Source organism: Sinohyriopsis cumingii, chromosome 16 (assembly GCF_028554795.1).
Source record: "Sinohyriopsis cumingii isolate HCF-2022 chromosome 16, ASM2855479v2, whole genome shotgun sequence".
NCBI classification, from domain to species: domain Eukaryota; kingdom Metazoa; phylum Mollusca; class Bivalvia; order Unionida; family Unionidae; genus Sinohyriopsis; species Sinohyriopsis cumingii.
Window position 1 is genome coordinate 47,763,573 of NC_142976.1, and position 72,089 is coordinate 47,835,661.

Genomic DNA, 72,089 nt, shown 5'->3' on the forward strand with positions numbered 1-72,089 from the left:
GATGGATACGATGCTGTACGTTGTGACCTGAGCGATGCCGTAAAGCATCATGGGAACTTTAGTGCCCCTACCCCTATCATGGAAAGTGATGCTGTGCGTGTCAAACCTGTCGGATGCGAAAGTGATGCCGCTCGTCCTCTTGGACATTTTACTGGGTTTCGTTTTAAAGGGGAATGTTCACCTTCACGTCTACCCCCCTACGGATGTCATCCAGCCTTGAGCAAACTCCTACCCATGTCACTCAACCCTCATCGAAACGAACCTGTGAAAAACGAATATTCGTTTCCTGTGCGTTTGTCGGAATACTGCGACTTTGAAAATCGTCTTCAATCGTTCAAAGGAAAATGGCCAAAGTATCTGGGAGGACCGACCCCCGAAGAATTAGCCAGAGCCGGATTTTTCTACTTGGGCGAAGGAGATAAAGTCAGGTGCTTCAGTTGCGATGTGACACTTCACCACTGGGAACCGCAAGATTCGGCCTACGTAGAACATGCTCGATGGTCACCGAATTGTCATTACTTACCCTTAGTGGGACCGAGACATTGAAGTAACTTCTTACCATAATAATCTGTTCATGGATACTTTACAAGAGAACATTCGTGCTTTGCCTGTGGAGTTGAGAGAACGCATTTACCGAGAGCTGGTCAAAATACAAGTGAAACGTAAAGAACAATTGCATCCGTTACGTCACCGGTGTTTGAACCACTGGTACCTGAAGGCTATACAAGGATTGATTCAATTGAAAGTGTTCCATCGGACAGACATTGATCAACGATCCTCTAGTTTTAAAAAGGATTGGTTTGGTATGGACGATTCTACCTACATCATTGTAAACGTACTGCATCGAATTCCAGAGGAAGAGTTAACGAATTACCAACGTCTTGAACACAATGTCAACTTAGTGAAAGAGGAAACTTCTGAACGAATTGTAATGTGTAGATTAGTGACTCAACGATTTAAATTTGACACTGAAGTGAAACCATGTTTGTGCAAAGAGTACATTTCTTGTGTCAGACCAAAGAGGATTTAGTATGACCTATTCATGGATACTTTGCTAGAGAACATTCGTGCTTTGCCTGTGGAGTTGAGAGAACGCATTTACCGAGAGCTGGTGAAAATACAAGTCAAACGTAAAGAACAATTGCATCCGTTACGTCACCAGATCTTTAACCACTGGTACCTGAATGGTATAAGAGAACTGATTCGTCAGAAATTGTTTCAGTGGTCAGACCTTGTTCAACACTTTGAGTTAGTGAATGATCGAAATGTTCATTATTTTGGTTACTTCGAGATTCACCTACAGCAATACATTGAGGAAGACAAGTTAAAGGATTATCAACATATTTTACGTGGAATCTACTTAGAGGAAGAGGAAACTTCTAAACGAACTCTGAAGTTTCGGTTACAGTATGCAAGATTTAGATTCCCTACTGGAGAACGAAGATCTCTGGCTAGAAAGTACGTGTATTGTTTCCGAAACAAAGAGACTATAAAAACAGGCTGCCATGCCACGACTTATGTCACATGTCATCCAACAGATTCCGTGGAAGGAACTCAATGACCATATTCAAACCGTGGATCATTACCATCGATTATTACAAGAACTGTATCCATTCAATTTGGGACGACAAGTGGTGTGTGTCTTAGTAACTTGTTTTTTGGGATTTCGTTTACCAGCCGATTCTTTGTGGACTCTTTACGATCAGTACTTACCACCTCCATGGCCTTAAATGGTCACGAAAAACTCCTTTTGCTCAAAGCCTTGCGTTTTCATCTGGATACTTCTCGACCTCTACGGGAAAAAAAGATTCGTCAACTTTTAGCTACCCAAGACGTGTATGACGATGTGTGTGTAGCTTGTGACTTACATCCCCATTGGACAGATGTCCGTGCCTGGAAAGAATGGGATTTTGAGGCTTGGACCCAAGAAGTGGCCCAGCATGCACGAGAGTTGTTCAAGGAAAAAAGTTACTTTTCAACCCGTGTTAGTGACGGTGCCAGAAGAACCCGTCACCCAGGACAGGACTGTCGTGGACAGACCTGAAAGACCCTTTCGGGAGGACACTTGTGTGACCTTACCCCCTGTTGAACTGGTTAGAACATTACCCAAAAGATGTGATTGTTGTACAGACACTTGTGTTTATTCCACGTTCATCGTTATCATGTGCCTTTTATCCTTGTACTTAAGCCTTTGGCTTTTATGTATTTTTGTCTTTCGTATTCATGTTTGATAAAGAAACATTCAATAAACGTGTTCTGAAAAAGTATATAAACTCTTGTCTTGTTCGTTTTCGTGTCACAAGTGACATTTCTCACACCATGGCTACCTCTGCTGTCTCTGCTCCCTCTTCCTCTACTGTCAAAGTCATCGACGAACACTTAGATCGTGCCAGTTGGGAGGCTTTGTATCTTCGCCATCCCTTTAACATGCTCATTGCTGGACCTAGTGGTTCAGGCAAAACCGAATTCGTCAAACGTTTGATCGAACATAAACATCATTTGATCGATCGTCCACCTCAACGGATCGTGTGGTGTTACAAAGAGTGGCAATCGGCGTACAGCCTCTTGCGAGAAAGTCAAGGCGATTCCATCGTGTTTGTGGAAGGCATTCCTAAAGAAGACGACGGCATCGTCTCTGACTCCCGTCAAACCCATTTGGTCATTTTCGACGACATGTTAGGAGAAGACGAAGAAGAAATTAAATTGTGGTTCACGCGCAAAGGGCATCACCGTAATGCCAGTGTCATTTACATCACCCAAAATTTGTTTCAACAAAGTAAAGCCCATCGCACCATCAGTCTCAATGCGCATTACGTGGTCTTGTTTAAAAGCCCTCGAGATAAATCGCAAGTGCAAGTCTTAGCCAAACAGTTAGGAACGCCTTGGCTGACTCAGGCGTACGACGATGCCACTCAAACGCCACACGCCTATTTACTCGTCGATTTGAAACCTACGACCCCCGAGGATTTGCGATTTCGTACCCACTGGTTTCACCACTGGTGCCAAGACGGAGGGCCTGTCCTGTACACGTCTCCGTCCTCGACTTCATTTCACTCCCCATCAAAAAATCTATAAAAACCTCAGACCTTTTTTCGTCTGTCTCACACAGTGTGAACATGACGTCCCTTCAGTCGCATCTTCCCGTCAAATTGATTCGTGCCTTGTATGGCATCAGTCGAGAAAAAGATCCACAAACACGAGCCCGTGTCTTAGAAGCTAGTCTCAAAGAAGTCTTACGATGGTTCACGGTGACGGCACGTCAATTACTCCAAGGAATCATTCAGATTCCTCATCAAACCAAACGCTTTTTCGATCGAAACAAAGTCGCTTTGGTCCAACTGGCCGATCCCCGCATCGACACTCAAACCAAAAAACAAATCATTTTGAAACCTGGAGGGAGCGGTACTCTAGGAGGGGTCATCATTCGCTCACTCTTAAGATGGGATCCTAATGCCCCCAAAGTTATCCCCAAGACAAAAGTCCAACGAAGCCCCAAGAAGAAAAAGAAAAAGACCAGGTCCTCAAGAAGAATAACTTCTCCAGTGGCAGGACCCTCCTCTTACCAGACACCACCACCCCGGAAAAAGAAAAGAAGCCCCCAGAAAAAGAAACAGAGAAAAAGTCCCCAGAAAAAGAAAAGTCCACAGAAGAAAACTAGTCGCAAGAGAGGCACTTCGGCCAGGACGCAACCTTACACTCGCAAACCACGACCTGCCACGGCAGTGACTGCGTCTCCGGCATCCTCACGTTCATCCACTTCTCCGTTGATGACACCCAGAACTGAAGAGTACTTGGAGACGTTGATCACACCAAGAACATCTCCGTTGATGACCCCCAAAAGAACTTCCCCAGTGGCAGGACCCTCCAATTTAGTGGCAGTGGCTGCTGCTCACAAAGTACCTTCTCCCAAAATCAAAGTCCAAGAAAGATCGGGCATGTTACAAAGTTTACTGGATTTGTCCAAGCAAGAACTGGCTCGATTTTGTCCGTTGCGTACCCCTGCACGACGTGTCATGCCTGTCCTCAAACTGATAAAACGTAAAGACAATCATTGGAGACGCGTTCCAGTATAAAAAGAGCCTGTGACCAAGTCGGGGTATCAGTGAACTTGTAAAAAAGATGTCACCTCCAAGAAGCCACAAAAGAAAGAGACAAAGGCAGACGCGTCATCCGACAAAGCGCTTAGCCAAGCATCGACATTACCCTAAGAAAAGACACAGTCGTTCCAAGAAAAAGAGGCGTCAACAAAGGGGAGGATTCCTTGGCGATTTTGGGAAAAACATTGTCACCTTTATGACAAAGCGATAGTCCCAAAAAAAAGATAAAAGGGTGTGCGTTAAGTCATCGACGTTAGTGTCTGTTCGGTGAATGTCCCGGAACCCACAAGCAAAAATGTCACCCTCCAGAAAACCCCAAGGAAAGAAAAGGAAAGGACTGCCACCACGTTTAGCTAAACATGGGGACATGTTATCTGTCCTGTCCAAAGCTTCTTCACCCCTACGAAAAAAACTCATTCAAACGGCCTCCAAAGAGGTCATCGATACCGTGTGCGAATGTTGTTTGAACGTTTTGAAAGGCACGATCCCTTTGTCCAAACACCAGAAACAATGTTTAGGCAAACATCGTCACGTTCTTCGCCAAATGGTTCGAAAGAAAATTCCCATTCGTCAAAAAAAGAAGATGTTGGTCCAACGTGGAGGCATTTTACCTCTCTTGTTAGGCCCCATACTGAAAGGAGTCTTGGGAACCATGTTGGGAGGACTGGTGGGAGCAAGATAAAAAGGCCCTCGGAAGTCCCAAGATCTCAGAATCGATCCCTGACAACCCCATGGAAGGACGAAAACTAGCTTTAGTGCCTTACAAACGATGGATGGAATACCATCGGTGGCAAGAACAACGCACCCCGCATTTACCTCCCAATCCCCATTTGAGCGAAATGTCCCAGTTACAACACGAATTGCAGTCCTTGATGGATCGCCAAGATTTGTCCGAAACAGAAAAATCGCAAAAGTACGGTCAACTCTTGCAACGACTACAACTCTTTCACCAGAAAGCTTTAGACGAAACAGCTTTACCCACTCTGAAAGATTTTAAGACCTTGATGAAAAGTCCAGCACCATCATCATCATTACCACCACCACTACCATCCCCATGGGTCACCAGAGATGCTACCCCACAAAGACCTGAGGAAGAAGAGATGCGCGAAGTGTTTCAAACACCGTCAGCAGCTCCCATTTCGAGTAAGATTGCAGCATCCTTGTTGACCCCGTCCCCCACACCCCAACGAGAAGAAATGAAAGCTTGGGTTAAAAAGATGATGTCCACGCCTCCTTCGACAGAAGTGAAAAAGAAAGAAGGGAAACCAGAAGCGAAAAAAGAAAAGAAAACCAAAGCCATTCCATTGCCTCCTCCACCTCCACCACCACTACCTTCGACTTCTACTCCCGTAGCCCATCGGACACGTAAATCCGTTTCCAAACCACCCTTTCGTCCCACCCAAAGTAGCATCACCGAAGAGTGGGTGACTTATTAACACACAAAAAAATGGAAAAAGTCTTAGCCAGCATTTACTACGATCCCTCGCATCCTGCAGGTTACGCAGGAGTTCAAAAATTGTATCGTGCTGCCAAAACGCAACTGAAAAGTCTCCGTTTACCTCAAGTGCAACGATGGTTACAAGAACAAGCTACCTACACTTTACACAAACCCATTCGACGCAAGTTTGCCAGAAGTCGCACCCGAGTGGAAGGCATCGATCATCAATGGCAAGCCGATTTAGCCGATGTCTCTCATTTGGCCAGCTACAATCGTGGCTACAAATATTTGTTTTGTGTCATCGACGTCTTTTCCAAATTTGCCTGGGTCGTGCCCTTGACTTCCAAATCCAGCAGCGAGTTAGTGCGAGCCCTGCAACGGGTGTTGAAACAAAGCGGTCGTCACCCTCTTCGATGGCAAACGGACAAAGGCACCGAATTTCTGAACCAAGCTTTCCAAAAAGAATTAAAGAAACGTGACATTCATTTTTTTACCACCGAGAATCCCGAAACCAAAGCCAGCATCGTGGAACGTTTTCAACGCACTTTGAAAGAACGCATGTGGAAATATTTTACGCATCACCACACTCTGAAGTACATCGACATCTTACCGCATCTAGTGCAAGCGTACAACCAATCTTACCATCGAAGCATCGGACGTGCCCCGCAAGACGTGACTCCCGACAACGAAGTGTTGGTGTTCGAGCGCCTGTTTGGTACGTCCCCGACGAGGGCTGTCCCCAAGAAAAGTGGAGAGTTGGCCGTAGGAGATTGGGTGCGCATTGGCAAAACCAAACGCACTTTCGACAAAGGTTACTTACCTAACTGGACGACCGAATTGTTTCGCGTCACTGGACGAGTACATGGCCGTCATCCTGCCGTCTATAAATTGGAAGACATGAACGGAGAAGTACTCAAAGGAACGTTTTATTTGCCCGAGTTACAACGTGTCACCAAAAAAGAAGACGACGTGTACGACATCGAAAGCATTCTCGAACGCAGAACCCGTAAAGTGGGCAAACGACGTGTCAAAGAAGTCAAAGTACGTTGGAAAGGATATCCACCCAGTTTCGATTCTTGGATCGACGCTTCGCAAGTCATCGACTATAAAAAGAAGAAGTGACCATCATGCCCTTTCACTCAACAGACGCAGCTACGTCGACCACTCCTCCTTCACCTAGTTCTTCTGTGCAAGATTTACAAAAACAACCCTTGTGGGTGTGGTGTGGAGAACGTGTGCCCAAAACGCAAATCGTCTTTTTCTGCCAAATCTTCGTGGTGTATTGTGTCATCGGGGCAGCCATTGCCAATTTGAGTTTGCAACAAGGAGACAAACAATTGTGGACCATTTTATTGAGCAGTTGCATCGGTTACCTGCTTCCCAATCCCTCCCTGAAATTCTCCTCGAACGGGAACGTTGTGTCCAGTGCCAGTGCCCGTCACCACTCCAACAACCACAACCAGAACCCCATTTTGGGCGGAGACACGCCTCTGACATCCACTAACCCCTCGGACAGCCACAGAACTCTAGAATTATGAGTCACCAAAACCAATTTTACTTAACCTTACCCAGTGACAGTTCCATGGAGGTGTTTCCCAATAACACGTTGTGCTGTTACACGGCCAAATTACCTCAAGCCATCCCCTTAGATCACGAAGCCCATTGGGAAGTGGCTTTAGTGGAAATGATTCACCCAACCCAAGTCAAGAATGTCATTGCCCAGCAAAATACTTTTAAGGTGGAAGTTCATGACAAACAATTGCAAGAGGAGTTGGATAAGATTGGCACATCTACCAATAAAACCTATAATGACACAACTAAAACGACCACCTACAACTTGTTCATTCACCCAGGCTATTATTTCAGTGGTCATCATTTGGTCAGCGCCATAGCCTCCAGGTTTAATGGCGTGTTTGGGGAAGCTTTAAAGAATGTCAAGAACAAAAGTGTCACCATGGAGTACCACAAAGTAGCTCGTCGCTTCTTGATGAAATTTGAACGGCCTAAAATCGTAACCATTGTATTTTGTCCTGAATTGTTTGACATGTTGGGCGGTGACATGGAGATGAGGAAGGAAGTAGAACAAAAAGGCGAATCATCAGGCATTTACGACAACGATTCTTTTGCCAGGTATTTTCGTACCCCGGTAGAACTGAACCAAGGACTGAATTTGATCTTTGTGTACTCCGATGTGGTGGAGTACAACGTGGTGGGACACACCTCCGTACCGTTACTGCGTGTCATTCCTTTCAAAGTGGATTCTGCCACAAACGCTGACGAGGAAGGTGGAAACACTTATCACGTCCACCGCGAATTTGTCCATCCTCACTATTTGCCGGTCAGTAAGTCGTATTTGGACACGGTCAACATTACTATAAAAGGAGATTTGGGACAAAATATTCCATTCACCAAAGGAAAAGTCACGGTGAAACTCCATTTTCGAAAACGGTTCTCTCACGATTCATAAGTAAGTCATGTATCCAGTGTACCAAGGGGTGGCTCGACAGCGAGGACACGGTTTAGGAGACATGTTAAAATCGGCCTTTCGTTCGGTGGCCCCGGTGTTGAAACCGATGGTGACACGCGGATTGCACGCCTTGAAAGATGCGGCACTGACGCAAGGCAAAGAATTTCTCCAAAATGTCATCATCGACAAACAAAACCCTAAAGAAGCCTTCATGAGGGCAGGCAAAAATGTCTTGCTGCAAACGGGCAAAGACATTTTGAGCCGACGAGAGACACCTATAAATGCCCTGCACGCTACCGAGTCAGGCATTCAGCAAGGACAAGGCAGAAAGAGACGACGAAGAAGAAAACACCCTTTCACCAGACTTCAAGCGAGAAAGGCCAAAAAAAGAAGAACCGTTCGAGACTTAGACGTTTTCGATTATTGAAACACAGAAAAATGATGCACCGAGAGTCTTGCGCCTGTTCCAAGACGGAACTGGATCTGTTTGCCATGCCCCCCACCATGATGACCATGCAAGAATCCCAATGGGTGGAATTTAATCCCATCTCCTCATTGACCGATTCCGCTCCCATCGAGTTTGACATCAAAGCACAACCCGAAGATTACATCGATCTGAATAGCAGTTACTTGTACTTGAAAGTCAGAGTTCTAGATAAGGATGGAGCTGCTATAGACACTGAGCCGGTAGCTCCCGTCAACAATTTCATGCATTCCTTGTTCAGTGGAGTGGACTTGTACTTGAATAACAAACTAGTCAGTAGCAGCATGGATACTTACCCTTATCGTGCCTACCTGGAAAATCTCTTGACGTACGGAATAGATGCCAAGAACACTCATCTCAATGCCTGTGTGGTATGGGAAGCTGACGATGCTCACGAGTTTGAAAATTTCGAAACTGAAACAAAGGATAAAGATAAAGCATACAATGAGGGATTTACAGAACGAAGAGACAAAATCAAAGGAGACAACAAAAGTTTAGAACTGATGGATCGTTTGCATTTGGACATGTGGTTGCAAGAGAAATATTTGCTAAACGGAGTGAATGTTCGCCTGAGACTGATTCGTAGCAGTACCGCTTTCCATTTGATGGCTAAGGCTAATGACATCAATCCCAAAAGCAAAATCGAAGAGGCCAAACTCTACGTACGACGCGTGGAAGTGTTACCTAAAGTGGGAAATGACATCAGTCAAACGTTGAGGAGAACGACCGCCAAGTATCCCATCCGACGCGTGGAAGTGAAAACGTTCACCATTCCCCGTAACAATCAATCCATAACCGAAGATCATCTGTTCCAAGGACAGTTACCCAAACGTTTAATCCTTGGTATAGTCGAGAATGAAGCCTTCAACGGAGCCTTCCCTAAAAATCCTTTCAACTTTCATCACTTTGACGTGACCAAGATCGAAGTCAGTCGCGATGGCAAGACCTTGTGTACCCGACCTTTCGAACCTAAATTTGGTGACAAAAATTACTTGAGATCGTACTTGTCCCTGTACGAAGCCACGGGACAGTTAGGAACCAACACCAGTCACGGTATTACGTACGAGGATTATGACGGAGGCTACGCTTTGTGGGCTTTCGATTTCACTCCAGACCAAGGCAGCGACGAGGGACATTTCCACCCTATAAAATCTGGCCAGATTCGTGTGGAACTTCAGTTTAAAAAACCACTGGACGAGACAGTGAACGTCATCCTGTATGCAGAATTCGATAATACCATAGAAATCAACAGTTTGAGAGAAGTCATTCTAGATTATTAGAAAGCCATGGAAGACTGTTATCCCTCTTTACCTAGTGGAGAAACTTTGGAGATGGAATGTAAGGAGACCGTGGAAGGAGAAGAATCTCAAGACAAAGACGAAGAAGTTGTCATGATGAAGTCGAGATGGCCAGAACAAGAAGCCCATTTAGTCTCCTGTTTTGCCAAACACTTGGTCGATAAAATGACGGAATTGATCAAGAAAAATTGTTATGGATGTCAAAACGATCATCCCAGTCAAATTCAACACGATAAATGCCTGATGTTAAGTCAAGAAGAAAAATTGGACGAGTATCTGGACGAAGCTTGGAGTCTCATCTCGAACAAAGACGTGTTGCACCAGTGGTATAAAGACTTGCGTGAACATTCTTGTCCACCATTAACCACTCAAGAGATCCATCGTATCGAAGCTCTCCTGAATCACAGTGAGGAAACAGAACGAATAACCGTTTATTCGTCAGACATTTTCAAGCAAAAAGTCAGGATCGAATTGACGACTTATTATTACCTGTGAAGAAGAAAAACACACAAACACAAATGGATACCTGGGAACTTTATTACCTTTTGAACCACAGTTCGTATACGGCTTCTTGGAATCCTGTCGTCTGTGCTAAAGATGAACTCCCTCATCGCAAACCTAAAGACCATCAAGTTTACGTGATCAACACGGACGACAGTCATCTCCCAGGAACCCACTGGGTAGCCGTCTACTTTCCTCAAGAAGGATGTGTGGAATATTTCGATTCGTACGGATTGCCCCCTTTGGAAGACGATATCATCGACTTTATGAGAAGAAATGCTCAAACCACCCGATTCAATAATGTGAAATTACAAGGCACAGATTCCTTGGTGTGTGGACAGTACTGTGTGTATTTTCTGCATCATCGCAGCCTGGGCTATTCCTTAGAACATTTAGTGACTCATTTCGATCCTCGTTCTTCTGCTAGAAACGATGTGAAAGTAGATCGATGGTTTTGTGACCATTATGCTTATCTTTTGTCTCAAGCTAGGAAACGTAGTGTCCATCAATGGCCTAATGATTTCCAACAGTGGAAATCACAATTTCATTCACAACGTTGTCAGCCTTGTTTAAAGTAGATTGTAATTGAAGAAAAAAATGTTAGTGATTTGAAAAAAATTGTTTGATGTTATAGTGTTGGATTATTGTTAAAAAATGTTAGAGTTGTTGTTTAGTGTTAAGTGATTTTTGAATAAAAAATGTTGTGTTTTGAAAAAATGCTTTTGTCTTTTGTTTAGCTATAAGAATGTTGAATTGATGCTCTTTCATTTCTTACTATCCCTCTCATGACAATCACTGAACGTTGCGAATCGAAAACCGTGTGGGGGATGTTTTCCTTCACGTCCGCGCTTTCACTTTAAGAACCGGGGTTGTTTCCAGTCTAACCATCCATTGTCGACTCATCCTCCTACGAAGATGTGCTCCAAACTAGCTAAGCTCAACGAAGCCTACGTGAATTTGCATAGGGTCAGACACAGTCTGATACCGAAGCCAGAAGAAATAGAGAATGTGAGAATGTTAAAAATCACTGAAGACCTGATAGAAGAGCTCTTCAGAGAAGAAGTGAACAGGGAGAAAGAAGAATGGACGGAGAAGTACAGACTTCAGAGACAGCAGCAACAGCAGCAACAACAGCAACAGCAACCTGAAGCTGACAGAGGCTTTGTCGATTGTCGTATCGACACCAAAGAGTTCTTCTTCTCTTTCCGAAGAAGCAGACCTATCGCCAGAAAGTCTATCCTCAGAGGACATCGCATTCTTAGAAACTAAAAAAGAATGCCATAGCAAAACAAAAATACAGCCCTTTTCAGGGCTACCCAATACTCTAGAAAAGAAATAACGATCGATTTGCCAATGTGTGTAGGTAGAGTAGTGTGAATATAAACACTAACTCTTTTTAAAAATGTGAGGGTATGTGTTGGTGTGTTTGTGTTTGTAAGAGCTCAAGTAAGTTGGTGTGGATAGTAGATTAAAATGATATCTTTTCTTAGTGTTTGAGGTGTATATTTGGAGTTAGATTGAATTGCTTTGAGTATGTGGATAGTCTATTGAAGTGATTTATAAAAAATTTTAAAATAGTAATGGGTAGCATAAAAAAGTGAGTGAGTGTTTCTTTTAGGTCCGCGCGTTGTTGTTGATTTTGGTCACGATCTAGGTAAGATGAATTTTATGTTATTAGGGGATGTTTTCCTTCACGTCCGCGCTTTCAGTATAAATTGAAACTCGTTCGGCAGTCCAGCTACCCTTGTTGATTGATCAACACCAAAAAATGAACACGAGACTTGAGAAACTGTTGGAGCTTCATGTGCATCTGGAATATGCCAGGCACATATTAAATGAACTGGCCGCGGAAGCCATTGTCGAGGAGGGAAGGATAAGAGAGGAGGAAAGAAGAAACAAAGAAGAGGAGGAGAGAAGATATAAAGAAGAAGAAGAAGAAAGAAGATATAAAGAGGAAAGAAGAAACAAAGAAGAGGAGGAGGAAAAGGAGAGAAGAAATTTCAAAATCCCAGAGAGCGAAAATTGGGATTCTGAAGCGACATATCCTGCCTCTGCTCTCTGCCCCCAAAAGGTAAAAAGTAACTGGGGGATAAGATGCGTATGTGGCGCCAGGCCTGGAAGGTGCCACCATTAACCAGGTGTCCATGAAGTTCCAAACAAAACAGCCCTTTTCAGGGCTACCCAATACTCTAGAAAAGAAATAACGATCGATTTGCCAATGTGTGTAGGTAGAGTAGTGTGAATATAAACACTAACTCTTTATTAATAGTGGGAGTGTATGTGATTGTGTGTTTGTGTTTGTAAATGATGAAGTAAGTTTGTGTGAATAGTAGATTATGGGTTTATTTATTGATTCTTAGCGTATGTGGAGAGTATAGTTGAGGTTTATATTATATGAAATGAGAAAGTAAGGGGATGTTTTCCTTCACGTACGCGCGTTGTTGGGTTATGATCTAGGTAAGATGAATTTTATGTTATTAGGGGGATGTTTTCCTTCACGTCCGCGCTTTCACTATAAGAACTCACAGTGTTCGTTGTTCAAACCATTCTGCAAAGAATAAAAAGAAGATGGCGTCAAACCAAATCGACAAAATTCAAACCTTGCAAGACGTTTTAGACAACTTAGGAATAATGAAACAGATGCTATTAAGACTGGTTGAAGACCATTATTCCTATAGTCCCCATCGTGTGAAGATGGAAATTAATAACTTAAGGAAAGCAAAGGACAAGATTAGTGGTGTCATGAAAGAGATCAAGGAGGAGAAGGAGGATGAAGAGGAAAGAATAAGAATAAGCAAATGGAACGAAAAGATTGAAAAAGAAGAAGAAAATGAAAAGAGGAAGAAAGAAGAGGAGGAAGAGAAGAAGAAAGAAGAGGAGGAGAAGAAAAAAAAGAAAGAGAAGAAGAGTGTAGGAGATAAAATAAGAACTTGGTGGAGGAAAAGAAGAAATTAGAAGAAGAAGAAGAAGAAAACCCAAAGGCCCTTTTCAGGGCCAGCCATATTTCTCGAAAAGAGATAGTCTTTGAATTGCCTACCCCTTTTTTATTTTATTTTTTATTTTATTTTTTATTTTTAAAAAAAAAAATAGAGACCCTCCCTGTTTCAATTTTACATAGACCCTATACAGTCCCAAGGGTTTATGTCCATGTTAAATTTACATAGACCCTATATTGTCCCAGGGTTTTTGGCCATGTTAATTCCCATAGACCCTATATGTTCCCACGATTTTTCTCCATGTTAAATTTACATAGACCCTATATGTTCCCAAGGGTGTTTGTAATGATAAATCCCATTGACCCTATAAGATCCCCATTAACTACTCATATGCTAAAGAATTTCTCAGCCGTAAATTTATATCATCTACAGCAAACTACTGTCAACAGTGAACTCGACAAACAAAAATTATTGAATGTTATCGTACAAATATCACGTTACACTGACAAAGTTATGCATATCTGATGATAAGCAAGATGAAGAAGTTGAAGATCAATCACATCAAAAACAAAATGAGTTTTAGTTGGCACTGTTCTAAAATCGCTCGCTGATGAAATATATCATGAAATATGAAAAAGAAATTTAAGAATACACTTCGTCAGGTTCCAGTTGGAAGTTTGAATTTATATCTGATGTTTTATTTCATACGATTAAATATAATCCGATCCGATGAATTTCGTTTGTTAATCTTCCAGCTAAGAGACATAAACACCACAATGCTGCGTCAACGTCATAAACAACGATCACGGGTATTTTTCAAAGGGAGATTTTATCAGCACTATTTCCAGCTGCTGATAACGTAGCTGCTGATAACGTCGATTGGGTAAATAAGAATATCGAACATGTTAGCAAAGTAAGTTTCAAACAAATAGATTTTCCAGTTGATGAAAATTGTATTCCAAAATTCGATAAGAAAATGGTATTTCGATTAACATATTTGGAGCTGATAATAGTTCGCAAAAGATTTATCAGATTTATATATCTCATAAAGTATCACAAAATAAGGTCAACTTCTTATTTTATAAAAATAACTACGTTGGATTAAAAATGTAAACGGACTAATTGGAGAGCAATATAGCAACAGAAAAAGAAAAATGTTCTTTTTTATCGTTGTTTACACGGTTTTATCTCAAAAGAGGTGTCACAACAATATCTCGATTATTGCATAAACATACAGAAGCTAACTATGCCAAGCGAAATCGAAAATATACTGCAATTCAAAACGTTTAATCACAAATTGAAAGTGCCGTTTATAATTTACGCTGATTTCAAATCTATTTTCAACAGCAAGCTGAGCTGAAAATGATACCGATAAATCGTCAACAAGAAAAATAGAGAATCATATTCTTTGTGGAGTCGCCTTTGACAAAACTTTGTCAAAACCTATTAAAAGCTATCGAGGACCGAAGCCTGCGATTTGGTTTCTAAAGAACTTAATTAACGAAGTTGATGATTTCATAAAGATGCTAAAGAAAAATGTTGGAATGAAACCGCTGCAAAGAGAACAACAAAATTAATTTGAAACAGTAGAATTGTGCCATATTTGTGAGACGCCTCGGGCAAGATCGCGTTACAGATCATTGTCACATAACCGGAGTATATCGCGAAGCAGCTCAGGACAAGCGCAATTTACATTAAAAAGCGTCAAATTTTATTCCAATTGTTTTCCATAACTTTAGTGGTTATGATGCATATTGTATAGCATATAAAGCATTTGATCAAAATTTGTGAGCAAAATGGTGGTTCTTACCCCACGAATTACCAGCATAAGTCTGGGGCTGGAATTTTCCCATTCGACACCAATGCACTATTTAAATAAAAATTGTTTTAGTCCCTCGTACAGTTTCTTAAAACATTTCACGTCAAGACATTTCTGTCTCAAGTGGTGGCCATCGACTCACTCGACAAAAAGTGTTTCTTCTATCTGTGTGTGTGTGTTTGTGTCTGTGTGTGTGATTTGGAGTTTTAACGTAGCTTTAACACTTTTTGCAGTGTGGCGGTTTATAGTGATGTCTAACACTGGTGTATCATGCCGCAGAGATGTAGCATTCATTTCTCACCCATTTGACAAATACATTTAGCTGTTTTGCTAACCTTGATTTTCTTATCTCAGTCTAGTCATCTCAGACCAGTCGTCTCAGTCAGGGTGTCCAAGCGCCCACATCTACTTTAAAAAAAGAAACCCTTGTTGTCTTATGCTGTGCCGGACGTAGTTGTTCTAAAATCAAACAACAAAAAATATATAACAAAACCATAGTAACTTAAGGTAAATCCATCTTTGAGAAAATACCATACAAAAACATTTCGAGAGAGACAAAGACACACACGCATATAATGTCTAGCTTTTTGGTAAACACCCCTCGTGGGGAGACAAATAATGTAACCCCATGACTGGGATTTCCTTGTTTCGGTCCAAACCCAACATAGATTCTATATGTCCTACCCAGTCACATTATCCTGACACCAGATCGACCAGTCCTAACACTAACCTCTTAATGCTGGGCGCCAAGCGAGGCAGCCGAAAGTACCATTTTTATAAGACTTTGGTATGAATCGGCCGGGGTTCGAAGCCGCGAACTGCCGCATCCGAGGCGAACGCTCTAACCACTAGGCCACTGGAGCAGTCTACTGTCTGTGGACACTGACTAAACAGCAAAATCCGTCAGTTTTATATCTTATTCTGTTTCTCAAATCAAATTTCTCCTTAGAAAAATAGGTTTTAAAAATAGAAAAATAAGGATTATATTTTCTAACTGTCTACTTAACTATTTTTGACAGTCTGGAATATCCCGTCATTTTTTAATACCGAGAATAAACGAAAAGAGACGAGGGGATGGAAAATGTAAGCAGACGAATGGACGTGAGAAAAAGAGGCAAATTAAGTCATGCATGAGATAAAGAAACTTCATGAATATTTAAGAGCATAAAGAGATTAAAGAGATAATAGACTTAAGCAAAGGTATCCCTTGATAGTTTCGTATTTTGATACCTCCCTAATTTTTAAGGTTAAAGGCATGATCCTAATTATGAATTATGCATATCATTTATAAATTCACACAGAAGCTAAATCTGTAATGTGGTTAGAGTTACTTCGAGTTAGGCTTGAAAATGGGTTGGCTTGTTTGGTGACTGCCTGTCACAGTTAGACTAGCACTGGAGATCAAATGCATAACTTAGGCTGCAAATGAACGGCCGACTTGGCTTACGCATTTACGCATGTCTGCTACACAGATGTAAATATCTAAAAATCTAGATGGTTGAGGGGTGATGAAAGGTATGCTAATTTGTTATAGTACTAGTGAACTTTATTCATGCATGAGGCACATACTGATTCTTTTAGCTGCCTTGTCACAGGAAAATATAAAAAATAGCTCTTTGCTGTCAAAAATGAATGTAAAAAAGAGGGGTTGGTGGTAGCTACGATGTCATAGCCTCAACTTGATTTGTTGTGGTTGGGGTACGAGGTACGAGTAAGGGTACTAATATTAGTACTAGGGTTGGTGGTAGAGTTGGTTCAGTATAAAAGCCACCAGCTGTATAAAGAATTAACTTGACTGCCGCAGTCAAAATCTCACATGTATGCTGTCTACAAAAATCATTAGTTTGGTTTTATGTGCGTCTTCAATGTAAAATTATTCTCATTTTTCTGCAATAGGTCATTGTATGATGACCAGATAAGCTGTCCAGTGAGACCGAAGTGAAGAGGCTCATGACTTAAACGTCACACGTTCCGGTGTCGCTTATTTAGCGACTAGGGCGTAGAGTGGCTTATCTACGTTGTCTAGTTTAGACAGAGAAGAATATTTCATTTGGGTCTTAATATGTGATTAGAATCAGTCTAATTCTAAAAATAACCCAATAAATTTTCCAAACTTCTAAATCATTATGAAAATGGCTACGTTCACACTGTTTAGCATGTTCCAAGCGCCTCGTTTATATTACAGATGATCTAAACTGAATTTTGTTTTTCCTTGAACTCGGAGGCTTTCGTTGGAGAACGAAAGTTGAAGATCTTTGGAGGAAAAAGTATATATAAAAGAAGTTAAAGGTGAGAAATTGGTTGTTTCACTCTTAAAATTCTTGATGTTTGTTTTTGTTTTTTTTTAAAGGGTCCCCGAAAACACCGCCAAGAACTACTAAGATACACTAAGAGGCTCTGAGTACTAAAATTTGGTCTGAAATGCAAAACTGTAACCACGATGACTGTTCAGGAGAGGTTAATATCAGTATACCGTGTACATTTTTAACTTAATTAAAGTGCTTTAAAGCAAAAGATTTGTGTTAATTTCTAAAACTTACTGCTTTTTGAGCTGTTAGTGTTTCTTAGTAGTTCTAGATGCTGTCAGACAGTAAATACATGCTCTGTAAAGACTAATATAATGCAGAGATAGGAAGAAAGGAACCAGTATTGCCAAATTAGATCTCTTTGCACAGTTTGAAAAATAAAAGTAGTTTTATAATTGTCTCATTCCCAGTAGTATCTGAAATATTTGTATCTTAAAGTTTTTTATAAAGCATCTTAGTATAGCTCTTAGTAGTTCTTAGAGGTGTATACCAAGACCGTTGTAATTCTTAGTGGTGTTTACCAAGACCGTTGTAGTTCTTAGTAGTTCTTAGTAGTTAGCAGTGTTTACCAAGACTGTTGTAGTTCTTAGTGTTTTTTAGTAGTTCTTAGTAGTGTTTACCAAGACCATTGTAGTTCTTAGTGCTTCTTAGTAGTTAGTGGTGTTTACCAAGACCGTTGTAGTTCTTAGTAGTTAGCGGTGTTTACCAAAACTGTTGTAGTTCTTAGTAGTTAGCGGTGTTTACCAAGACCATTGTAGTTCTTAGTAGTTCTTAGTGCTTCTTAGTGGTGTTTAACAAGACCATTGTAGTTCTTAGTGCTTTTTAGTGCTTCTTAGCAGTGTTTGCCAAGACCTTTATACTTCTTAGTGCTTCTTAGTTCTCAGCAGTGTTTACCAAGACCGTTGTAGTTCTTAGTACTTCTTAGTTCTAGCAGTGTTTACCAAGACTGTTGTAGTTCTTTGTGCTTCTTAGTAGTTAGTGGTGTTTACCAAGACCGTTGTAGTTCTTAGTAGTTAGCGGTGTTTACCAAGACTGTTGTAGTTCTTAGTGCTTCTTAGTTCTCAGCGGTGTTTACCAAGACTGTTGTAGTTCTTAGTGCTTCTTAGTTCTCAGCAGTGTTTACCAAGACTGTTGTAGTTCTTAGTGCTTCTTAGTTCTAGCGGTGTTTACCAAGACTGTTGTCCCCCTGCGGGTCCAGGGTTGTAGAATTGGCCCGACGTGCCTCGCTACGTGTCGTAAAAGGCGACTAAGTAGAGGCAACCTGTTTGCCATGGGTTGCGTCCCGTGTCGGGGGAGGAAAGGATCCTGGTAGTTGAGCAGAGGCTTTCCCTGCAATACACTACTTTGGCCTCTACTTCTCTTAGACGGGTGGTCGGGATGGGCCCGGTTCCGACAAATCGGCTGGTCACGCCGAGCCCTAGGAGGTCTTTATTAACTTTCTCACCTTCTTTCTTTTTCTCCTTGTATCTCTCTTGATACCACTGTTGCCCCTATATTCTATTCCTTTATATTTCCCTTTTCCAAGTCTTAGAAAGCGGTGGCTTAACGGGTCAATCGGGGGGTAATTTTACCGACCTTAGAAATTGGCGACTTCAAGGTCAATCAAAGGTAATTTTATCAACTGAGTATGGCATCTGTGTATCCCTGGCACTTGAAAAGTGTCCCCTTGTTGGGCTCCTTGGTGGGTGGGGAGCACGGGTGCTGAATTTTTAATCTAGCCATCATGGATAATTCCAAAAAAAATCAAAATAAAAGATCGAAAACCTTATCAGAGTCTGACGATGAACCATGTAGTGTGGAGTCATTTCCACGCTTCATGGTCATACAGTCAAAAGATGCCACGAAACCGCTTGCCGCACTATCTCCATTTGTCATCGAAAAGACTATCACAGGTTCGATTGGCACACCCAAAAGTGTTAAAAAGTTGAAGTCGGGTTGTCTTCTTATTGAGTGTGAGCGACGAGGTCAATCAGACAATATCAGGAAAATGAAAACGTTCTTTGATATCCCAGTAACCTCATTCGCTCACACCACACTGAATACATACAAAGGCGTGATTCACTGCCGTGACTTGGCTGGAGTCACCGACGCTGACATCATCGAAGGAATGAAAGGTGAAGGTGTCACTGCAGTCCGACAAATACGTATTAAACGTAATAACAATCTGCAGGACACCAACACCATTGTACTCACCTTCAACAGGCCAACTGTACCCAAAGTGGTAAAAGTTGGCTTTTTGTAAGTAAAGGTAGAGATTTACATTCCCAACCCCCTTCGGTGTTATAAGTGTCAAAAATACGGCCATCACGAAGACCGCTGCTCCAAGAGCCAAATATGTGGCCGATGCGGAGACAATGCTCATCAGGAATCTGATTGTAGAGCAACTCCGCATTGTGTCAACTGCGGAAAAGAGCACCACGCAAATTCCAAGGATTGCGATACCTGGAAACAGGAGAAGGAAATTCAGAGGGTAAAATACACAAATAATATTCCCTATCCAGAAGCCAGAAAAATTGTACAGGCAAAAACAGCCCATCCTGGCCCATCCTTCTCCACTGTAGTGAAGAGCAATCCTAAAACAACGAAGGACGCTCAAACACAAACAGAAGCACCCGATTCAACACCAAATTCAAACACCCCCCATTACCAAGCACAGAAAAACACGGCATCTACTCAGACTACATTTAATAATACCCAACAACCTAAATCACCAAAGAGTAAAAAATCTCACGGAAACAGGCAACAAAAGGGGTCAGATGACCCCATCAAACTTTATAACAGGTTTGGAGACATCAAGAGCATGGATGCAGAAGAATCTGCTCCATGCGCCCAAGGGAACTCCAGACCTACAAACAAAAAATTCACCCCCATACTTCCTCCAGAGAAATAACAAAACAAATTCCCTCTGCGAAAAGTCTAACCTAGCTCCACAGTCTTTAATTTAAATTTATAATGAAAAACACTGTCATACAATGGAATTGTCGAGGACTTAAAGCAAATTACAAAGATATTCTCCTGCTTTTAAACGAACATGATCCTGCGGTAATATGTCTTCAAGAAACATTCTTGAAAGATACAGACAATATCACATTTAAAAACTACTCCCTGTTTAACACCTGCTCTCCAAATGTTGATAGGGCATCAGCAGGAGTTTCTGTTATTGTAAACAACAGATCTCCTCATAGCTTCATTCATTTAAACACCAATTTACAAGCCATTGCGTCACTCTACATCGAGTGATTACATTTTGCTCTATTTATTTACCACCAAACACTAACCTAGTAACAAACGAACTCGACTATCTTGTTCAACAGCTTCCTGCACCATTTGTTTTACTCGGGGATTTTAATGCCCATAACATTTTATGGGGATCAAATCATATAAGTGACAGAGGTCACAAAGTTGAAGACATTATTTCTAGACACGATCTGTGTCTATATAATACCAAAACACCTACATATTTACACCCAGGCACGGGTACATACACAAGCATCGATTTGACAATTTGTTCTCCTTCTCTGGACTATGAATGGAAGGTCGCTGATGACCTTCACAGCAGCGATCACTTCCCAATCTTTCTTGTAAATCTTAACTCTACAGTCGATGAAGTAATTCCACAATGGAATTTAAAGAAGGCCGACTGGGCCAAGTTTGAAACACTCTGTAAAACTAGGCTGAATGAGGATACAGTTTTCAATGTTGATGACACCATTCAGCATTTTACATCTATTTTAATAGAGATTGCAGAAGAATCCGTTCCCAAGTCCTCGCCATATTGTAAAAGAACCCAAAAACCTTGGGTCACTAAGGAATGTAAGGAAGCCATTAAACTACGCCGAGAAGCATTAAGGAAATTTAATAATCAACTGACGCCCGAAAGCTTAAATATATATCGCATTGCCTGGGCCAAAGCTCGCCGCATAATAAAAGAAAGTAAAAGAGCATCATGGAAGAAGTATGTTTCTTCTTTAAACTCTCGTTCCTCTGTTAAAAAAGTTTGGGACACTATACGCAAAATAAACAGAAAGAGAAAGCAAAACCCTCTCCGACATCTGACACTGAACAATAACAACTTTAGTTCAAAACGTGACATTGCAAATATTCTTGCTGACAGTTTCTCGAAAAATTCCTCATCATCTAATTATTCAGAAGCCTTCCGAAAACTTAAAACTCAAAAAGAAAAGTCACATTTAAAATTCACATCCAACAACTCGGAAAGTTATAATCAATTGTTCTCACTATCGGAGCTTAGGGAGGCTTTAGATAAGGCCCATGATACATCCGCTGGGCCTGACGAGATACATTACCAGTTTCTGAAACACCTTCCAGAATCATCATTAACATCTCTTTTGAAACTCTTCAATGATTTATGGATTACTGGTAATGTACCAAAAATCTGGAAAGAAGCAACTGTAATACCAGTCCCCAAACCCGGTAAAGATAGCCAAGACCCCAACAGCTATCAACCAATTGCACTCACAAGCTGTGTGTGCAAAACAATGGAACGAATGATCAATTCTCGGCTTGTCTGGTATTTGGAAACTAACAATTTAATATCTCCTTTCCAAAGTGGCTTTTGATATGGCCGGAGCACCAATGATCATCTGGTTAGACTAGAAACATTCATTCGCGATGCATTTATTAAGAAAGAACATTTAGTAGCAGTTTTCTTTGATTTAGAAAAGGCCTATGACACGACATGGAAGTACGGGATACTAAATGACCTGAACGATCTAGGTCTAAAAGGCCGTCTGCCCTCTTTCATATCCAACTTTCTCTCCGACAGAGAATTCAAAGTACAAGTGGGCTCTACCCTCTAAGATCTGCACGAGCAAGAGATGGGTGTGCCCCAGGGCAGTATTTTATCTGTGACGCTCTTTAACATCAAAATTAATAGCATCACCAAGTGTTTGACTCCTGGTGTGGATTGTTCGTTATACGTTGATGATTTTCTAATATGTTATCGGTCAAAGCACATGCATACAATTGAAAGACAACTGCAGCAAAATATAAACAAAATTCAAAATTGGGCCAATGCAAACGGTTTCAAATTCTCGAAATCAAAAACGGTATGCATGCATTTCTGTCAGTTACGAAAACATCACGATGAACCGAACCTCACACTGGATGGAACACCTATTCCAGCTGTTGAAGAAACCAAATTTTTAGGTATAATCTTTGACAGAAAACTGACCTTTATTCCACACCTAAAGAACTTAAAAGCTAAATGCTTAAAAGCACTTAACCTACTTAAAGTAGTAGCGCACAGTGACTGGGGTGCTGATAGAAAAGTCATCCTAAATTTATACAGAACGTTTATTCGCTCCAAACTAGACTATGGTTGCATTGTGTATGGTTCTGCCAGAAAATCGTATCTTAAAATGCTTGATCCAATTCACCATCAGTGAATAAGACTGGCTCTGGGAGCATTTAAAACATCCCCGTGTGAAAGCCTTCTAGCTGAGGCGAATGAACCACCGTTATCGCATCGTAGAGAAATGCTTTCCGCACAGTATGCTCTCAAAGTAAAATCAAACCCTCTGAATCCTGCTTTTTCGGCTGTTCTTCAACCCAAATACAAAACTTTATACGAAAATAAACCAAACGCCATACCTTCCTTTGGCATTAGAATATCATCCAGCCTTGACACTACAAATATAGATCTTTCAAAAATTCAGAAAACATCCATCTCCGAAACACCACCCTGGCTAATTAAACAACCAAAAGTACGTTTTATGCTACACGATGGGAAAAAGTCCGAAACAAACCCTTCTATCTTCCACAACTCTTACCATGAACTCCTCACCGAATTTAAAAACTACACCAGAATTTACACTGATGGATCAAAGGATGAGGAAAAGGCTGCTGCAGCCTTTGTTTGTGGAAATCCCACAACGCAAGTTCGCTTACCAAATGGAGCATCAATTTTTACAGCCGAAATCAGAGCAATAGACCTTGCTCTGCAACATATAGAAAAGAACCGTATTTTAAACACTATCATCTTCTCCGACTCGCTATCAGTACTCCAGTCGCTATACAATAGAAAACTGGAGAACCCATTATTGAAAAACATACTCGTAAAAAATACCGAGCTGAGTGTCTCCCACAATATAATATACTGTTGGTTACCTAGGAAAAAAAAATTGGTATTAGAGGTAACGAAAAATCAGATCACGCTGCTAAAATGGCCCTTTCTCAAGAACCATCTGATTTTAAAATACCATATACTGACTTTAAACCTTGTATCAGAAAGTTCTTACGTCAGAAGTGGCAGGCATCATGGAATGATGCTGTAAATAACAAACTTCACGCAATCAAACCAACTCTAGGAGAATGGACTCCTTCCTACAGAACCATTCGTAGGGAGGAGGTAGTCATTGCAAGAATCCGAATTGGTCATACTTATATCACCCACACCCACATACTAAAAGGTGAAGACCCACCAGAGTGCGTTTCTTGCAATGAACCATTCACTGTCAAGCACTTTATGATAGAGTGCTTTGACCTACAACCTACGCACGATCGTTATTACATTGTGCATGACATGAAAGAACTTTTTGATAATATAAACATCACTCGTATTATAGAGTTCTTGAAAGCCGTAAATATTTACTCTAAACTCTGACTTTTATGCTATCACCTTGTGCAGTTTTATGCAATATATATACCGTCCCATTTTAATACCTATTCATCTTTTTTACATCTCCCGTTGATCGGGAAGCTTTATTTTGCACCGTTACCATCTTACCTTTTTTAAGTTCAACCATTTGTTCTTTTATATCGCTGGTCGATATAGGACCTTTTATAAGTTTTAAAAGATTATACAAATAACACTTTGTTTGGCGCTAAATAGCCTAAAAGTGCTGATGCGCCGTTAAAAAATAAACAATCAATCAATCAATCAACCAAGACTGTTGTAGTTTTTAGTGCTTCCTAGTTCTCAGCAGTGTTTACCAAGACTGTTGTAGTTCTTCGTGCTTCTTAGTTCTCAGCAGTGTTTACCAAGACTGTTGTAGTTCTTAGTGCTTCTTAGTTCTAGCGGTGTTTACCAAGACTGTTGTAGTTCTTAGTGCTTTTTAGTTCTAGCGGTGTCTACCAAAACTGTTGTAGTTCTTAGTGCTTCTTAGTTCTAGCGGTGTTTTACCAAGACTGTTGTAGTTCTTAGTGCTTCTTAGTTCTAGCGGGTTTACCTAGACCGTTGTAGTTCTTAGTGCTTCTTAGTTCTAGCGGTGTTTACCAAGACTGTTGTAGTTCTTAGTGCTTCTTAGTTCTAGCGGGTTTACCAAGACTGTTGTAGTTCTTAGTGCTTCTTAGTTCTAGCGGGTTTACCAAGACTGTTGTAGTTCTTAGTGCTTCTTAGTTCTAGCGGGTTTACCAAGACTGTTATAGTTCTTAGCGCTTCTTAGTTCTAGCGGTGTTTACCAAGACTGTTATAGTTCTTAGTGCTTTTTAGTTCTAGCGGTGTTTACCTAGACCGTTGTAGTTCTTAGTGCTTTTTAGTTCTAGCGGTGTCTACCAAAACTGTTGTAGTTCTTAGTGCTTCTTAGTTCTAGCGGTGTTTACCAAGACTGTTGTAGTTCTTAGTGCTTCTTAGTTCTAGCGGTGTTTACCAAGACCGTTGTAGTTCTTAGTGCTTCTTAGTTCTAGCGGTGTTTACCAAGACTGTTGTAGTTCTTAGTGCTTCTTAGTTCTAGCGGGTTTACCAAGACTGTTGTAGTTCTTAGTGCTTCTTAGTTCTAGCGGGTTTACCAAGACTGTTGTAGTTCTTAGTGCTTCTTAGTTCTAGCGGGTTTACCTAGACCATTGTAGTTCTTAGTGCTTCTTAGTTCTAGCGGTGTTTACCAAGACTGTTGTAGTTCTTAGTGCTTCTTAGTTCTAGCGGGTTTACCAAGACTGTTGTAGTTCTTAGTGCTTCTTAGTTCTAGCGGGTTTACCAAGACTGTTGTAGTTCTTAGTGCTTCTTAGTTCTAGCGGGTTTACCAAGACTGTTGTAGTTCTTAGTGCTTCTTAGTTCTAGCGGTGTTTACCAAGACTGTTATAGTTCTTAGTGCTTTTTAGTTCTAGCGGTGTTTACCTAGACCGTTGTAGTTCTTAGTGCTTCTTAGTTCTAGCGGTGTTTACCTAGACCGTTGTAGTTCTTAGTGCTTCTTAGTTCTAGCGGTGTTTACCAAGACTGTTGTAGTTCTTAGTGCTTCTTAGTTCTAGCGGTGTTTACCAAGACTGTTGTAGTTCTTAGTGCTTCTTAGTTCTAGCGGGTTTACCAAGACTGTTGTAGTTCTTAGTGCTTCTTAGTTCTAGCGGGTTTACCAAGAGTGTTGTAGTTCTTAGTGCTTCTTAGTTCTAGCGGTGTTTACCAAGACTGTTGTAGTTCTTAGTGCTTCTTAGTTCTCAGCAGTGTTTACCAAGACTGTTGTAGTTCTTAGTGCTTCTTAGTTCTCAGCAGTGTTTACCAAGACTGTTGTAGTTCTTAGTACTTCTTAGTTCTAGCGGTGTTTACCAAGACTGTTGTAGTTCTTAGTGCTTCTTAGTTCTAGCGGTGTTTACCAAGACTGTTGTAGTTCTTAGTGCTTCTTAGTTCTAGCAGTGTTTACCAAGAGTGTTGTAGTTCTTAGTGCTTCTTCGTTCTCAGCAGTGTTTACCAAGATTGTTGTAGTTCTTAGTGCTTCTTAGTTCTAGCGGTGTTTACCAAGACTGTTGTAGTTCTTAGTGCTTCTTAGTTCTAGCGGTGTTTACCAAGAGTGTTGTAGTTCTTAGTGCTTCTTAGTTCTAGCGGTGTTTATCAAGACTGTTGTAGTTCTTAGTGCTTCTTAGTTCTCAGCAGTGTTTACCAAGACTGTTGTAGTTCTTAGTGCTTTTTAGTTCTAGCGGTGTTTACCAAGACTGTTGTAGTTCTTAGTGCTTCTTAGTTCTAGCAGTGTTTACCAAGACTGTTGTAGTTCTTAGTGCTTCTTAGTTCTAGCAGTGTTTACCAAGACTGTTGTAGTTCTTAGTGCTTCTTAGTTCTCAGCAGTGTTTACCAAGATTGTTGTAGTTCTTAGTGCTTCTTAGTTCTCAGCAGTGTTTACCAAGACTGTTGTAGTTCTTAGTGCTTCTTAGTTCTCAGCGGTGTTTACCAAGACTGTTGTAGTTCTTAGTGCTTCTTAGTTCTCAGCAGTGTTTACCAAGACTGTTGTCGTTCTTAGTGCTTCTTAGTTCTAGCGGTGTTTACCAAGACTGTTGTAGTTCTTAGTACTTCTTAGTTCTAGCAGTGTTTACCAAGATTGTTGTAGTTCTTAGTGCTTCTTAGTTCTAGCGGTGTTTACCAAGACCATTTTTTAATGCCTGATGTTTTTGTAATAAACCACTTTGTGGAATACTGGTATAACTATAAAGCTTTTGACAAAGCCCCCCACCCATCTCCGATTCTGCTGAATACTTCTAGCAATCGCGTGCTTATTTCAGTTAAGGGATCAACACAGGTGACTCTCTCTCATTACCTCAAAAGAATAAGCAAAAATCCAGAAATCCAGTTTGAAATATTAACAAAACTCCACAACTAAAACACTTGTAGGCTTTGAAGTATGCAGATAATGAAATCTTTTTACATCTAGAGGTGCATATAGGTTGATGTATGTTTTTTTTCGCCTTTCTTCTTCACGTAATAATATGTGCAAGCTTAAATTCCAATACCAATAAGACTTGTTAGCTGTGTAAAAGTTCAGATTTTCATATTCATTATCTGAAGGGAACATTTAGGATACAGTCACCTTCTCTGTCTCTCTCTCTCTCTCACTCTCTCTCTCTCACTCTCTCACTCTCTCTCTCACACACACACACACACAGAGCTACAGTATCTCCAACATCTTGGCTATTACAATCAAATGCACTGCTTAGAATCATAAAACCAGATAGGATCAGCGGGATGTGGAGGGGTAGACCAACAAATTGTTTTCAATCACTTTTTATTCTTTTCTGACATTACAGGCTATTTATAGGTATATACTTTCAGAAAATAATAACCAGTGGCAAAGAACTTGTGCTATGCAAGGGCCAAACAAGTATGAACGTGTCACTTTTAAGACTGAATGGATCTGTACATTGATATTTGTGAAGGCTGAAGAACATATGGTATATTATACACTTACTGGCAGATGTGCTTCTGTTTACATTTTGTGTCTTCCTTGCAGTTTACTTTGGAAAGGTTGACAATGGAATGCTTCGGGTTTTGTGGAGCAAAAAGTTGCAAAAAGAAAAAGAAGAAACAAGAAAAGTATAAGAAAAAGTTGGATAATGATGAAAAGAAAGTGGCCCATCCTACATTGAAGGATCAGGAAAAGACAAACCCATCTGACAATGACCCACAAACAGCTAATTTGGAAATAGGCGATCCTTCACTTCATGTTGTTCCTAGTGGGGCAAGAGAGCCAGTTTCACTTGATAAGGATATCACAGCAGGTCAGTGATCAGTGTGTCAATTATAATAAATTATCTATCTGATAAAAATCAAATCTTAATGTTTATCAGGGATTAAATAAAATGAGGGCACTGAGTTCATATAAAGGAGCAGGGGGTCCTGTCACTGTCCAATCAAGAAACATATTAGCTTACCTGTAAACTCCATGCTACATGTATATTTAACTTAGCATTGAGAATTTATTATTTCATTTTCTGTAATTTTTAATTCTAGAGTTATTTATTCATATTTTGATTTTCTTGTAACTTGTTTTAACCTTTATTGAGAAAGTAGCACACCAAAGTGACTTGCCACTTATACAATTTTATAATATACAGATGCTGCACAGTTGAAAGAACTTTTTACCACCATTGATTGAATAATGTTATGTAATTTGATATGTAATAATGTTGTGTAATTTGATATCTAATTTGGTATGTAATAATAATATGTAATTTGGTATGTAATAATGTTATCTAATTTGGTATGTAATAATGTTATCTAATTTGATATGTAATAATATTATGTATTTTTTATGTAATAATGTTATCTAATTTGGTATGTAATAAAGTTATGTAATTTGGTATGTAATAATGTTATCCAATTTGGTATGTAATAATGTTATCTAATTTGGTATGTAATAATGTTATGTAATTTGCTTTATGATGTCAGATAAAATTCAGTTCTAACTCACTAAATATTAAAGTACCTAAATGTATAAGAAGAATTTTCATGTCGATTGTACAAATATTTTTTTCACTCATCCAGCCCAGATCAAGTGACTTGGAGAAAAATGATTGTTTTGACCATTTTCTTACTAGTCCCATTATTGTTGGGTTTCTCCTCTTCTTAGTACACTACAGGATATCATCTCTGCTTTTTTACTAAAAATTTTAGAAAATAAAATCAGAGTAATTTTAATTTAGATTCATCTTTTACTGCCCTACCGAGACATATATAAACTCCATCTTGCAATTGACTAGTTGGAGTGTGTATCATGCAGAATGAAGTAGTAAGAAATAAATTATTCAAAATATGAACACCTTTCCTGTATGTGTCTTTTGATAAATAAACTTTTGCAAAACTTCACTTTACAACTTCTGACCATGTCCATGTATTCCTCCATTTATGGGGCCCTGAGTGGCCGAGTGGTCTAAAGCGCTGTCCGTTATGGATCACTGCCATCTCACCTCTGTCTGCTTAGGTTCGAGTCTTGGATTCAGCCAACTTGGGTATGTGAGAAAGCTTGCCAGTAGCTTCTCGTGGGTCGGTGGTTCTTTCTGGGGTTTTCCCGGGTTCTTCCTCCACCATTAATACTGGCCACCATGTATAGCCTATCGTGTGCTGAAAAATGACGTTAAACCCTACAACAACAAAACAACATCCTCCATTTATAAAAAAAAATCCAGTGAATATGATTAAATCGTACAAGTTCGTGCAATGTAAACATGACAACAGCAGTGAGTGAGTGAGATATGTATACAAATATGGAAACATTTTGTTGTAGTTTATGTTACTATTGACTTGGTGAAACTAAACTGTCATGAATGCAGATATTACATAACTCTTGTCAAACTGAGCAGTCATGAATTCAGATATGGCTCAGACTTTAGTAATATAAACTATCATCAGAAGATATTGAAGTTAAATTTGAGGCCTGGAAATATGTTAAGCAATGGTTTAGAAAACATTGAATATTTAATTTTATTAGTAGACTTGAGGTTGTAGCAGCTGATCACTGCTGACAGTTCTATCAGATTTAGTCATATTATTAAAAATGACTGTAAGGCCCAGTGAGACAGTGGTATGGCCCTGCATTCATCAGGTGTTGTGCCCTTCTGTCAATGGTATGGCCCTGCATTCATCAGGTGTTGTGCCCTTCTGTCAATGGTATGGCCCTGCATTCATCAGGTGTTGTGCCCTTCTGTCATTGGTATGGCACTGCATTCATCAGGTGTTGTGCCTTTCTGTCAATGGTATGGCCCTGCATTCATCAGGTGTTGTGCCCTTCTGTCAATGGTATGGCACTGCATTCATCAGGTGTTGTGCCGTTCTGTCAGTGGTATGGCCCTGCATTCATCAGGTGTTGTGCCCTTCTGTCAATGGTATGGCACTGCATTCATCAGGTGTTGTGCCCTTCTGTCAATGGTATGGCCCTGCATTCATCAGGTGTTGTGCCCTTCTGTCTGTTACCAATCAGGAACACATATTCTAATCTGTCTTTGTGTCTAAGTTCAGTGTGCAATTCATTCCACGTTGCTGAGCCCTAGTATGCAAAAGAATGCTGTCCATATGAGTTTGTTTTCATTGTGAGAATAATGAGTATATGATTGTCAGAAGAGGAGTGCAAGTATCTTTCTTGTGTGTACACATGGGTGAGGTCAGATAGGTATGTTGGACTAGAGTCCGTCAGTGAAACGTAGCACAGAACAAATTTTGTTTTTTATTCTAGAATGGATGGATAGCCAGTGTAGGGTACAGAGCAGCAGGGAGGTGAGCTCTGATCGTGGTACTTTAAGTATGATCCGAGCAGCTGTGTTTTGAACTTTTGAAATTTCTGGAACAGATATTGAGATGAACCAGACAGAATTGAGTTACAATAGTTTCCAGTCTTGAAAGTACTAAACACACAAGTGTTTCAGTGGCATCAACTGAATGATATTTGCGAATGGAGCTGATGCGTCTCAGCTCTAGATATGCAGCCTTGCATATGTTCATGACATGTTGGTGCAATGTGAGAATACTGTCCAGAGTAACACCTAGGTTTCGTACTGATTGTGTGAATTTAATGTTGTTGTTGCTGATATTTATTGTTTCCAAAGCGGTGAATAGGCACTGAATACCCTGCATCATTATTTGACTGGAAACATTTGTAATCAAGTTGTTTTAATTTTCCTAACAGTTGTTGTATTACTCCTGTACTGTTTTAATTATTTGAACATACCGTTACTAGTGAAAGTAGGTCATAGTGATCACATTCACTTTGATATAAACAGTCCAGACATTTAATCAGTTTTCAGATTTCACCACAGGTAGATTCTACACGTATGCATAGAAGTTTTGTGTATTTCTTTATTGAATGGAAGTTTTTTGTTCAGGATTTACACAGTTTCCTGGGTTCAGTCACATGTATGACCATGAAACTTGATGTGTCCACCTTTGTTACTTATTTTGGCACTCATGAAAAGTAACTTGTGGTTGTAATGACCTAGTTTTCTTGTATTAGTGACTCTGAAATGTTTTAGAGTTATGTACCAGTGAAGCAGGTAAGGTAATTGGGATTAAGTACTGGTAAAGCATGTGAGTTAGTTTGTTATGTTTTGGGATTATGTACTGGTGAAGCAAGCAAGTCACTGCTGCATTTTGGGATTATCTACTGGTGAAGCAGGCAAATCATAGGATAGTGCCAAATTCCCAGTTCCTTTAGGGCACAGACCTTCAGATTTGTATGGTATAAAAGAGAAAAATCTGTAATGTGGATAGGCTGCTTTGGGAAACACAATAACAACTCATTTATGTGCATTTTCACTTTTGTCCATTCAATGTTATTTTTCAATTTGGTTTAGGTAAGACACCAAGCCAGTCTGGTACAGGGAAACCCCAAATCATAGGAAACGGTGAAGCTACTCAAGGGACAAGGGTAAGAATTATCATTACTATCATTGGACTGAAAATAAGCAGGTTCTGACATGGTATCATGGTATTATTAATGGACTGAAAATAAGCAAGTTCTGACATGGTATCATGGTATCATTGGACTGAAAATAAGCAGGTTCTGACATGGTATCATGGTATTATTAATGGACTGAAAATAAGCAAGTTCTGACATGGTATCATGGCATCATTGGACTAAAAATAAGCAGGTTCTGACATGGTATCATTGAACTGAAAATAAGCAGGTACTGACATGGTATCATGGTATCATTGGACTGAAGATAAGCAGGTTCTGACATGGTATCATTGGACTGAAAATAAGCAGGTACTGACATGGTATCATGGTATCATTGGACTGAAGATAAGCAGGTTCTGACATGGTATCATTGGACTGAAAATAAGCAGGTACTGACACGGTATCATTGGACTGAAAATAAGCAGGTACTGACATGGTATCATGGTATCATTGGACTGGAAAAAAGCAGGTTCTGACATGGTATCATTGGACTGAAAATAAGCAGGTACTGACATGGTACCATTGGACTGAAAATAAGCAGGTACTGACATGGTATCATGGTAACATTGGACTGAAAAAAAGCAGGTTCTGACATGGTATCATTGGACTGAAAATAAGCAGGTTCTGACATGGTATCATGGTTTTATTAATGGACTGAAAATAAGCAAGTTCTGACATGGTATCATGGTATCATTGGACTAAAAATAAGCAGGTTCTGACATGGTATCATTGGACTGAAAATAAGCAGGTACTGACATGGTATCATGGTATCATTGGACTGAAGATAAGCATGTTCTGACATGGTATCATTGGACTGAAGATAAGCAGGTTCTGACATGGTATCATTGGACTGAAAATAAGCAGGTACTGACATGGTATCATTGGACTGAAAATAAGCAGGTACTGACATGGTATCATGGTATCATTGGACTGAAAATAAGCAGGTTCTGACATGGTATCATGGTATCATTGGACTGAAAATAAGCAGGTACTGACATGGTATCATTGGACTGAAAATAAGCAGGTACTGACATGGTATCATGGTATCATTGGACTGAAAAAAAGCAGGTTCTGACATGGTATCATTGGACTGAAAATAAGCAGGTTCTGACATGGTATCATGGTATCATTGGACTGAAAATAAGCAGGTTCTGACATGGTATCATTGGACTGAAAAAAGCAAGTTCTTACATGTCTTTTTTTTGGATTATTAAAAACACTAAACAGTTCTAAATATTGAGCAGAATGTATGGTCTTGATAATTGCTAACTTTCTGAACTAAGTTTTGTTTTACTGTGTTTGTAACGAGATGAACCGGGTTGGGGACAGATCACAATGAAGACACTAAGAATGGTAACTAATATACAATGTTTACTTATAGATGATATAAAGGTAGAAAAACCCTTTACCAAACTCAACAAATCCAAATATTGGATATTTAAGACATTGATGAACACTGAGTTAAATAACTGACATACATGTGAATAATACAGTTCCTAGCTTGAACAAATTGCAGTTTAAAAGAAAAATGATATTGAATAAAATAAATGCAAAAAAGAAACAAATTAAGGACTGTTAAAACAAAGTGATTTCACTCAAATAATGACAAAATGATTCACATAAACAATGATAAAATTTTCACTCAAATAGTAATAAATGATTGTAAAAATTAGAACATGTGCCTTGCGATGTCCAGTTTATCACCGCAAGGTATTTCATCGCCAATGTTCAGCCAGATGGTCAAGGAGCTGCCACGAAATTTTCACTCAAATTATGATAAATTTTGTAAATGTGTAACACGTTTTCACACAATTAGTGATAAATGATTGTAAAAATTAGGACATGTATCTTGCGATGTCCAGTTCATTACTGCAAGGTATTTCACCACCAATGTTCAGCCAGATTGTCCAGGAGTTGCCACAAAAGGGTCGCCCCTCCCTGCAGACCCATTGGTCCTGAAGACTTGGTCCTTTACCAAGTGATAACCATTATCTTCTTATGGGCCCATGGCACCACCAACAGTGGGTATATACCAACCCAAATTAGCACCATGGCTAAAACGACACCTTCACTGTGGTGCAAACATGAAGATACAGCATAGCTCTATTTCGCAGCTGAAAATATAACATCTAAATCCATGTAATATCTGTGACTATGTCATGTATAACATGTATTGATGTATGTGATGCAAATGTAGTTGATTTTACAAAAATCATATTATTGAGACCATTCTACAAGGTTATCATAATCAGGTTAATATGTTAACCTGTATCTGATGAGAATCTTACAGAACATTAAGTAACATTCTCTCATCCCTTGATACATGCAACATTTATGTGAATGCAATCGTTCTGTTCAGTTACACACTGGTAAACTAGAACACAGAATATCATAAACTTAATAACATTGCATTATATGACACAAATCGGAACTACCGAAACTACAGAATAAATATTAGAATGAAACAATTCTATGGGAAAGTAATTTCACAATTCACATACCTCTACAGCTGGATCACTCACTGACAAGACCTTCCATAATGTTTGACTCTACTGTGAGCCTATAAGTGCACAGGCTATATTGCTATGATTGGTCAGTGCACTCAAGGTATATTGGTTTTCACATCGTCAGCACTTTGCCCAAGCAGCATGGATTGAACTGACTTCACTACATCAAAATAATATGTAAACAATGTACACAATTCCATGACAGTTTTCTTCCTATTTTCACCCCCAGGTGCCAGCTTTGAAGTGGAGATGATGGATAGGCTCGTCATAGGAGAACTGTAATCAGTATATATATATATTTTAAAGTTATATATATGTGTGTGAAAATGTGAATAGGTCCATATGCCAGTTAATATATAAAAATAAATTGGTATCAGTTATGTTCATCGTTTATTCTTTCAAGCACTTTTGCATCATTATCATATATGCTTTTCAGGTAGATACATTATACTTTTTAAATATTTTTGTAAATCGACTATTTGACATCATTGTTTTGTCATTTATGTGATTGTAGTAATGCGAGCTGTAAACAACTTAACATCAGTAGACAACATTTACAGTATATACAAAAACACATTTGTAAGAAGTCCCTAAATGAAAAATAGTATTGGAGAAATGCATTCAATAATGTTATTAAATTGTGCCAATTTATCGATACAATTTATACGGTGATAATTACAAATCAAAACAAAACACATTATTTGGTGGTTTTTTAAATTGTATCTACGGAATGATAAATCTTTATCATTAAAAATGTACTGCACTTACATATCTCCTGTGTTAGACATAGCTACACTTATGTGAGCATGACATAGATACAGATGAGACAAAAATGAGTCCCTTTGTAATCCGCTATTTAGTCTATATTTTGACAGATTTAAGGTCTTTTTATATCAGTGTTGACCATGATACGAGCAGTTACATAAATACATATTGATACATATTAATACAAGTTATTTTTTATCAGTCCATATAACAGAAATATAATTTGTTTGCAGATAGAGAACGTAGAAAAACCCAAGCACAGGCCCCATCATCGCAGACAAGAGAGCAGTGACTCAGAGAGTGATTCAACAAGTGAGGACTCAAGTTCATCAGATGACTCGGATGTCTCACCAGGTAACATTAAACAATAAACTTGTTATTGTTTTCATTTTTACAAAACTTGTATTAAGCATTCTTGATTGATGTAATGTGGTCTTTGGTGGTAGAGGAAATTTGAAAAACCAGATAAGATTTCCAACCATGGATGGGTAACCACTTTACCCTTGCACATGCTGGAGCCAGTTGTTGGACCTGGGATGGCAGAGTGAGAATGTTACAATGTCGCTGTCTAGACCTCCGATACAATGTCGCTGCCTAGACCTCCGATACAACGTCGCTGTCTAGACCTCCGATACAACGTCGCTGCCTAGACCTCCAATAAGAAGTAAGAAATTAGAAGCATGTTTTGCCTTCAGTCAGCAGCAAGTAACAGCATACATTATATCAAGCAAATTCTTTCCTCCAACTCAAAACACAAAAAAATGCAGTTTTGCATCTTTTTATATCCCTTTCTCTTACTCTTCCCCCAACTACATAGACTCAGTTTGTATGTTTACCAGATATTTTTAGATATACTTTGTGAGTGGAATTCAGAACAAGTTAGGTTTTTTAAAGTGTTTGATTAGTGCATATGTACACATTTGCTGAGTTTCAATCATTCTTTTTTCCTTGGTCCAAGGCAACAGTATGGAGTGGGTTTTATAGCACATACCCTCCCCCATCTCACGCATTGATTATATGTATCTTTATTAATAACATGGCCGTACCTCACATGAAGATCACAGTGACCCATATTTCACATTTTAGTGGCTTTTACATTTAGCTCATTAGAAGTTTGTTTTTACTGCTACACCTTCATTCATGAAAGTTAGAGAGGTGATGCATCTTTTTGAGTAATATACCCTCGTCACAAAATTAGGTAACTGTAACCTTTGTTTCATGTTTCACCGACTTTGGTTAAATTTTATATTTTAAGTTCATTTCTCAAACTCTGTTCATGATAAAATCATCAAACTAGATGATTGCTTGCATCTGTTAGTATCATACCCATACTACAAAATAAGGTCACTGGTATCTACATTTCATACTTTACTAGCTTAGGTTACATTTGAACATGTAGCTAATGATCATATGTGTTTTAGCTGCCTATATATATATATATAGAGAGAGAGAGAGAGAGAGAGAGAGAGAGAGATTCTAGAACATTGAGATGCATGTTGAAGAGCACTGCACTCTCATCACAAAAGTAGGTAGGTCATTGTAACCTATATTTAATGTTTCATTTTTTACATTAATTTTTCAAGTTCTGTTCATGCTAGAATCGTTAAACTAGATGATTTTACACATCTCTGTTAGTACCATACCCTTTCCACAAATATTGTCACTGACCTACATTTCACATTTTATTGGCTTATGTCAGGTTTTTGGTTTAGCTCAAAACCAGATTAGTTTTCTAGTACCCTGTATGCATACTGTTATATCAAGATTCATATTTGGTGAAGGGGGATATATTGATGTGTACTACAGACTCGTCATAAATACTGCTCACTGCAACCCATATTTCTTGAATTACTATACCAAAGATAAACCAGAGTGTTTATGTTATTATATTGTAATCCTATCTGTCTGTTATCAATTTTGTTTCTGCACACTACCACAAGTTGTCCAAAGTTTCCAGTCTTTGTGATTGGCTTGCACCTGGGTTAAAAAATAATCCAGTTAGTTTTAGGATCAAAGTCAAAGAAATGTCAAGGTCACTATGACTGAAGAAAAATGGTTTTCAAAATATAACGTTAGTTACACATCACATACCTTGTCTGCCAGTAAATTCCCATGAGTCAGAGGTTATTTCTTGGGTTCTCATGGGTTCCTCCTCCACCAGCTATACTGGCTGCCAAGTATAGCCTCTATTGTGCTGAATAATGGCATTAAACCCCATGGCAACAACAACATATCTGGACCAAACTGTGTCAATAGGTTGAACATCAGTAAGAAAGAACTGTATAAATTTTGTGATTAATGGTCACCGAACCAGAAATAAGAAAAATTGTTTCCACAAAATTGCAATGGTTCTACATCAGAGACCTGAAGCAAACCTTCTGACTGATTGCACTTGGTGCATGTAAGAAGTCTATTGATTTTGGGGTTGAAAGATTAAAGGTCAATATCTCTGTGACAGTGAAGTGAGAAAAATGGTCTCTAAACAATAGCGTAACACAAGTTCTCAATCATGTACAGTAATTAGATTGCCTGCACTCGAGGCTAAAAAAACTGTCAGTTTTGGGATTAAAAGGTCAGAGGTCAAGATCTGATTGACAGAAAGAATATATATGGTTCTGCATAATTACATTATTTTTAAGTGATATACTTGGACCGCACATTGTGATAGAGGTCAGTCAGTAATCTCCCACATTGTGATAGAGGTCATTGATAGAGGTCAGTCAGTAATCTCCAACATTGTGATAGAGGTCATTGATAATACACTCAGTCAGTAATCTCCCACATTGTGATAGAGGTCATTGATAGAGGTCAGGCAGTAATCTCCCACTTTGTGATATAGGTCATTGATAATACACTCAGTCAGTAATCTCCCACATTGTGATAGAGGTCATTGATAGAGGTCAGGCAGTAATCTCCCACATTGTGATAGAGGTCATTGATAATACAATCAGGCAGTAATCTCCCACATTGTGATAGAGGTCATTGATAAAACACTCAGTCATCAATCTCCCAAATTGTGATAGAGGTCATTGATAATACACTCAGAAATTAATCTCTCACATTGTGATAGAGGTCATTGATAATACACTCAGTCAGTAATCTCCCACATTGTGATAGAAGTCAGGCAGTAATCTCCCACTTTGTGATATAGGTCATTGATAATACACTCAGTCATTAATCTCCCACATTGTGATAGAGGTCATTGATAGAGGTCAGGCAGTAATCTCCCACTTTGTGATATAGGTCATTGATAATACACTCAGTCAGTAATCTCCCACATTGTGATAGAGGTCATTGATAGAGGTCAGGCAGTAATCTCCCACATTGTGATAGAGGTCATTAATAATACAATCAGGCAGTAATCTCCCACATTGTGATAGAGGTCATTGATAAAACACTCAGTCATCAATCTCCCAAATTGTGATAGAGGTCATTGATAATACACTCAGAAATTAATCTCTCACATTGTGATAGAGGTCATTGATAATACACTCAGTCAGTAATCTCGCACATTGTGATAGAGGTCATTGACAAAACACTCAGTCAGTAATCTCCAACATTGTGATAGAGGGCATTGATAATACACTCAGTAATTAATCTCCCACATTGTGATAGAGCGCATTGATAATACACTCAGTCATTAATCTCCCACATTGGGATAGAGGGCATTGATAATACACTCAGTCAGTAATCTCCCATGTCAACCATACCATTCTTGTGCCTCCATTGATGGTTGTTAAAAATAAGGTGGGCATGGAATATGCAGTTCAGTTTACTCTTGTTATGTATGCTATGAAACTATTCAAGCAGGATGTGAAATCTGAATGCTCAAGTACTGCTAGATGACAAAATAAAAACATTAAACCACCTAACACTGGCCCCATTGTTACAGATGTGTCTCAGCACAAGAGCTGATTCACTAATTTCAAAATGTTTGATCTCACATAACTTTCCTACAGTGAAGTTTATAATCTAGAAACATTTTGGCTTTATCCAGTTGTTAATATCTATACATACATGCCGCATTTAATTACTGAGAAATTCTTGGTATGATTTTCTTTGTTTTGGTATTTTGAGTGTTGAGTTTGCCTTTTGTATTAAGGCTGTTTTGTCAATGGAGCCTGGTCAAAAGAATAAAAAAAATCTTGAATATGAAGCATTGTAAAAAAGAATACAAATTTAAACTATGAAACTGGCAAAAAAAAAGAATACAAATTTTTAAACTATGAAACTGGGTGAAAAAAAGAATACAAATTTTTAAACTATGAAACTGGGTAAAAAAAGAATACAAATTTTTAAACTATGAAACTGGGCAAAAAAAAGAATACAAATTTTTAAACTATGAAACTGGGTAAAAAAAAGAATACAAATTTTTAAACTATGAAACTGGTTAAAAAAAGAATACAAATTTTTAAACTATGAAACTGGGTAAAAAAAGAATACAAATTTTTAAACTATGAAACTGGGTAAAAAAAAAGAATACAAATTTTTAAACTATGAAACTGGGTAAAAAAAAAAGAATACAAATTTTTAAACTATGAAACTGGGTAAAAAAAGAAGACAAAATTTCTTTATTATAGAGCATGGTAAATTGTTTTACAAATTTCCTTACTATGGAGCCCAGTAAAATGGAATACAAATTTCTTGCAACTTCTAGTACTGATGAAGAAAGACGAGAATTCAAAATTTTCATCAGAAGAAATCACTCCACAAAAAGCTATTGTATGTAAATCAGGCACAAGAACTTTAAATTCCTTTATCCAGTTTTATAAGATCTTAAATTCTTTATGGTTAGATAGTTCCATAATAGCTGTACAGCCTTCAAAATTAAGAAATATTTGTGATAAAGAAAGGGACCTTTTGGTGGTCAGTACCAAATTTTGGTTTTATACAGAAACATGTTTTTAGCCATGAACATGCTGCATACAGATTTAATATATGAAGGATTTCATACATTGTGTTTTTAACATTATCTAGATTACATATTACACACATCTGCCTGAGGAGCCCCTGGTGGCAGAGTGGTGTAAAATGCTCACCTTTGCCAATCACTGCCATCTCACCTCTGTCTGTATGGGTTCAAGTCTCGGGCTCTGCCAATGTGGGTATATGATAAAGCTTGAAATCAGCTTCCCACTATTACTGAAATAAAAAAAAAAGGGGTGGCTGGTTCTGGCCAGGGTTTTCCCACCTTCTTCCTCCACCAGTTATACTGATTGACATGTATAGACTATTGTGTGCTGAAAAATGATGTGAAACCCACAACAACAACAACAACATAATTTTCATGAAAAAGATTACCAGAATTTCCATATTTCTAATTTATTGAATATTATAGGAAATGCAAAAGAAACCCCATTTTATCTTAGTACAATAGCAGAAAGAAAACAAAAACATTCAGAACATTCAGATGAAGTCTGTGTGTGTGTTTTTAATTTTTAATATAGCTTTAACAATTTTTCAGTCATATCGCCACAATGTCTGCATTGTGGCAGTTTATAGTGATATCTGGCACTGGGGTATGATGCTGCAGACATGAAGCATCATGTCCCATCCAGTCACACTATCCTGACACTAGGCCGACCAGTCCTAACACTAACCTCTTAATGCTGAGCACTAAGTGAGGAAGCTGGCCATATCATTTGTATAAGTCTTTGTTATAACTTGGCCAGAATTTGAACACCCAGCCTCCTGCATCAGAGGCAGACTCTTGAACTACTTAACAGGTTACCAGAGTGGTCAAATGAAGTCATGTCTGCATATATTAATTGAAATGAGCATTGCCATTTTCTGACTTTTGTTATTTATTTATTTATTTATTTCATGTGATTTCAGATATTTCCTTCTTTTTTTGCATAGATGAGAAGATAAAAGGCAAAAATGCAGGGACAAATTCAAAAACAACTATAATTAATGCCAAAGGAGGAATCGTATCTCTGGGGAAACACAGCAAAAGCAAAATTGTCCATATCAGTGATGGTGTAGTGAAGGCAAATAAAAAGAAAAGGAGGAAGAAAAAATCAAGGAGATCTCATAAAGGTGAGCTATCACACAAACAGAATATGGTTTACACATCAATTTCACCAAACTAACTACTTACTTATGAGTCCAACTGCAAACTACACAGACTCAGATCTGCCATCACCTAATCTGCCAACAGATCATGGTCTGTGCAGTTTGTTAGAAGTAATCAGTAGAACAAACAACATAGACCCTGATATACTTGTACATTATGCTATTGCAGATTAGGATCATTTTTGTTTGCAGTTTTTTACTCAACTTATAAGTGAGTACAGTCCTACCCACTTATATCGACAAGCCTCCTATTTCGACAAAAAAGCCATGTCCCAGTCCCATGGTCTACTATTACTACCAAAATTGTCATGCTTATGTCGACATCGAGATAAAAAATAAATGTACATGTCGACAGAAGCTGTTGGTCCCAGCTTGAACAAATCCTTTGTTTTCTAATAATTTATGTCGACAAGCTGCCAGTTCCGACCCATACTTTGTTCAACAATTAGTTGATCTTGCTGCCAGGCTTTAATGTCATGATTGGAGAAAAAAACAGGCTTTTGTTTGGTCCTATAAAGTTGGCCTCTTGCAGTGACTTAAATAAAAGCAATGAAATCTGATCGATTCTTGCATTTTCCAAAGTGATCAGTGATTAAAACAAGTTTATTGTGCTGTGAAAGTTTCCGTTTTAACTTTATTTAGCATGTGTCAGTGTATACAATAAATTGCCTTTATTAATCATATCAGCCAGATATCTCTTGTTTGATTTTAAGCGCTTTTCACAATGACTTCTGTAACTAAATACATGTACTGTTTAAACCAACTTGTTCACATGTTTTCATTTCCCTGTGAATAGCCCCATCCCCTTGGTAGCCTCAATAAGATGGGAACAGACTGACCAAAATCTAGGACAATTTAAGTACATGTACTTGAAGCATGTAAATAACAACTATGCAACCATGTGCTGATACCGACATTAAATATCAACTCTGAATATCGTAGTGAATGTTTTTCATATCAGGATGTGACCGATGCAATATTTTATTGTGGATTTTATTACACAAAGGTCACCAAAATGTAATTTGTCAATATAACAGTGTATTTCACACTGGTTTTGTCTTCATGTACTCAAAATGTCCATTGTTTGTTTTCTGAAAGTGTAAGTGCTACTCACTGATGACAGGTCACCCGTTACTGACGAATTTAACTTGTATTTTTTCCTCCATCCCACCTCCCCCCACTTATCTCAACATCTGCCTATGTTGACAATATTTCCTTGAGCCCGAGGATGTCGACATAAATGGGTAGGACTGTATATACAGTAAGAATAAAGTTTGCAAATGTTTTTTATCTTCTTATTTTCTCTTTTCATTAATTTTTAAGAAACAGATTTTATAGTCTCCTGAATTCTTGTTAGTTTTTTCTTTGCAGAATGCTCGAATGCTTACTGCCTTCAGAATATAAATATATAATATTTTTAATATCTTAGAATTTTACTAATTACATTTTATACGATCTATATACAGTTAAATGAGAAATAGGCATCAGTGTCTAATTCATCTTTAACTACAATGTCATTCATAAAACTTTGATTGACATTTCTAATTTCATGGGCAGATAAAAATCAATAATTTATATTTAACTTTGATGCACATTTCTAGTATTCAGGGGTGGACAAATCACTAATTTGTATAAAACTTTGTATAAAACTTTGATCATCGTTTCTACTATTCAGGAGTGGACAAATCAGTAATTTGTATAAAGCTGTGATGCACATTTCTAGTATTCATGGGCAGAAAAATCACTAATTTGTATAAAACTTTGATTTTTCCAGTATTCAGGGATAGACAAATCACTAATATGTTTAAAACTGTAATAATTGTTTCATGTATTCAGGAGTGGACAAATCAGTAATTTGTATAAAACTCTGATGCACATTTCTAGTATTTAGAGGTAGACAAATCACCAATATGTTTAAAACTGTAATAATTGTTTCCTGTATTCAGGGGTGGACAGATCACTTATTTGTATACAACTCTGATATGCATTTCCAGTATTCATGGGTGGACAAATCACCAGTTTTTAAAAAAAACTTTGATCATCATTTCTAGTCAGTATTCTGGTAATCCACCTGACAAATCACCAATTTGTGTAGTTGTCGTAGTTGTCCAAATGATTGTAACTCACTCGTCCCAAAGAAGAATACATGGAAACATTTTTCCAGAGTTCTGTAGGTAATTTAGAATAGTTCAAATCATATAACCTTAAGGATATTCTATACTTCTTTCTTTGATTATCTTGTTAAATGTAAGCTATGTAGGCATACCTACAAATCAAACCTGATTTGTGAGGTTTTATTTTTTGCCTGAGCTCCTTGCTAAAAACAAAATGTCTTGATAGTTTGGACCCGCTGTAATATCAAGCATTCATCGGGTGCTGGTAGATATTTTTTACAAGAGTGATTACAGGGACAAGTATCATCGGGTGCTGGTAGATTTTTTTACAAGAGTGATTACAGGGATAAGTATTGGTTGGAACTCACTTGTTGCATGGACAAGTACTTGGAAATATTTTTCCTGAGACGAGTCTGTTACTTCGAATAGTTCAAAATAATATAACTTTAAGGATGCTCAAAATTTTCCTTTCTCAGTCAGCATGTTAAATGTACACTATGTAGGCATACATACAAATTGAAGCAGTTTGTGATTTTTTATTTTTCCGTTTAGATCCTTGCTTAAAATTTTAGATAATATAGGGTCAGACTTCCATAGTAATGAAACACACTGAAGGTAAAAACTTAACTCAGACTAAAAATTTAAAAATCATTTAGAAATAGCTCAATATAATGTACATCTGACTTTCATATTCATATTAAAGATTGCCTAAATTGGTTTAACTCTAACCCCACAGGAAGAAAATATATTTTAAAAAATCAGATATTTTGAGTACAAGTTCAGTTTTTGTTCTTTGATGGTTTCATGATGATATTATTGATCAACTTCCATTTTGTAGATGAAAATCCTGAAGATAAAGCTCAAAGACATCCCAATGAAAGCGATAATAATTGCTTGGGAAACTTTCGTAAAATGAATGACGAAACAGATGCAATCTACAACCTTCGATTGGTCTTGAAAATTGCCGAGTCAGTGGGAATTATTCGCTCTCCAAGTGTTACAGGCACAGGCTTCAGAGTTGGAGAGTGCTACATCATGACGGCAAGACATGTTGTAATGGATATCATTAACTCAGGTAAGTTGAAAAGTTTCATAAGCATAAACTGTGACATAATTTGGCATGGTAATTAAATTTGCAGAAAATAAATCTGCAGCCACAGAAATATTTGATCCAATATCCTTCTACTGTTGAGTTTGTGACCAAAATTTGTATTTCATATTTAATCGCCGTTGATTCAAAATTAGTAAATGAAGTTAAAGAGAGTGTTGTTGTAGTTTATTAATATTGTACATAAATCAAATCACTTCATGTGCACTTTTTCTTTCATAAGGAAATTAAGGACTTAGCATGAAATAGTTAGGGATGGAGAATGGGTTGGGTCAATGACTTGAGTGTGATTCAGTACATTGCTTTTGTTTTTCTCTATTTGAAGAAAACTAAGACCTTAGTGTGAGGTAGTGAAGGGTGGAGGATGGGGTTGGGTTGATGACATGGATATAGCTGGTAGTGTAGATATACAATTGGTGAAACTGCTTTCCACAGATGCTATCAGCCAAGTGTCCATCTTTCTATGATTGTTTTGACCTTTATCTCGGAACACACTCCAGATGGTAGGGTGGCAGTAGCAAGCAAGTACTGCCCATCTGTGATGGCTGCCATATTTTGTCATCACATCTGAGCCAGAGTCAACAAGACCTTTTCTCTGCAGCCGTGCTCATTGCTTGTACAGATGTTTAATGTGACCTTCCTTTTATTCTTAATGCACTAAGAATCCTCCATCTGCCATCAAATATGGGCACAATTACTAAAATTTTTAAAAAATCCTTTAAAGATTTTCATCACAGTTACTAAACAGAGTGACAGAACTTGATAGAAACCATCGGCTTGAAGTCCTTTGAAATTTTAATTCACTCCACATGGCCATGTTTCTATCATCCATCCCTAAACAATTGTTTGTTACTGCTCTGGGGCTCAAATTTCTGATCTTGCTTTGACAAACTTAGAATGTTAGTTTATATCATCAAGATCTCAGATCAATTTGATAACAAATGCAATCCAAGCACTTAAATTAGGCTTTTTGTTTGTGATTGACCATGCTTGTTACTAGAATTGTGTACCATGAAAAACTGCAGTATTTCGTGCCAATACCATGATATATACCACAGTGTACCAGTTATATTAAGGACCAACAATTTAATGTTATGGGAAAGTGGCCTGACAATGTATTATTTAATTTCCTTTTGTCAATAGTGGAAAATATATCTTGCTCTGATTTTTAGCAAAATAACATATTCTGTCCATGATATTATTTGAGATAAAAGATAATGTGAAAGACATCATGCTGACATTAGAGAGCCTATTCATAAAAATAGGAAATGTTGTTACTAAAGTCTTCCATTTTCTAGATACAAAAATGATATAATAGGCAAGGAAACTTTGAGTGGGATGCCAATGCCTGGGCAAGATATTTATTAGATAGGGTGAGTAAACATAAAAGACAGTTACTCAACAAACGTGAACATATATTGAGAAATTATTGCAAGTTCAGACAGAAGACGTGTACTAATTAAAATTATAGGATGATTTACATTCTTACAAAGGAATATATATACTTAAGAATTTCATATATACTAGTAAATAACTGAAACATTATATGTGGGTTTCCTTCCTTAGATTTTTTCTTAAAGTTTGATTTAACCCAAATATGTTTAACAACATTCCATTTGGTTACCACATCACATGGGACACATGTCAAACATGTGATTAAACATTAATTTGTGACAAATACAACATATCTGTTAAAAACAAATAATTTTAAAACTATTTTGTCATTATTAGTGAAAACCCAACTTAATATAAATAAAATTATAACAAGATTCTGTGGGAATTTTTGTACATTCCTCACTGACAGAAAATACATCCATACTGGTACAGTAAAAAATGTACAGTGGCACATACCACCAGGAAAAATACAGTGCCAGCTGTAAACATTTACACAGGTAATACCATGCACCTGTACTTGTTACCACTCCACATTTCTGATACAGTTTTGATTAAACTTGGAATGTATGCTTATTTGATCAATGTCTGGGATGATTTCAGTAATGAGCAAAATACACATGTCAATGGGGTGACATTACATTTGAACTTGTTGACACTCAGGAAGTCATATTTCTGATGCAATTTTGATCAATTTATTTTCTTTGAAGAAACTTTTCTTCTGCTTTGTAAGAAATAGAAGGGAAGTAAACAATACTAATTTGACTATTTGAGAATATTAGGTTTGGAGTTAAAGAGAGCTCTTCCATTTGAAACAATTGCAAACAGATAAATACAAAATATTTAGTGTACAAGATGCATACACTTCAATAGAACCATTATTGAAAGTTAGGTAAATAATACACCTTAGGGGTTAAAAGAAATAATTTGTAATTTATAACTTAAAAAAGTATAAGATAAAAGTATAACAAGTAACACTATAAGTTATAAGACAGAAGTATAACAAGTAACACTATAAGTTATTAGAAGTATAACAAGTAACGCTATACGGTATAAGATAGAAGCATAACAAGTAACACTGTAAGTTATAGGATAAAAGTATAACAAGTAACACTATAAGTTATTAGAAGTATAACAAGTAACACTATAAGGTATAAGATAGAAGTATGACAAGTAACACTATAAGTTATAAGATAAATGTATAACAAGTAACACTGTAAGTTATAAGATAGAAGTATAACAAGTAACACTATGAGGTATAAAATAGAAGTATAACAAGTAACACTATACTTTATAAGATAGAAGTATAACAAGTAACACTGTAAGTTGTAAGATGGAAGTGTAACAAGTAACACTATACATTATAAGATAAAAGTATAACAACACTATACATTATAAGATAGAAGTATAACAAGTAACACTGTAAGTTATAAGACAGAAGTATAACAAGTAACACTGTAAGTTATAAGATAGAAGTATAACAAGTAACACTATAACTTATAAGATAAAAGTATAACAACACTATAAGTTATCAGATAGAATTATAACAAGTAACACTATAAGTTATAAGATAAAAGTATAACAAGTAATAATGTAAGTTATAAGATAGAAGTATAACAAGTAACATAAGGTATTAGATAGAAGTATAACAAGTAACACTATAAGTTATAATATAGAAATATAACAAGTAACACTATAAGTTATAAGATAGAAGTATAAAAACAAGTAACACTATAAGTTATTAGAAGTATAACAAGTAACACTATAAGTTTTAAGATAGAAGTACAACAAGTAACACTATAAGTTATAAGATAGAAATATAACAAGTAACACTATAAGTTATAAGATAGAAATATAACAAGTAACATTATAAGTTATAAGATAGAAATATAACAAGTAACACTGTACATTATAAGATAGAAGTATAACAAGTAACAATATGTTATAAGACAGAAGTATAACAAGTAACACTATAAGTTATTAGAAGTATAACAAGTAACACTATAAGTTATAAGAAAGAAGTATAACAAGTAACACTATAAGTTATAACATACAGGGATGGTCCTGGCTTTTAAAAAGCTGTCGCCAAAAAAATCGCCAACCTCAATATTTTGTCGCCAATTTTCAAAAAGTGTCGCCAAAAAAAGTAGTGTACATTTTTCCAAGTGTTAATTTAGTCTATTAATGTAACAGGCAATGAAAATTACAAAAGATGGATTAGTTAATACTTTAATTACAAGAAGCATTAACAAAATGTTACAAAGTCTTACATGAAGATCCGTCGCGATTTTAGGGCTGCCCACTTGTTGAATGCAGTTTCAAAGTCTAATTTTTCACATCTGTACATGTTGATTCTCATTAAATTCTCGAGAGATGAGATGCAGAGCTTATTTCTGATGTCAGTTTTTATGAAGTTCATCTTACTGAATCCACGTTCACAGTGTACAGTGCTGACAGGTGACACCAGTAGTCTCTCAGCAGCCCCCCCCCTTTATGGCTAGCTTCACAAAGCTTGTAGCGAATTGCTTCCTAAATCCCAAGAATGATCACTGAATGCTGTATAAATTTTCTCGACAAGAAAAATAGGATCTCCATTCCCACGAATGAAACTTACACGAGTCAACACCTGGCAATATTGGACCGTATATATAAGCATAAATTCACACCCAACTTAGGGATTCTTTCACTCCTGTATTTTGAGAAATAAATAATTATTATTAATTATGCAAAACTGTTCTCTTTTTTTTGCTATTTCTTGTTGCGGAGTTTAAGTCTCTGCAGCCGTAACACAGGACTGATGGCAAAAGGAAAAGATCAATGAGTAAAATGCTGCACTGGCGACAGATGTAATTGTGATTTAGATTGATTCCATTTGCTTTGTAGTTATACACAGTTGTCGGTACTTCAAAGCTTATCAGTTTTCTGTGAAGGTTCAGCAAAACTATTGTATTCGTATATGTATAAAAAAACAGAAGGATTAGCCATTCAATTAATTGTATCTGTTCTATTCGTGTCTTCAGAAGTCGGTCAGTTGTAGGTATAGTGCGGTAGCATGATTGACTGTATCGCAGCATACAGTACTCAGCCCAGATGTCAGCATAAGCAGATTATGATGTAACAATGCACTGTAAAGATGGGGTTGTCAATAAGAACAAAGGATTGTTTGTGTAACAGATTGATACCAATGCATTGCTTAGTCAAGTTTGTGGCTTCCTTTCGTTCTGCCTTTTAATTTATCCAGTCCAAATCCGTGATTGTATGTACAAATTAAATAACTAAAAAGTATGTCGCCAAAAAAATCACCAGATGGGATATTTTTGTCGCCAATAAGGAAAAAAAATCGCAATTTGCGACATTGGCGAAGCCCAGGACAATCCCTGACATAGAAGTATAACAAGTAACACTATAAGTTATAAGAAGTATAACAAGTAACACTATAAGTTATTAGAAGTATTACAAGTAACACTATCAGTTATAAGATAGAAGTATAACAAGTAACACTATAAGGTATAAGATAGAAATATAACAATACTATAAGTTATAAGATGGAAATATAACAAGTAACACTATAAGTTATAAGATGGCAGTATAACAAGTAATACTATGAGTTATAAGAGAAGTGTAACAAGTAACACTATAAGTTATAGAAGTATAACAAGTAACACTATACGTTATAAGATAGAAGTATAACAAGTAACACTATAAGTTATAAGAAAGAAGTATAACAAGTAGCACTATAAGTTGTAAGATAGAAGTATAGCAAGTAACACTATAAGGTATAAAGTAGAAATATAACAAGTAACACTATAAGTTATAAGTTATAAGTATAACAAGTAACACTATAAGGTATAAGATACTATAAGTTATAAGATAGAAGTATAACAAGTAACACTATAAGTGGAAACAATAGTTAAGATTAGTATGTAACACTCATCAGTCATAACCATAAGTCACTATTATAGTTTTGTGTTGCAAATGGCTGAAGATAGAGTTCAGAAGTGAGCGACAAAGCTTAGATGGACTCCGATGTAGAAATACTGTATTCAAGTCCCAGACCAGGCTTGGTCAGCTTCCATATTGTGTTAAACACTACAATTATAATCCTTATTGGCAAAATTGCCTTTAAGGGCTGAGCCCAGCAAATCCGAAATGCTGCTGCACACATCTGATGCCCACCAATAATCAGAAATGCCTTTAAGGCAAAATAAATAAAAACAAGCTTTCCCCAACCAAACCTAAATATTTTAGTGCTCCAAGAAAAACATTTTATTTATATTTTTAAAAAATGTCCAATTTAATTCAGTTGGAGAGAATTACTTTCTATAAACTCTTAATACATTTAAAATTGTTAAATATTTAGAAGCAACTTAAAATATTTAGTTATATGGAGTTGTACAGCTGCTTTTATTGCTATGTCAAAATCCCTGAAATATTTGTCATTTATATTTTGTCTAATGTATTGTACGTTATTTAAATGCATTGCATGTGTTCATTGCCATCACACAAAAAATATATGAAATTTGCATACTGGATTTTTAGCATTTCCTAAAACAAAATACACCCAGAATGCATTTCTCTTCATATACTCCCTGATCTAATTACCACAGTTAGTCATCAAAAGAATTTTAAAAAATCTTAACTGTAATTTCATGTGAAAGCCATGTAACTAGATCACAACTTATAGCTTTGTCTGTAAATTTAACTTTACAAATCATAGATGAATTATGTTATAAGCAAGAGACTATGCATATTTAGCCTTTGTCATTGAATATACTATTTACATTGTCTGATTATCTTGTTATCTTATCTATCATGTTGATCAATATTATAACTTTTTACATTGTATAGATCATGGTGCTTGAAAGTTTTTGTATATTGCATAAACATTTTCTTACATTACTATTATTATTATTATTATTGATATATGCCCATGATTTAACCTTACATTGCTAATCTGGTGTTCAATTCGGATGCTCGCTCCATATTTCTCTATCACACACTCATATTGGAAATGTTTTTTACTGACATCCAAATGTCTGTATTCCAGTATCCACCTAAACCATCGTGTATCAGTTACAATTATTCATCTTGATCGTTGTCCATTCATTAATGCTAAAGAGATTTACAATGCATGAAAGAGTGGTATGTAATGTATACCAACTGTATTAGTGTTTTGCTCATTGTTTTGGGAAATAACTTGTTTGATATGGCATATGAATGCATGACTTCCTGACAGCCTGGATGTATCCCTATGCCACATCAGACTTGCTCATTCTGCTTACTCAGAACAAAACAGGCACCTAGTTCTGTATAGTTAAATCCCAGTGATGCTTCAGCTCTCTAGCATTTTTCAAAATGTTGCTAAATGTTTAATTCTTAATTGTTTCATCATGGTTTGATTCTTTGTTGCAGTTCCTCGACGACTTGAGCAACCAACAGAAGACAGAGTGAAAATCCTGGAAGATCCAACTGTGTACATTGACTTTGACTATGAGTTACCAGATGGTCACTCTTATACTCCAGAAGAGAGAAAGACACATCGCTTCAACTTTGAACCAATTATCTGCTATGAAAATGATGTACTTGATGCCGCTGTACTCAAACTGAAGCCAAACAATCTGGCAACAGGTTTAAATTTTCCACCTAAACTTGTGAACTTTGCAGAATCAGAGAACATGTCTTTGTATTTTGTTGGGCACAACAGAGGTGAGATCAAGGAGTTTGACAGATCAACACCAAAAGAAAATCTGACAGGAAAAATGTTTAAAAAGCTTCAACATTGGAGCATGCAGCACCAAGTTGGGAGTCGGATAAAACGTCCAGGATACACGGGGGCAGACAATGGCAGCAAAGTCTTGTTTGATTGCACTTTTAACAAAGGAGCATCTGGATCACCTGGTTTCATTGTTAGTAAGCACAATCACATGCCTTATGTGGTAACCATGCTACTGCGTGGATATCCAGACTGGCTATATGATGACACTGTTCCACAGGAAGAAAAAATAAATATCCCAAAGGAATACATTTTTGAGCAGGGCGTGTGTTTGACAGAAATTTGTTATGATATGAGATTTCGGGATGAAAGACTGGCAGAAGATATATTTGGACCCAAACGCCAACACTGACTTTACCCAATAAGCACATGAAGTCCTCTGATCATTGTCAGTTCAGATGATGATGAGTTCGTAAATACTTTAAAATAGGCATAAGCCAGAAAATTATTTGGGAGAAGAGGCTGACTAAAACCTATTATTTATCTTATGTTTCTGAATAATATTTGTTTCTTGTGTTGGTTTTTAAAAACGTGGGAGAAAGGTTAAAGCATAATTATTAGGTAAAAAGCTTGTATTGTATGCTTTTTGAAAGAACATCCACATTCTTAAACACTAAACTTTTGATGATTGAACAGTTTTCATACTGAATATTTTACCTCAATCATAGCTATCTATTGTGAATTTCATTTGTTATATATATTTAATTTGAATTGTGTTAGTTTTTAAAAAACCAATTATTTCATTATATGCTATTATATTGTAACAATATGTGTTGGACTTGTCCAAAACAAAATTTATTTTCTACTTGACCTGAATTAATTTCTTTTAATTCTGTAAAGAAGTAATACATAGTTAAAATATTATCTGTTTGTATGGATTTAATATTAAGAGTATTATTAATAGAAGTAAACATGTTAATTTGGGCCTGGATCTAGGGTTTTTGGGACTCTCCTGGTTTATCTGACATAGTCCAAGTTCTGTATTATAATTTTAGTAAGAGACCTTCTAATTATCACTAACACTTTATCCTGTAAACATTTACAACCTTCCAGATTGAAATTTAATAGTTTTTATTATGAATGCTAATTGTGACCCGAGGTCATTGATTGATTGATTGATTGATTGATTGATTTTTAACGCCGCATCAGCACTGTTAGGCTATTTAGCGCCAAAAAAGGTGTTATTTGTATAATCTTTTAAAAATGATAAAAGGTCCTATATCGACCAGCCATATAAAAAAACAAATGGTTGAAATTAAAAATGGTAAGATGGTAACCGTGCAAAATAAAGCTTCCTGATCAACGGGAGATGTAAATGTTCTCTGTTAATAAAAAAAGATTGATTGATTGATTGATTGATTTTTTAATGGCGCATTAGCACTGTTAGGCTGTTTAGCGCCAAACAAAATGTAATTTGTATATTATTTTAAAAATTATAAAGATCCTATATCGCCCAGCGATATAAAAGAAGAATTGGTTGAAATTAAAAACGGTAAGATGGTAATGGTGAAAAATAAAGCTTCCCGATCAACGGAGGATGTAAATGTTGTATGTTAATGAAAAATGATGAAAAGGTATTAAAAAGGGACAGTATATATATTGCATAAAACTGCACAAGGTGATAGCATAAAAGTCAGAGTTTAGAGTAAATATTTACGGCTTTCAGGAACTCTACAGTACGAGTGATGTTTATAGTAGCAGAAAGTTCTTTCATGTCATGCACAATGTAATAACGATTGCGCGTAGGTTGTAGTTCGAAGCACTATATCATAAAGTGCTTGACAGTGAATGGTTCATTGCAAGAAACGCACTCTGGTGGGTCTTCACCTTTTAGTATGTGGGTGTGGGTGATATAAGTATAACCAATTCAGATTCTTGCTATGACTACCTCCTCCCTACGAATGGTTCTGTACGAAGGAGTCCATTCTCCTAGAGTTGGCTTGATTGCTTCAAGTTTGTTATTCACGGCATCATTCCATGATGCCTGCCACTTCTGACGAAATAACTTTCTGATACAAGGTTTAAAATCAGTATATGGTATTTTAAAATCAGATGGTTCTTGAGTAAGGGCCATTTTAGCAGCGCGATCTGCTTTTTCGTTACCTTTAATGCCAATGTGGCTAGGTTTTGATTGATTGATTGATTGATTGATTTTTAACGGCGCTTCAGCACTGTTAGGCTATTTAGCGCCAAACAAAGTGTTATTTGTATAATCTTTTAAAACTTATAAAAGGTCCTATATCGACCAGCGATATAAAAGAACAAATGGTTGAAATTAAAAACGGTATTTTGCTGTAGTTGTCTTTCAACTGTATGCATGTGCTTTGATCGATAGCATATGATTGACTGATTGATTGATTTTATTTTTAACAGCGCATCAGCACTTTAAGGCTATTTAGCGCCAAAGAAAGTGTTATTTGTATAATCTTTTAAAAATTATAAAAGGTCCTATATCGACCAGCGATATAACAGAACAAAAGGTTGAAATTAAAATGGTAAGATGGTAACAGTGCAAAATAAAGCTTCCCGATCAACGGGAGATGTAAATGTTAATGAAAAATGATGAAAAGGTTTTAAAATGGGACGGTATATATATTGCATAAAACTGCACAAGGTGATAGCATAAAAGTTAGAGTTTAGAGTAAATATTTACGGCTTTCAGGAACTCTATAATACGAGTGATGTTTATAGTATCAAAAAGTTCTTTCACGTCATGCACAATGTAATAACGATCGCGCGTAGGTTGCAGGTCAAAACACTCTATCATAAACTGCTTAACTGTGAAGGGTTCATTGGAAGAAATGCACTCTGGTAGGTCTTCACATTTTAATATGTTGGAGTGGTAACCAACAGTATATTATATTGTGGGAGACACTCAGCTCGGTATTTCTGACGAGTATGTTTTTCGATAATGGGTTCTCCAGTTTTCTATTGTGTAGTGACTGGAGCATTGATTGATTGATTAATTTATTTTCAACGGCGCATCAGCACTGTTAGGCTATTTAGCGCCAAACAAAGAGTTATTTGCATAATCTTTTAAAACTTATAAAAGGTCCTATATCGACCAGCGATATAAGAGAACAAATGGTTGAAATTAAAAACGGTAAGATGGTAATGGTGCAAAATAAAGCTTCCCGATCAACGGGACATGTAAATAAGATGAATATGTATTAAAATGGGACGGTATATATATTGCATAAAAGCTGCACAAGGTGATAGCATAAAAGTCAGAGTTTAGAGTAAATATTTACGGCTTTCAGGAACTCTATAATACGAGTGAAGTTTATAGTATCAGAAAGTTCTTTCATGTCATGCACAATGTAATAACGATTGCGCGTAGGTTGTAGCTCGAAGCACTCTCATAAAGTGCTTGACAGTGAATAGTTCATTGCAAGAAACGCACTCTGGTGGGTCTTCACCTTTTAGTATGTGGGTGTGGGTGATATAAGTATGACCAATTCGGATTCTTGCTATGACTACCTCCTCCCTACGAATGGTTCTGAACGAAGGAGTCCATTCTCCTAGAGTTGGCTTGATTGCATCAAGTTTGTTATTCACGGCATCATTCCATGATGCCTGCCACTTCTGACAAAATAACTTTCTGATACAAGGTTTAAAATCAGTATATGGTATTTTAAAATCAGATTGTTCTTGAGTAAGGGCCATTTTAGCAGCGCGATCTGCTTTTTCGTTACCTTTAATGCCAATGTGGCTAGGTAACCAACAGTATATTATATTGTGGGAGACACTCAGCTCGGTATTTTTTACGAGTATGTTTTTCAATAATGGGTTCTCCAGTTTTCTATTGTGTAGTGATTGGAGTACTGATAGCGAGTCGGAGAAGATGATACTGTTTAAAATATGGTTCTTTCCTATATGTTGCAGAGCAAGCTCTATTGCTCTGATTTCGGCTGAAAAATTGATGCTCCATTTGGTAAGCGAACTTGCTTTGTGAGATTTCCACAAACAGAGGCTGCAGAAGCCTTTTCCTCATCCTTTGATCCATCAGTGTAAGTTCTGGTGTAGTTTTTAAATTCGGTGAGGAGTTTATGGTAAGAGATGTGGAAGACAGAAGGGTTTGTTTCAGATTTTTTCCCATCGTGTAGTGTAAAACGTACTTTTGGTTGTTTAAGCAGCCAGGGTGGTGTTTCGGAGATGGACGTTTTCTGAATTTTAGAAAGATCTATATTTGTAGTGTCAAGGCTGGATGATATTCTGATGCCAAAAGAAGGTATGGCATTTGGTTTATTTTCGTATAAAGTTTTGCATTTGGGTTGAAAAACAGCCGAAAAAGCAGGATTCAGAGGGTTTGATTTTAATTTGAGAGCATACTGTGCGGAAAGCATTTCTCTACGATGCGATAACGGAGGTTCATTCGCCTCAGCTAGAAGGCTTTCACACGGGGATGTTTTAAATGCTCCCCGAGCCAGTCTTATTCCCTGATGATGAATTGGATCAAGCATTTTAAGATATGACTTTCAGGCTGAACCATACACAACGCAACCATAGTCTAGTTTGGAGCGAATAAACGTTCTATATAAATTTAGGATGACTTTTCTATCAGCACCCCAGTCAGTGTGCGCTACTACTTTAAGTAGGTCAAGTGCTTTTAAGCATTTGGCTTTCAAGTGTTTTAGGTGTGGAATAAAAGTCAGTTTTCTGTCAAAGATAATACCCAAAAATTTTGTTTCCTCAACAACTGGAATAGGTGTTCCGTCCAGCGTGAGTTTAGGTTCATCGTGGTGTCGTCGTAATTGACAGAAATGCATACATACCGTTTTTGATTTCGAGAATTTGAAACCGTTCGTACTAGCCCAATGTTGAATCTTGTTGATATTTTGCTGTTGTTGTCTTTCAATTGTATGCATGTGCTTTGACCAATAACAGATGAGAAAATCATCAACATATAGTGAGCAATCCACACCAGGAGTCAAACACTTGGTGATATTATTAATTTTGATATTGAAAAGTGTCACAGACAAAATACTGCCCTGGGGCACACCCATCTCTTGCTCGTGCAAATCTGAGAGAGTAGAGCCGACTCGTACCTTGAATTCTCTGTCTGAGAGGAAGTTAGATATGAAAGAGGGCAGATGGCCTTTTAGACCTAGATCGTGCAGGTCTTTTAGTATCCCGTACTTCCATGTTGTGTCATAGGCCTTTTCTAAATCAAAGAAAACCGCTACTAAATGTTCTTTCTTGATAAATGCATCGCGAATGAATGTTTCTAGTCTAACCAGATGATCGTTGGTGCTCCGTCCATAACGAAAGCCACTTTGGAAAGGAGATATTAAATTGTTAGTTTCCAGGTACCATACAAGCCGAGAATTGATCATTCGTTCCATTGTTTTGCACATGCAGCTTGTGAGTGCAATAGGTCGATAGTTGGTAGGATCTTCGCAATCTTTACCGGGTTTGGGAACTGGTATTACTGTTGCTTATTTCCATATTTTAGGGAGGTTACCAGTAATCCATAAATCATTGAAGAGTTTCAAAAGAGATGTTCAAGATGATTCTGGAAGATGTTTTAAAAACTGGTAATGTATTTTGTCAGGCCCAGCGGAAGTATCATGGGCCTTGTCTAAAGCCTCCATAAGTTCTGATAGTGAAAACAGTTGTTTGTAGCTTTCCGAGTTGTTGGATGTGAATTTTAAACGTGACTTTTCTTTTTGAGTTTTCAATTTTTGAAAGGCTTAGGAATAATTAGATGATGAGGAATTTTTAGAGAATGTATCAGCAAGAACATTTGCTATGTCACGTTTTGAGCTAAGATTGTTATTGTTCACTTTTAGATGTCGGAAAGAATTGTGTTTTCTCTTTCCGTTTATTTTGCGGATCGTGTCCCAAACTTTCTTAATTGAGGAACGAGAGTTTAAAGAGGAAACATATTTCTTACATGATGCTCGTTTACTTTCTTTGATTGTGCGGCGAGCTTTGGCCCGGAGAATACGATATTTACTTAAATTCTCGGATGTCGGATGATTGTTAAATTTTTTCAAGGCTTCTCGGCGTTGCCGTATGGCGTCCTAACATTCCTTAGTGAGCCAAGGTTTTAGGGTTCTTTTACAGTTTGTTGAGGACTTGGGGATAGATTCTTCTGCAATATCGGTTAAAATAGATGTAAAATGCTGAATGGGGTCGTTAACATTGAAAACTGTATCCTCATTCAGCCTGGTTTTACAGAGTGTTTCGAACTTGGCCCAGTCGGCCTTCTTTAAATTCCATTGTGGAATTACTTCATCAGTTTTAGAGTTATGATTTACAAGGGAGATTGGGAAGTGATCGCTGCTGTGAAGGTCATCAGCGACCTTCCATTCATAGTCCAAAAGCAGCGAAGGAGAACAAATTGTCAGTTCGATGCATGTGTATGTACCCGTGCCTGGATGTAAATATGTAGGTGTTTTGGTATTATATAGACACAGATCGTGTCTAGAAATAAAGTCTTCAACCTTGTGACCTCTGTTACTTATATGATTTGATCCCCATAAAATGTTATGGGCATTAAAATCCCCGAGTAAAACAAAGGGTGCGGGAAGCTGTTGAACAAGATTGTCGAGTTCGTTTGGTAATAGGTTCGTGTTTGGTGGTAAATAAATAGAGCAAAATGTAATCACTCGATGTAGAGTGACGCTTACAGCAATGGCTTGTAAATTGGTATTTAAACGAATGAAGCTATGAGGAGCTCTGTTGTTCACAATAACAAACTCCTCCTGATGCCCTATCAACATTTGGAGAGCAGGTGTTAAACAGGGAGCAGTTTTTAAATGTGATATTGTCCGTATCTTTCAAGAATGTTTCTTGAAGGCATAGTTCCGCAGGATCATGTTCGTTTAAAAGCAGGAGAATATCATTGTAATTTGCTTTAAGTCCTCGACAATTCCATTGTATGATAGTGTTTTTCATTATAAATTTAAATTAAAGATCGTGGAGCTAGGTTAGACCTTTCGCAGAGGTTATTTGTTTGGTTATTTCTCTGTTGGAAGTACGGGGGTGAATTTTTTGTTGTTAAGTCTGGAGCTACCTTGAGCGCACAGAGCAGATTCTTCTGCATCCGTGCTCTCAATGTCTCCAAACCTGTTATAAAGTTTGATGGGGTCATCTGACCCCTTTTGTTATCTGTTTCCATGAGATTTTTTACTTTTTGGTGATTTCGGTGGTTGGGTATTATTAAATGTAGTCTGAGTAGATGCCGTGTTTTTCTGAGTTTGATAATGGGGGGTGTTTGAATTTGGTGTTGAATCGGGTGCTTCTGTTTGTGTTTGAGCGTCCTTCGTTGTTTTAGGATTGCTCTTCACTACAGTGGAGAAGGATTGGCCACGATGGGCTGTTTTCGCCTGTACAAGTTTTCTGGCTTCTGGATAGGGAATATTATTTGTGTATTTTACCCTCTGAATTTCCTTCTCCTGTTTCCAGGTATCGCAATCCTTGGAATTTATGTAGTGCTCTTTTCCACACTTGACACAATGCGGAGTTGCTCTACAGTCAGCTTCCTGATGGGAATTTTCTCCGCATCGGCCACATATTTGGGTTTTAGAGCAGCGGTCTTCGTGATCGCCGTATTTTTGACACTTATAACACCGAAGGGGGTTGGGAATGTAAATCTCTACCTTTACTTGCAAAAAGCCAACTTTGACCACTTTGGATACAGTTGGCCTGTTGAAGGTGAGTACAATGGTGTTGGTGTCCTGCAGATTGTTATTACGTTTAATACGTATTCGTCGGACTGCAGTGAAACCTTCACCTTTCATTCCTTCGATAATATCAGAGTCAGTGACTCCAGCCAAGTCACGACAGCGAATCACGCCTTTGGACGTATTCAGTGTGGTGTGAGCGAATGAGGTTACTGGGATATCAAAGAACGTTTTCATTTTCCTGATATTGTCTGTATGACCTCATTGCTCACACTCAATAAGAAGACAACCCGATTTCAACTTTTTAACACTTTTAGGTGTGCCAATCGATCCTGTGATAGTCTTTTCGATGACAAATGGAGATAGTGCGGCAAGAGGTTTCGTGGCATCTTTGGACTGTATGACCATGAAGCGTGGAAATGACTCCACATTACATGGTTCATCGTCAGACTCTGATAAGGGTTTCGATCTTTTATTTTGTTTTTTTTTTTGGAATTATCCATGATGGCTGCATTAAAAATTCAGCACCCGTGCTCCCCGCCCACCAAGGAGCCCAACAAGGGGACACTTTTCAAGTGCCAGGGATACACAGATGCCATACTCAGTTGATAAAATTACCTTTGATTGACCTTGAAGTCGCTAATTTCTAAGGTCGGTACAATTACCCCCCGATTGACCCGTTAAGCCACCGCCTTCTAGGAAGCCTTCTAAGACTTGGAAAAGGGAAAGATAAAGGAATAGAATATAGGAGCAACGGTGGTATCAAGAGAGATACAAGGAGAAAGATAAAGAAGGTGAGAGAGTAAACAAAGACTTCCTAGGGCTCGGCGTGACCAGCCGATTTGTCGGAACCGGGCCCATCCCGACCACCCGTCTAAGAGAAGTAGAGGCCAAAGTAGTGTATTGCATGGAAAGCCTCTGCTCAACTACCAGGATCCTTTCCTCCCCCGACACGGGACGCAACCCACGGCAAACAGGTTGCCTCTACTTAGTCGCCTTTTACGACACGTAGCGAGGCACGTCGGGCCAATTCTACAACCCCGGACCCGCAGGGGGAAGTGACTGGAGCACTGATAGCGAGTCGGAGAAGATGATACTCTTTAAAATATGTTTCTTTTCTGTATGTTGCAGAGCAAGGTCTATTGCTCTGATTTTGGCTGTAAAAATTGATGCTCCATTTGGTAAGCGAACTTGCGTTGTGTGATTTCCACAAACAAAGGCTGCAGCAGCCTTTTCCTCATCCTTTGATCCATCAGTGTAAATTCTTGTGTAGTTTTTCAATTCGGTGAGGAGTTCATGGTAAGACTTGTGTTAGACAGAAGGGTTTGTTTCGGATTTTTTTCCATCGTGTAGCGTAAAACGTACTTTTGGTTGTTTAATTAGCCAGGGTGGTGTTTCGGAGATGGACGTTTTCTGAATTTTAGAAAGATCTATATTTGTAGTGTCAAGGCTGGATGATATTCTAATGCCAACGGAAGGTATGGCGTTTGGTTTATTTTCGTATAAAGTTTTGTATTTGGGTTGAAAAACAGCCGAAAAAGCAGGATTCAGAGGGTTCGATTTTAATTTGAGAGCATACTGTGCGGAAAGCATTTCTCTACGATGTGATAATGGTGGTTCGTTCGCTTCAGCTAGAAGGCTTTCACACGGGGATGTTTTAAATGCTCCCAGAGCCATTCTTATTCCCTGATGATGAGTTGGATCAAGAATTTTAAGATATGACTTTCGGGCTGAACCATACACAACGCAACCATAGTCTAGTTTGGAGCGAATAAACGTTCTATATAAATTGAGTATGACTTTCCTACCAGCACCCCAGTCAGTGTGCGCTACTACTTTAAGTAGGTCAAGTGCTTTTAAGCATTTGGCTTTCACGTTTTTTAGGTGTGGAATAAAAGTCAGTTTTCTGTCAAAGATAATACCCAAAAAATTTGTTTCCTCAACAAATGGAATAAGTGTTCCGTCCAGCGTGAGTTTAGGGTCATCGTGGTGTCGTCGTAATTGACAAAAATGCATACATACCGTTTTTGATTTCGAGAATTTGAAACCGTTCGTACTAGCCCAATTTTGAATCTTGTTGATATTTTGCTGTAGTTGTCTTTCAATTGTATACATCTGCTTTGACCTATAACATATGAGAAAATCATCAACATATAGTGAGCAATCCACACCTGGAGTCAAACACTTGGTGATGTTATTAATTTTGATATTGAAAAGTGTCACAGATAAAATACTGCCCTGGGGCACACCCATCTCTTACTCGTGCAGATCTGAGAGAGTAGAGCCCACTCGTACCTTGAATTCTCTGTCTGAGAGGAAGTTGAATATGAAAAAGGGCAGACGGCCTTTTAGACCTAGATCGTGCAGGTCTTTTAGTATCCCGTACTTCCATGTTGTGTCATAGGCCTTTTCTAAATCAAAGAAAACCGCTACTAAATGTTCTTTCTTGATAAATGCATCGCGAATGAATGTTTCTAGTCTAACCAGATGATCGTTGGTGCTCCGTCCATAACGAAAGCCACTTTGGAAAGGAGATATTAAATTGTTAGTTTCCAGGTACCATACAGGCCGAGAATTGATCATTCGTTCCATTGTTTTGCACATGCAGCTTGTGAGTGCAATAGATCGATAGTTTGTAGGATCTTAGTTATCTTTACCTGGTTTGGGAACTGGTATTACTGTTGTTTCTTTCCATATCTTAGGTAGATTACCAGTAATCCATAAATCATTGAAGTGTTTCAAAAGAGATGTTAAAGATGATTCTGGAAGATGTTTTAAAACTGGTAATGTATTTTGTCAGGCCCAGCGGATGTATCATGGGCCTTGTCTAAAGCCTCCATAAGTTCTGATAGTGAAAACAGTTGGTTGTAACTTTCCGAGTTGTTAGATGTCACGGAATTGGGTAGGAGTAATATCAATATGTATATGTTGTCAAAAATGTACTCTGGTTTCGTTGCCGCGTACAACGTCACCAGAGGGTGGTATATTGTTTCGGCTTAGTTATTTCGAAATCCTGAGCGAAACTCAGACCATGCTGCACGAACAAATGGCTTGCAGCGGGGAAACTAAGTACCTAGCTGCACATATCTGTCACAGCTAGTGTACTTATAGATCAAATTCTCGATAAACAAATCACATTACGCCAAGTCTTGTCAGGACGCTCACCCCTTTACAGGAGCAAATCTCCAGCTGTAGAGGTAATGAAATTCTTTATAATCATTCGTCTGTATGACAGAATTGTTTTTATACTTTAGATGTTTTAGAACCTTAATGTTCCAAAAAGACTTCTATCTGCAAACATATTCATTGAATGCAGTAGCTAACGAGCAGGAAACATATATTTATTCTAAATTCTACGAAGAGTCAATACCTAGGTTATACAACGCTATATTATAACTACTATGGTCTGGTTCGAGTTAGCTATTTGTTGCAACCGAACAGACAACTTGTATTTAATTATACAATGTTTGCATTAAACAATTAATGCATTGGGTAATGAATTCATGTGCGCGCATGCGCTACATATGACTGAAAAAGTACTTAACCGTGTCATGTGTACTACACGGTTTAGTTATCATTTTAGCTGCCTAAATGCCATGCCGTGTACATCGTTTGATGTGGAGTCACCAGCTGTAGAGCTGCTTTATACATGCCTGCCATGCCTTGTACATCGTTTAATGTGGAGTCACAGAACTCTGTGTGGGTTACTGTGACGTATACGCTGTGTTTTGGTGACGCTGGATCGGAAGAGGGAACTGGTTTTCTCGGTGCGAGGGACCAGGGCTTCGCGACCAACGGGTCTGTGATGTGTGGGGATCCTCAGCAGACCGAGAGGAGCGGACCATGCGTGGGTGCTTCTCTGACCATTTACTAGAGCGCGTGGAACCGGAGTTAACATCTTGGTCGTCAAATGGGCGCCAAGATAGTTGTAGTGTTCCATGTTATTTCCACAATTGCATTTATGTCATTCATCCCTATTGCTATGTCGTTATATGAACGATCGATAGGATCATGTCATTCATCCCTATTGCTATGTCGTTATCTGAACGATCGATAGGATCATGTCATTCATTCCTATTGTTATATCGTTATATGAACGATCGATAGGTTCATAATGTCATTCATCCCTATTGCTATGTCGTTATATGAACGATCGATAAGTTCATCATTCCATTCATTACTATCGTTGTGTGAACGATCGATAGGTTCATCATTCCATTCATTACTATGGTTATATGAACGATCGATAGGTTCTTGATGTCATTCATCCCTATTGCTTTGTCGTTATCTGAACGATCGATAGGATCATGTCACTCATTCCTATTATTATATCGTTATATGAACGATCGATAGGTTCATAATGTCATTCATCTCTATTGCTATGTCGTTATATGAACGATCGATAGGTTCATCATTCCATTCATTACTATCGTTGTGTGAACGATCGATAGGTTCATCATTCCATTCATTACTATGGCTATATGAACGATCGATAGGTTCTTAATGTCATTCATCCCTATTGATATGTCGTTATCTGAACGATCGATAGGTTCATCGATCCATTCATTACTATCGTTGTGTGAACGATCGATAGGCGAGTAATTATACGTATTGCTATATCGTTATGTGAACGATCGATAGGCGAATAATTACACGTATTGCTATATAGTTATGTGAACGATTGATAGGAATAATGTTGTTCATTCCTATTGCAATGCCGTTGTGTGAACGATCGATAGGTTTATGTTCATTCCTATTGCAATGCCGTTGTGTGAAAGATAGATGGGTTTATAATGTTGTTCATTCGTATTGCAATGCCGTTGTGTGAACGATTGATAGGTTCATCATTTCATTCGTTTCAATTTCAATATAGTTTTACGATCGATAGGTTCGTAATTTGCACTGCTCTTCAATATCGTTTAATGACCGATAGGTTAGTAATTTACACTTCTTTTCTAAATCGTTAGTTGAACGATACATAATTACATTCTTTTCTAAATCGTTATTTGAACGATACATACGTTTTTTTCTGAATCGTTATTTGAACGATACATAATTACATTCTTTTCTGAATCGTTATTTGAACGATACATAATTACATTATTTTATGAATCGTTATTTGAACGATACATAATTACATTCTTTTGTAAATCGTTATTTGAACGATACCTTCAAGACTTTTTATATTGAGGTTTAGGTCACTTTTATTTTGTTGATCAGTGATAGGGAATTCACGTTTGTTTTGAAATTCCATTCGTTAAATTAATGTGGAGTTTTGTTTTCTTCGTTGAGTTAATTGTTGATAGTTCCATGTTAGGAACTTTATAATTTTCCTTATCTTTTGATTATAATGGTGTCAGATTTGTTATATTTAAATTGCGTTTATAAATAAACATCTTGTAAACGCAGTTGCTTTTGGTGTCTTCCCTAATCCAGTCCCAACCTGGCTTCATCCTGTGACATTGGATGTGAATTTTAAACGTGACTTTTCTTTTTGAGTTTTCAATTTTTGAAAGGCTTAGGAATAATTAGATGATGAGGAATTTTTAGAGAATGTATCAGCAAGAACATTTGCTATGTCACGTTTTGAGCTAAAATTGTTATTGTTCACTTTCAGATGTCGGAAAGAATTGTGTTTTCTCTTTCCGTTTATTTTGCGGATCGTGTCCCAAACTTTCTTAATTGAGGAACGAGAGTTTAAAGAGGAAACATATTTCTTCCATGATGCTCGTTTACTTTCTTTGATTGTGCGGCGAGCTTTGGCCCGGAAAATACGATATGTACTTAAATTCTCGGGCGTCGGATGATTGTTAAATTTTTTCAAGGCTTCTTGGCGTTGCCGTATGGCTTTCTTACATTCCTTAGTGAGCCAAGGTTTTAGGGTTCTTTTACAGTTTGTTGAGGACTTGGGTCGATTGATTGATTTGATTTTTAACGGCGCATTAGCACTGTTAGGCTATTTAGCGCCAAACAAAGTGTTATTTGCATGATCTTTTAAAACTTATAAAAGGTACTATATCAACCAGCGATAAAAAAGAACAAATGGTTGAAATTAAAAACGGTAAGATGGTAACGGTGCAAAATAAAGCTTCCCGATCAACGGGAGATGTAAAAAAGATGAATAGGTATTAAAATGGAACGGTATATATATTGCACAAAACTGCACAAGGTGATAGCATAAAAGTCAGAGTTTAGAGTAAATATTTACGGCTTTCAGGAACTCTATAATACGAGTGATGTCTATAGTATCAAAAAGTTCTTTCATGTCATGCACATTGTAATAACTATCGCGCGTAGGTTGTAGGTCAAAGCACTCTATCATAAAGTGCTTGACAGTGAATGGTTCATTGCAAGAAACGCACTCTGGTGGGTCTTCACCTTTTAGTGTCTGGGTGTGGGTGATATAAGTATGACCAATTCGGATTCTTGCAATGACTATCTCCTCCCTACGAATGGTTCTGTAGGAAGGAGTCCATTCTCCTAGAGTTGGCTTGATTGCATCAAGTTTGTTATTCACGGAAGTATCATGGGCCTTGTCTAAAGCCTCCATAAGTTCTGATAGTGAAAACAGCTGGTTGTAGCTTTCCGAGCTGTTGGATGTGAATTTTAAACGTGACTTTTCTTTTGAGTTTTCAATTTTTGGAAGGCTTCGGAATAATTAGATGATGACGAATTTTTAGAGAATGTATCAGCAAGAACATTTGCTATGTCACGTTTTGAGCTAAGATTGTTATTCTTCACTTTTAGATGTCGGAAAGAATTGTGTTTTCTCTTTCCGTTTATTTTGCGGATCGTGTCCCAAACTTTCTTAATTGAGGAACGAGAGTTGAAAGAGGAAACATATTTCATCCATGATGCTCGTTTACTTTCTTTGATTGTGCGGCGAGCTTTGCGCCGGAGAATACGATATTTACTTAAATTCTCGGGCGTCGGATGATTGTTAAATTTTTTCAAGGCTTCTTGGCGTTGCCGTATGGCTTCCTTACATTCCTTAGTGAGCCAAGGTTTTAGGGTTCTTTTACAGTTTGCTGAGGACTTGGGGATAGATTCTTCTGCAATGTCGGTTCAAATAGATGTAAAATGCTGAATGGGGTCGTTAACATTGAAAACTGTATCCTCATTCAGCCTGGTTTTACAGAGTGTTTCGAACTTGGCCCAGTCGGCCTTCTTTAAATTCCATTGTGGAATTACTTCATCAGTTTTAGAGTTATGATTTACAAGGGAGATTGGGAAGTGATCGCTGCTGTGAAGGTCATCAGCGACCTTCCATTCATAGTCCAAAAGCAGTGAAGGAGAACAAATTGTCAAATCGATGCATGTGTATGTACCCGTGCCTGGGTGTAAATATGTAGGTGTTTTGGTACTATATAGACACAGATCGTGTCTAGAAATAAAGTCTTCAACCTTGTGACCTCTGTCACTTACATGATTCGATCCCCATAAAATGTTATGGGCATTAAAATCCCCGAGTAAAACAAAGGGTGCGGGAAGCTGTTGAACAAGATTATCGAGTTCGTTTGGTACTAGGTTAGTGTTTGGTGGTAAATAAATAGAGCAAAATGTAATCACTCGATGTAGAGTGACGCTTACAGCAATGGCTTGTAAATTGGTGTTTAAAGGAATGAAGCTATGAGGAGCTCTGTTGTTCACAATAACAGAAACTCCTCCTATGCCCTATCAACATTTCGAGAGCAGGTGTTAAACAGGGAGTAGTTTTTAAATGTGATGTTGTCCGTATCTTTCAAGAATGTTTCTTGAAGGCATAGTACCGCAGGATCATGTTCGTTTAAAAGCAGGAGATGATCATTGTAATTTGCTTTAAGTCCTCGACAATTCCATTGTATGATAGTGTTTTTCATTATAAATTTAAATTAAAGATTGTGGAGCTAGGGTAGACCTTTCGCAGAGGGAATTTGTTTTGTTATTTCTCTGGAGGAAGTACGGGGGTGAATTTTTTGTTTGTAGGTCTGGAGTTCCCTTGAGCGCATGGAGCAGATTCTTCTGCATCCATGCTCTCGATGTCTCCAAACCTGTTATAAAGTTTGATGGGGTCATCTGACCCCTTTTGTTGCCTGTTTCCATGAGATTTATTTTTGCTTTTTGGTGATTTAGGTTGTTGGGTATTGCTGAATGTAGTTTGTGTAGATGCCGTGTTTCTCTGTGATTGGTAATGAGGGGTGTTTGAGCTTGGTGTTGAATCGGGTGCTTCTGTTTGTGTTTGAGCGTCCTTCGTTGTTTTAGGATTGCTCTTCACTACAGTGGAGAAGGATGGGCTACGATGGGCTGTTTTCGCCTGTACAAGTTTTCTGGCTTCTGGATAGGGAATATTATTTGTGTATTTTACCCTCTGAATTTCCTTCTCCTGTTTCCAGGTATCGCAATCCTTGGAATTTGCGTGGTGCTCTTTTCCACAGTTGACACAATGCGGAGTTGCTCTACAGTCAGCTTCCTGATAAGAATTTTCTCCGCATCGGCCACATATTTGGGTTTTAGAGCAGCGGTCTTCGTGATGGCCGTATTTTTGACATTTGTAACATCGAAGGGGGTTTGGAATGTAGATGTCAAACTTCACTTGCAAGAAGCCAACTTTGACCACTTTGGGTACAGTTGGCTTGTTGAAGGTGAGTACAATGGTGTTGGTGTCCTGCAGGTTATTATTACGTTTGATACGTATTCGACGGACTGCAGTGACACCTTCACTTTTCATTCCTTCGATATCAGCGTCGGTGACTCCAGCCAAGTGACGACAGCGAATCACGCCTTTGGACGTATTCAGTGTGGTGTGAGCGAATGAGGTCACTGCAATATCGAAGAAAGTTAAGCCACCGCCTTCTAGAAAATCTTCTAAGACTTGGAAAAGGAAAAGATAAAGGAGTAGAATACAGGGGCAACGGTGGTATCAAGAGAGATACAAGGAGAAAGATAAAGGTGGAGAGAGAGTAAATAAAGACTTCCTAGGGCTCGGCGTGACCAGCCGATTTGTCGGAACCGGGCCCATCCCGACCACCCGTCTAAGAGAAGTAGAGGCCAAAGTAGTGTATTGCAGGGAAAGCCTCTGCTCAACTACCAGGATCCTTTCCTCCCCCGACACGGGACGCAACCCACGGCAAACAGGTTGCCTCTACTTAGTCGCCTTTTACGACACGTAGCGAGGCACGTCGGGCCAATTCTACATCCCCGGACCCGCAGGGGGACACTGAGCTGAACAAGGAATGCATGAAATTGTTGACGGGAGCTATATTCTCACTGTCTTCTACTCCACCATCATCCTTATCTAGAACTTTGACTTTCAAGTACAAGTAACTGCCATTCAGATCGATGTAATCTTCGGGCTGTCCATTGATTTCAAACTCGATGGGAGCGGAATCGGTCAATGAGGAGACGGGGTGAAATTCCACCCACTGGGATTCTTGCATCGTCATCATGGTGGGGGGCATGGCAAACAGATCCAGTTCCGTCTTGGAACAAACGCAAGACTCTCGGTGCATCATTTTGTTCTGTTCTTTTTCAATAATCGAAAACGTCTAAGTCTCGAACGGTTCTTTTCTTGGCCTTTCTAGCTTTAAGTCTGGTGAAAGGGTGTTTTCTTTTCTGCCTTGTCCTTGCTGAATGCCTGACTCGGTAGCGTGCAGGGCATTTATAGGTGTGTCTCGGCGGCCCAAAAGGTCTTTGCCCGTTTGCAGCAAGACATTTTTGCCTGCCCTCATGAAGGCTTCTTTAGGGTTTTGTTTGTCGATGATGACATTTTGGAGAAATTCTTTGCCTTGCGTCAGTGCCGCATCTTTCAAAGCGTGCAATCCGCGTGTCACCATCGGTTTCAACACCGGGGCCACCGAACGAAAGGCCGATTTTAACATATCTCCTAAACCGTGTCCTCGCTGTTGTGCAACCCCTCGGTACACTGGATACATGACTTACGAGTCGTGAGAAAACCGTTTTCGAAAATGGAGTTTCACCGTGACTTTTCCTTTGGTGAATGGAATATTTTGTCCCAGATCTCCTTTTATAGCAATGTTGACCGTGTCCAAATACGACTTGGTGACAGGCAAATAATGATGGACAAATTCGCGGTGGATGTGATAAGTGTTCCCACCTTCGTCGTCACTGACCGTGGCAGAATTTACTTTGAAAGGAATGACACGCAGTAATGGTACGGAGGTGTGTCCCACCACGTTGTACTCCACCACATCGGAGTACACGAAGATCAAATTCAGTCCTTGGTTCAGTTCTACCGGGTAACGAAAATCCCTTGCAAAATGCATGTCGTTGTCAATCTTTGCTCTCTCAATTTTTTGGGTCAGCTTATCCGTGACCATATTGAGGTCTCCACCCAAAATGTCATACAATTCAGGGCAAAATTTAATACGTATACTTCTTTCCTCACTTTCAAATTTGATGAGTAGACGGTGAGACAGTTTGTGGTACTCGATGGTGACACGTTTACCTTCTTTGGTCAGAACTTTGTCAAAGGTTGCATAGAATTTGTCAGCAATGGCTTCCACCAGATGTTGACCACTAAAATAATGGCCTGGGTTAATTTTAAAGTGATAAACGAAAAGAGGAGGAGAAGAAGAGTCACTGCTACGGGGTAATAGGTCCTTTGCAAGATGCGAGTTATGTTGAGGACTGCCCGTCATCTTTTGCTGCAGTGCTGGGTCCAGAATTTCGACGTCAAAAGTGTTTTGAGTTTCAGTGATGTTTTTGATTTGTGTTGGGTGAATCATTTCTACCAAAGCCACCTCCCAATGGGCTTCGTGATCTAAGGGGATGGCCTGAGGTAATTTGGCCGTGTAACAGCACAACGTGTTGTGGGGAAACACCTCCATGGAACTGTCACTGGGTAAGGTTAAGTAAAATTGGTTTTCGTGACTGATAATTCCAGAGTTCTGTGGCTGTCCGAGGGGTTACTGGACGTCAGAGGCGTGTCTCCGCCCAAAATGGGGTTCTGGTTGTGGTTGGAGTGGTGACTGGCACTGGCACTGGACACAAGGTTCCCGTGGTTCCCGTTCGAAGAGAATTTCAGGGAGGGATTGGGAAGCAGGTAACCGATGCAACTGCTCAATAAAATGGTCCACAATTGTTTGTCTCCTTGTTGCAAACTCAGATTGGCGATGGCTGTACCGATGACACAATACACCACGAAGATTTGGCAGAAAAAGACGATTTGCGTTTTAGGCACACGTTCTCCACACCACACCCACAAGGGTTGTTTTTGTAAATCTTGCACAGAAGAACTAGGTGAAGCAGTGGTCGACGTAGCTGCGTCTGTGTGAAAGGGCATGATGGTCACTTCTTTTTATAGTCGATGACTTGCGAAGCGTCGATCCAAGAATCAAAACTGGGTGGATATCCTTTCCAACGTACTTTCACTTCTTTGACACGTCGTTTGCCCACTTTACGGGTTCTGCGTTCGAGAATGCTTTCGATGTCGTACACGTCGTCTTCTTTTTTGGTCACACGTTGTAACTCGGGCAAATAAAACGTTCCTTTGAGTACTTCTCCGTTCATGTCTTCCAATTTATAGACGGCAGGATGACGGCCATGCACTCGTCCAGTGACGCGAAACAATTCGGTCGTCCAGTTAGGTAAGTAACCTTTGTCGAAAGTGCGTTTGGTTTTGCCAATGCGCACCCAATCTCCTACGACCAACTCTCCACTTTTCTTCGGGACAACCCTCGTCGAGGACGTACCAAACAGACGCTCAAACACCAGCTCTTCGTTGTCGGGAGTCACGTCTTGCGGGGCACGTCCGATGATTCGATGGTAAGATTGGTTGTACGCTTGCACCAGGTGCGGTAAGATGTCGATGTACTTCAGAGTGTGGTGATGCGTAAAATATTTCCACATGCGTTCTTTCAAAGTGCGTTGAAAACGTTCCACGATGCTGGCTTTGGTTTCGGGGTTCTCGGTGGTAAAAAAATGAATGTCACGTTTCTTTAATTCTTTTTGGAAAGCTTGGTTCAGAAATTCGGTGCCTTTGTCCGTTTGCCATCGAAGAGGGTGACGACCGCTTTGTTTCAACACACGTTGCAGGGCTCGCACTAACTCGCTGCTCGATTTGGAAGTCAAGGGCACGACCCAGACAAATTTGGAAAAGACGTTGATGCCACAAAACAAATATTTGTAGCCACGATTGTAGCTGGCCAAATGAGAGACATCGGCTAAATCGGCTTGCCATTGATGATCGATACCTTCCATTCGGGTGCGACTTCTGGCAAACTTGCGTCGAATGGGTTTGTGTAAAGTGTAGGTAGCTTGTTCTTGTAACCATCGTTGCACTTGAGGCTAACGGAGACTTTTCAGTCGAGTTTTGGCAGCACGATACAATTTTTGAACTCCTGCGTAACCTGCAGGATGAGAGGGATCGTAGTAAATGCTGGCTAAGACTTTTTCCATTTTTTTGTGTTTGTGTGTTAATAAGGCAGCCACTCTTGGAGGATGCTACTCTTTTTTCTTGGGGTACTTTCTTGGATTGCAATGCTTTGCGTGTGCGACCAGCAATAGGTGTCGAAGAGGAGGATGTCTGAGCGGGGGATATCGGTTCTTGTTTCACTTCTGTCTTCACTTTCTTTTTCTCTTGTGATGAAGAAGGGGTGGCCATCATCTTTTTAATCCATCCAATTCTGGAGGTAGGTGGTGTTGTTAACTTGCGTACTTTTTCTGGTGGAGTTTGAAACCCTTCTTCTTCTTCTCCTTTTTCTGTCTTGGTCACGGGTAGTGGTGGTACTGGTATTGGTACTGATACTGGTGATGGTGCAGGACTTTTCATCAAGGTCTTAAAATATTTCAGAGTGGGTAGAGCTGTTTCGTCTAAAGCTTTCTGGTGAAAGAGTTGCAGTCGTTGCAAGAGTTGACCGTACTTTTGCGATTTTTCTGTTTCGGACAAATCTTGGCGATCCATCAAGGACTGCAATTCGTGTTGTAACTGGGACATCTCGCTCAAATTGGGATTGGGAGGTAAATGCGGGGTGCGTTGTTCTTGCCACCGATGGTATTCCATCCATCGTTTGTAAGGCACTAAAGCTAGTTTTCGTCCTTCCATGGGGTTGTCAGGGGTCGATTCTGAGATCTTGGGACTTCCGAGGGCCTTTTTATCTTGCTCCCACCAGTCCTCCCAACATGGTTCCCAAGACTCCTTTCAGTATGGGGCCTAACAAGAGAGGCAAAATGCCTCCACGTTGGACCAACATCTTCTTTTGACGAATGGGAATTTTCTTTTGAACCATTTGGCGCAGAACGTGACGATGTTTGCCTAAGCATTGTTTTTGGTGTTTGG

The 72,089-nt window shown here is 38.4% G+C and overlaps 1 protein-coding gene across 3 annotated transcripts; it reads left to right on the top strand.

Moving 5' to 3' along the window:
• Nucleotides 1-16,420: 16,420 nt before the first annotated feature.
• On the top strand, nt 16,421-52,530 carry LOC149780360 (uncharacterized). 3 transcript variants are annotated; one of them, XM_089937256.1, is made up of 8 exons: nt 16,472-16,555; nt 17,226-17,329; nt 27,513-27,780; nt 31,345-31,418; nt 34,954-35,074; nt 40,580-40,759; nt 43,748-43,984; nt 50,822-52,530. In XM_089937256.1, the coding sequence occupies exons 3-8, from the start codon at nt 27,534-27,536 to the stop codon at nt 51,532-51,534; spliced, it is 1,572 nt and encodes a 523-aa protein (XP_089793382.1). In that variant the 5' UTR covers nt 16,472-16,555; nt 17,226-17,329; nt 27,513-27,533; the 3' UTR covers nt 51,535-52,530. The 3 variants fall into 3 exon arrangements, with proteins under 3 accessions (XP_089793383.1, XP_089793382.1, XP_089793381.1); XM_089937257.1 differs by lacking the exon at nt 17,226-17,329 and having other exon boundaries at nt 16,421-16,555; XM_089937255.1 differs by lacking the exon at nt 16,472-16,555 and having other exon boundaries at nt 17,141-17,329.
• Nucleotides 52,531-72,089: the final 19,559 nt, after the last annotated feature.

Coding starts and splice junctions, on each gene's coding strand:
- LOC149780360 (XM_089937257.1), top strand. CDS start 27,534: ATGGAATGCTTCGGGTTTTGTGGAGCAAAAAGTTGCAAAAAGAAAAAG. Junction 27,781..31,344: donor TGATAAGGATATCACAGCAG/GTCAGTGATCAG, acceptor AATTTGGTTTAG/GTAAGACACCAAGCCAGTCT. Junction 31,419..34,953: donor AAGCTACTCAAGGGACAAGG/GTAAGAATTATC, acceptor ATTTGTTTGCAG/ATAGAGAACGTAGAAAAACC.